The 60,948-nt window shown below is 42.5% G+C and overlaps 4 protein-coding genes across 8 annotated transcripts in view; 2 read left to right on the forward strand and 2 right to left on the reverse strand.

The window, feature by feature from the left end:
- RIPK1 (receptor interacting serine/threonine kinase 1) overlaps positions 1–16,683 on the forward strand; it is a 19,676-nt gene extending 2,993 nt beyond the window's left edge. For 2 of the 3 annotated variants that reach the window (XM_065752015.1, XM_065752016.1), the window contains exons 2-12: positions 155–365; positions 1,710–1,866; positions 2,344–2,481; positions 4,767–4,995; positions 5,834–5,983; positions 7,090–7,166; positions 10,200–10,290; positions 12,309–12,860; positions 14,230–14,301; positions 14,886–15,035; positions 15,778–16,683. In XM_065752015.1, coding sequence (XP_065608087.1) covers positions 214–365; positions 1,710–1,866; positions 2,344–2,481; positions 4,767–4,995; positions 5,834–5,983; positions 7,090–7,166; positions 10,200–10,290; positions 12,309–12,860; positions 14,230–14,301; positions 14,886–15,035; positions 15,778–16,064 — 2,055 coding nt within the window. In that variant the 5' untranslated portion in view covers positions 155–213 and the 3' untranslated portion in view covers positions 16,065–16,683. The remainder of the gene's footprint in view (positions 1–154; positions 366–1,709; positions 1,867–2,343; positions 2,482–4,766; positions 4,996–5,833; positions 5,984–7,089; positions 7,167–10,199; positions 10,291–12,308; positions 12,861–14,229; positions 14,302–14,885; positions 15,036–15,777) is intronic. The other variant, XM_065752017.1, reaches the window with a different exon arrangement.
- Positions 16,684–23,951: 7,268 nt separating this feature from the next.
- Positions 23,952–41,187, forward strand: BPHL (biphenyl hydrolase like). Its single transcript, XM_065753334.1, has 7 exons — positions 23,952–24,057; positions 25,398–25,501; positions 27,016–27,182; positions 31,776–31,929; positions 32,658–32,789; positions 38,474–38,597; positions 40,948–41,187. Exons 1-7 carry the CDS (start codon positions 23,969–23,971, stop codon positions 41,033–41,035), a joined length of 858 nt encoding a protein of 285 aa, XP_065609406.1. The 5' UTR covers positions 23,952–23,968; the 3' UTR covers positions 41,036–41,187.
- An 88-nt stretch (positions 41,188–41,275) lies between these two features.
- On the reverse strand, positions 41,276–56,999 carry LOC136059273 (tubulin beta-1 chain). Of its 3 annotated transcripts, none has more exons than XM_065753324.1 (4): positions 56,695–56,999; positions 44,598–44,706; positions 44,227–44,337; positions 41,276–42,559 (listed from the first exon to the last, which is right to left on the reverse strand). In XM_065753324.1, exons 1-4 carry the CDS (start codon positions 56,770–56,772, stop codon positions 41,499–41,501), a joined length of 1,359 nt encoding a protein of 452 aa, XP_065609396.1. In that variant the 5' UTR covers positions 56,773–56,999; the 3' UTR covers positions 41,276–41,498. The 3 variants fall into 3 exon arrangements, with proteins under 3 accessions (XP_065609396.1, XP_065609397.1, XP_065609398.1); XM_065753325.1 differs by lacking the exon at positions 56,695–56,999 and adding an exon at positions 50,128–50,351; XM_065753326.1 differs by lacking the exon at positions 56,695–56,999 and adding an exon at positions 45,208–45,279.
- Positions 57,000–57,613: 614 nt separating this feature from the next.
- Positions 57,614–60,082, reverse strand: LOC136059274 (tubulin beta-2 chain). The gene is made up of 4 exons (XM_065753329.1): positions 59,979–60,082; positions 59,489–59,597; positions 59,114–59,224; positions 57,614–58,907 (listed from the first exon to the last, which is right to left on the reverse strand). Exons 1-4 carry the CDS (start codon positions 60,033–60,035, stop codon positions 57,847–57,849), a joined length of 1,338 nt encoding a protein of 445 aa, XP_065609401.1. The 5' UTR covers positions 60,036–60,082; the 3' UTR covers positions 57,614–57,846.
- Between the last annotated feature and the right edge of the window lie 866 nt (positions 60,083–60,948).

The raw sequence follows: 60,948 nt of genomic DNA on the forward strand, positions 1-60,948 counted from the left end.
AACCTTCAGTTTCGCAGTGAGGCCCCTTGAATTGCAGCTAGTTCAGAGGAGTTACAAGAATATTTATGCCAGCGTCCCCCTCCTTACATAGAGGCTTATTTAGCAGAACAGCTAAATGCTGAATAATGACACTTTCTTTTCCTCTTTCCTATAGATCCAGAAGCACTAGGGTACTTCATTTCCTTTTACTGCTAAGCCACAAAGCCTGCAAACATGTCACTGGATGACATCCACATGAGCACACGGGATTTGCTTGACAAACAACAATTAGATGCTGGAGGATGCGGAACCATTTCTTTATGCCTTCACAGGACACACGGATATGTGGTATTAAAAACAGTGTATACAGGACCACAGCGCACTGAGTAAGTTAAAGAGCGATTCTTTTCTTTCAGTCTCATGAATCCTCTAAATTCAGTGGAGATGAATCTAAATAAATGTTCATAATTCCAGATCTTTGGATCCTGGAGATACTGGGGGAAAACTTTTAATACAGCACTAGCAGCTTTCCTTCAGAGTTTCATTTTTCCCACATTAGCCACCTTTTCTGCAGTTTAAACTCATTACAGAGAAGTTCCTAGGTGTGTTGGTTTGGTTTTTTTTTTGCAAGGTGCATGCTGCTGTCAGTTATTAAGCCTTGCACACCTAAATAAATGCAGTGAATCAGTGAGCATGTTATTTTCATGCTTGCAGATCAATTTTCAATATAGTTGTCCCATCTGTAGATACCTACTGGGAACTAGACAGACACAGGCCATCAGCAGTACTCCAACCCTACACCTATGATAGCAGGAATGCAGCTGTCTCCCTTGAGAGGGCAGTGAACTAAACCCGCTGATTTAATTCAGGGACTGAATTAGCTGGTGATGTCAATGGATTCAGGTCACATTCTAGCTCTCACAGCCCTAACCATCATAAAACTCTCCCCTGAGTCATCTACTAGAGAGAGACAAAAATCTGCGTTCTTCTAATCTGAGTCGGGATAAATAATTTGAGTCTTCATTTTGTTAGGGCAAAGTGAACTATGATATTTTAGTAATTTGAAGACTGCACAAATGGCTGGGACAAACACAGTTAAAATGGACAAGCTTACCAGCCTTACTTCTGGTTTTGTTTTTTCTCAGTCTCATTGCCCAGGCTCTTCAAGTCTTTTATTCCTTGAAAGCCTTGAACCAAAAGTCTTAAGTAACCTTCTAAATGAGCTTAAAACAAACAAAACAGCCATCCTCTCTAGTACTAGAAAGGAAGACGGAGAAAGCAGTTTCCTCTTGAGTCACAGGCTAGGAAAGCATTACTAAGCAATATAGTCTCAATCTTTACGTGCCTCTATTTGCCTGTGACTTAACAGGAGTAATAATAAAATGACATCCCTTCTTATATTTAAAATCATAGCTACCTTTCTTCTATAATAGTGAATAGCTCCTGTCTGCCAACCTGTGACTATTGGTGAGTTGTAGTAAGGCCCAGGTGAGTAGACTTGGGAGTTCATCCTAAACCCATAATCCATAGTAAATGTTATCAGCATCCAACATATGAGTAGACTCTCCTGTAGTAAATCCACTGTACCGGTTCAAAACCATCAGAAGAAATGGTTCATCTTACAGTGGCTCTGGGGAGGTTGACATTTGGCCATTTTCATGACGAATCAACAGCATTTTCATTCCTGTGGTTTTTTTTCCAAGCCCACTTTCAGAGTAATTTCTTTTTAGCAGATGTAATGCTTCCCTTCTTGAAGAAGGCAGGATTATGCGCACTCTGCGGCATGACCGTGTGGTGAAACTACTAGGTATAATTTTGGAAGATGGAAACTACTCACTCGTCATGGAGTATGTGCACCGGGGCAACATGATGAAAGTGCTACAAAAAGTGAGCAGTGAATTGCTTCTTCCTCCCTTGTTGCTCCTTTGGGTTGATGACTGAAAGGGGCAGGATGTTACTGCCATCTCCAGAGGATGCAGTCCTTCTAGTCTGATCCTCCTTTCTGTATTTAAGGGCCAGCCATACCCTGCTTTCTCTAAAAGACTGCAGATTGTAAAAGTTATGGCTTTCCTGCGCATCGCGGAGGAACAGACCACAGTTGTAGGTTCAGAGTTAATGGAGTATGTCTATAGAAATAAACTTAACACACTTAATAAACACATTTAAAAAGAGTGCTCTTCTAAGAATGGAGTGACTCAAACTACCATAATGGAATGATTTAGATTCAAGAAGGACCTTTAGTTCATTTCATACCCTGTCTTGAGCAGGGCTACTCACGAGTCTGAGAAACAAACTTGGTTAATACCATCTCTTATTTGATGGTTGTAGCAGCATGCCTTAACATGTGGTTTTTCTTTATTTCAGCTCCCAATACCTTTGTCAGTGAAAGGGCGTTTCATCCTGGAGATCATAGAAGGAATGCTTTATCTACATGAGCAAGGCTTAGTACACAAAGACCTAAAACCAGAAAACATCCTTGTGGATAAAGACTTCCACATTAAGGTATGTGTTAAATTGTAAATGGAGAATGCTGATCATTTGGGTCACAGATCACAGTTCATCTGCATTCAGATGGTATTCCTGATTGATAGATGAACTCTTCTGTATTTCACAGAGCTACTGCTAAGACAATATTACTAGTGATCTACACAAGCTCTGCACCTCAGATTTGCATCATCTTCCCCCCCATCTGTGAAAAAAAAAATCAATACAGGCATTAAAAAAAAAACAACATTAGTGAGAATTAATGAATAATGAAACAGCCGAACAGAAAAAAAGAACAAACTTTAGCACCACATTTTGAAACAAAAAATATCTTAAGGATCATGTCTTTTGTCTTTTATTGCTGTATTTTCTCATCCTGCCTCTAACACTCTTTTGCTTCTCCTTATTATCTTTTCCTCTTTTGTCTCCTTTTTTTCCCTTAGTCATCATTTTTAAATGACAGACAGCAGCTACAAAAATAAAAGCAGCAGGAGACTACCTCAAAGAATGATTTATAAACCCATTCCAAAGTCCTTCTATTAACTTCAGAGGGCTTTTGGATCGAGACATATGCACATAGAGCCTACTGCTCAATAAACCTGAGTAGAATTTGCAGCAGTCCTCATCACTTGTCCTGGTCAAGGTGAGTTACTGAGATAATCAACTCATTTAAAAAAATAATAAACTAGTGAATAAAATGTTGTGAAGAAAACTCTTATCACTTGATACATCTCACATATAAATTACTGAGAAATAGTTCGGCAAGATTAAGATAGTAGCAAGTCATAGTGCAGTATGAGCAGCTTGCAGGAAAGAGAGCTATCCTGTATTGGTTTTTTTGACCAAAGCAAAAAGCCAACAACAAATCCACCACCTCGTTATCCACTTTAAACATAAATCGGATGGTTTGCGGAGTTTCAGATTGCTTATACAGACAGGCACAAATTAGACTGTTATTACACTGTATGGTAAACTGAACTGGAGCCCAGGATCAAATTCAGAATCAGATCAAACTTAGCAGTTTGACCAAAAGACTCATGTAAGGAAGCTGCTTTGTGATCTGATCTGTCAGCTCAGACGTGTTTAACATTGCCAATATTTATAATGGGAAATAGCCACTCTAGGAAACTGAAAATGTAGGACGAATTCTTTATTATGGTTTCCTCTCCCACATAAGACCTCCTCTCACTTTTAGACATGAACTTGGAGACCCTGGTCTTCAGCAGGTTTTAAGTTAGAATTTCTTCATCTTTGAATACATCTCTAAATTCAGCTGTAAGCTTTAGAAACTAAAGACGAACAGTAAGCTAGAGGCAGCAGAAGAGTTAGAAGTGAAGCAGTATGTCACTGCATCTGAAGTGTTTGGGTTACACAACTAACTGAGTTTCACAGCTTCCTGGGGTCAAGAGAAGCAGTCCTACTTTCTTCCATTTTTCCTCTCTTGTTGAATCCCTGGACCTTTGTGTTAACACTGATGCTGATTTGACTGCCCTACCCCAGTATAATTTAAGAAACCAAACCAGGAAATTACATTTCACCTTTCTGGCTACCCTTCTGTTGGGGAGCACTCAGTTCAGCAAGCTGGTTGAGTGCCTTGCACTATATCCTTCCAGGGCCTGTTCAGAACCAGAATAAGCCAAGGGAGCCCATGAGAGGAGGCTGTGAGAAAAGAAGGGTAAAATTTATTTGTTCACCACCAGCTGTTAGTCTAGGTTTCAGTAATGTCATGCTGTCAAGTACACAGTACCCAGGCACTCTGGCTTTAACTTATTTCACGCTGTCCTTTTTCCATGTGTCTTACAACACACACACTATCATTTTAGATCTAATTCCTCTCCTTTTTTGTAGAAACGCATAAGGGAGGTTGAGTTAAATGGATGCTAAATGGAAAGGGGGAGGTGGCAATGTACATGCTTCTCAGATTATTTCTGAATCTTAGCTGCTGCTTTTGTAGATCTTCTGTTACGCTGTGAGTACAGCAAAGCATATCTCTAAAGATTAACACTATGAGCAAAACTGAACGTTTTTCCCCTTGCATTGTACCATTGCTCCAAGTGGCCTTAAGCTAATAATGAAAATTCAACCTAACAGTTTCCAGTTGGCTGTAATATTTTATTTAGGAGGAAAAGAAAGAAAAGATTAAATAGCAAATATTTTTCCCCCTTTCTTTTAGTTACATTTTTGCAGTTTCATTTTTACATGTTACTACCAGTTAGTGTTATAAAATTCAGCATTGAATGAATTACTTCCTTATCTCCTTTTCATCACAGCATTAGATCTCACATCTCTTTTTTTTTTTTCAGATTGCAGATCTTGGTGTTGCTTCCTTTAAGAACTGGAGCCGGCTGACCAAAGAAGAGACCAGCCGACAGAAGAAAATCAAGAGCACTTCCCAGAACAATGCTGGGACCCTTTTCTACATGGCTCCAGAGCACTTAGACGATATTAATGTAAAACCTGTGGAGAAATCAGATATTTACAGCTTTGGCATTGTAATCTGGGCAATTTTTGCTAACAAAGAGCCATATGAGCGTAAGTTACTTGGAAAAAGACTCGACTAGATTACAAAATTCAGTTATAAGTGCTAAGCATTTAAAGTTACAAAGTTAAGAGCAGTGGATTATATTGCCTGTGCCCAAGCATAGCCCTTGTTTTACATCTCATGGCCACTTAGAGGCATTGGTTGCATCATTCCTTTTAAGCGTGATCAGGAATATCCCAGCTGTACTTGAAATACAGGCATAAGCCATGTTTGAACGTACAGAATGCATGTAAACCTGCACTCAGTGGTAGAAATTAGACAAGACTTGGGCATGCCAGGATGGAAACTCTCATGTATGCTGCTTCCTAACGTGGGCTAAACATACCAGCATTTTCTTTTTAACAGGAATGTTCATGCAGCCAGCTATCGTTACTTAGCTGTGTGATGCTAATTTCTTAACATGCACACATGTAGAAAAGTAGGAGCAGACTGTGGCATTCCAAAGCAACACATTTATCACTTTGAATGTTTGTTTTGTTCTGCTAACTCTCTAAACACTACCTATGTGACTATCTTATGTTCTGACTGATACTATGTTCTGACCTAATGCAGAGCACAACTGAGCTTCAGGTTCCACAAGTCTAGATATGTCATCCTTACATGGCACACATTCGTAAAACATTCATTACTCTTAAGTCTACAGAAGTTAGGGAACTGGGTTCAGAATCACTAATCTGTCAGATCTGTACAACGCAGATATCTTTCTTTGAAATCTTCATTTATATATCCCCAAATATACAGGCTGTTGCTGCACTGTTCCTTTTTACCTACAAAGATGCGACTTTGGGGGAGAGAAAAACCTGTTGATCTGAAATTTCAATTTTTCAGACTGTATAAATGAAGCCCATATTTACTTTGGAATCATTCGTGGGAACAGACCAAACATAGATGAAATCATTAAGGAATGTCCAAGGGAAATTATTGACTTAATGAAACAATGCTGGGAGCAAAAGGCAGAGGAGCGGCCTACCTTTGCAGGTAAGATATTACAGTGGGATTCTTTTTGTTTTGTGTCCATCAATAGTTTGCAATGCAGCAAACATGAATTCTTTCTTATTCATTTTTGGTAAAGCTACCAACTCACGTGCCCAGTACAGCCCGTTCCCTGTACACTAAAAACAGCACCTTATAGGTTCATAGGTTCATAAGGTTGGAAAGGACCTACAAGATCATCTAGTCCAACCATCCTCCTGTCACTATCCCTACCCAACTACTAAATCAAATCCCTACCTTGTCCAACATTTACCACTTTGAGAAAGATGAGTGAATAGATGGAGATAAGATTTATTTCACATATGCTGTAATTGTTCTTCAGTGTTGTAAGATCTTCCTTCTGAAGTTTTCAAAAAAGCCAGTCTGAAGGAATATAGTACATCCTGGGTACAACTGACATCATATATCAAAATTTGCTTCAAAAGCTGATTAGCCTTCCATTAGCAGTGCTGCAGTTTGTTACTTATCATCCTTTTTTATGTCAGAAACCAGAATAACTGAAGTTAGGAAAAGCCTGAACTGAATGGTCTGGAGGAGTGGGGTTGGAAATAAGAGCATTCATCAAATATACAGCATACTTACACCAATATTATCATTTCTCCTTGCCTTTTCTCTCTTTCTCAACAGTAGTTCCAAAAAAGAAAAACTGCATGTAAATGGGGAACTTTGATTTATGCAGGGGCACCTAGAGCTTCATATACAGCAGAATTAATATTCATGGGAAGTATATAGGCAAGGAGAAACAAATCTACTGCTTCTATATTTAACCTTCAGTAGAAATAGGGTAGCTGTTTATCCAATACCTGAATGAGGTTGAATATATCTTATCTATTTTTGGCAGTCAAAGGAAGGTACTTCGGATCACTTTCATCCTAAAAAGCAATAAGACAACTGAAAAAAAAATCCATAGACATAATCTTGTTTTTCTTAACTACAGTGAGGCTAAACAAGCTGTGCAAATATAGATTCCAAACATGCATATAATATTTCCATTACTGTTTCTGACTTGATATAAAATCTTGATTCAATCCTTTTCTATTGAAAACCATCTTCACCTAGTTTTTTTTTTTTTGTTTTCTTTTTTTTTGCAGAAGTTAGTAGAAAGTACATGCCCTTTTACTATCAAAATCTAGAAGAAAATATTGAAGACGATCTGAAGAAGATACAAGTGAGTAATTTCTTATTATTTCTTAAGTATTAAAGATGTGGCCATGCCACATCTGCCAGATTCTGCCAAACTCTGATCGTGCCCAACCAACCTGATTTCCTCCTGTGTAAAAATGGATGGATTTGGGAATGAGGGGAGAACAATGTATGTCATTTACCTTAGCTTCAGGAAGATTTTAAACACTATCTTGCAAAATATTTTCGTGTCCACATTCAGATGTTATTATCTGGAGGGGTAGACAGCCACATGGTTAAAAACAGATTGGATGGTCCTAGAGGTTGGTGGTGAATGGGCTCTACTCCACCTGGAAAACAGAAACAATTGGAGTAATGCAGGGTTCTACTATAGTGGGACATGCCCTGGTTTACCCCTTGATCAGTGACCAAAGGAGTGATGAAGTATGATCTCACATGGTGCGCAGGTGACAAACTATGGGGATGAATAAGTACCAGTCATGGTCAAGGGTGCCCACAGCAGGCTGAAAGAATGCAATGTGCAAAAACAAATGCAGTGTGCTGCGTGGTGGGAGAAACAGCACATGACATCAGTGCTGGCTGGGAAGCAGCACTGCTGCTAAGACTAGGGCTTACTCAGCCGGAACATGAGGTGGTCTGGTAAAGACATAAAAGCAGTAGCCTGTTTCTACCTTTGAAGGGTTCATTGAGAAGTTGGAGCCAAGCCATTTCACAGCAGTGAAAAAAGGGAGATGAGGGACAGTGAGCATAAGGTAAAGCAAGAACAGCCCCACGAGGACAGAGAAGCAGTGGAGCAAGCTGCTCAAGGGGGTTGTCCAGTCACCATCCTTAGAGGTTTTTCCAGGACACAGATGGACAAAGCCCTGAGCTACCTGGTCCAGTCCCATAGGCAATCCTGTTCTGGGCAGGACGTGGGACAAGACACATGCCAAGGCCCACTGTAACCTGAATGACCCTGTGATTCTGTGATAACACAGTACTTCAGAAAAGCTTCTGTCATGTCCAGAATGTCTCACTCACACAAGAAAATATTACTCCCAGAGATTCGGAAGTGTCAGAGTATGATTTAAAGTATGTATAAAAAACTGTAAATTCATGCTAGGTTTATTTGTTTCTTTTTTAATGCCTGTAAATCCCCAGTCTGCTTGAGAGCAGGAGCTACACAACAGCAATAAGAACAGTTCCCATTTTTATTTGAAATCAGTCCTTTTTCCTTGGTGCATAAGTTGGTTTCTCTTCCTTTTCTGACTTGAGGCTTGCAACTTACACCAATGATGATTTCTGGACTGAAAAATAATAAGAGAATGAGAACTTCTTGAATATTGGCTGATGACAGAATCCTTCTGTAGTAGATTTTATTAATTTACTCATTTGTCATGATAGCTATCAGTCTTTGCAATAAGGTGAGGCTCAGAGAGCATACATCCAGTTCTTTTAACTAAGCAAAACAAGAACCTGGGAAACTATTCATTTACAGTTTTCTCTGAAGTGCTTCCTTCTGTCATCAAGTCTGCAATTGTGGAATTGAAAGCTTCTGGTTTAAAAAAAAAAAATCTATTGATTATGAAGCATCAGCAATTGTTCAATATGGTAATATTAGACTGATCAAACAGATTCCTGGACTGATTTGACTGAACTAACTTGTGATTTGAAGTCCAAATGTACATATTGTAATAACAGCCCCAAATAATCATAAGGACTAAAGAACTATTTAGAAAACAGGATGTGTCTATTACTTTCTCAGGAAAAGCATCCCTTCATATCAGGCCACACAGGTGAGGGGCAAAGAGCAGGAAAGCCAGGGTGGTGAACTGCTAGTACAGCTTCATTAGGAACATGAGTTAGAGGGCTTAGGCAAAGCCTTTTTTTGCCTCAGTACTAGCAAATCGTGGAAGCAAGAGTTTATAGCCCCCTAACTAAAGAGTTGCACGACCACAGAACAGTTGAGGTTAGAGGGGATGCATGGAGATCATCTGCTCCAAACAGAAACACTTAGAGCAGGCTACCCAGAGTCACATTCAGGCAGCTTTTGTGCATCTCCAAGCACTCAGAGTCCATCTGAGCAAACCCCATCACTGCTTGGTTACCCGTACAGTTTAAAAATATAACAATAACCAGAAAGCAAAAAAAAAAAACAAAAAAAAACCCCACACTGACACCTTCTGACATTCAGACAGAGCCTCCTGTGCTTCAGTTTGTTCCCACCACCTCTTGTCCTGTCACTGGGCCTACCACCAAAAAGAGTCTGTCTTCTTTATATCATGTCATTTGATATTTATACACACTGACATGATTTCCTCTGATCCTCCTCATCTCCAGCCTAAATAGACCCAGCTCACTCAGCCTCTCTCACATGAAAGATGCTCCCACCTTTAGTCATCTTATCTGGTCCCTCTCTGTTGGCTCTTGTACTGCAGGGGCTCAGAACTGGACACAGCACTCTAGGTGTGTCCTAACCAATCCTGAGTAGAGGGGAGCAATCACCTCCCTTGACCTACTGGCATCAGTCCTCCAAATGCACCAGGACACCATTCAGCCTTCTTCACTGCAACGATGTACTGCTAGTTCACATTCAATTTGGCATCCACCAGGACTCCCACATCCTCTTCTGCAGAGCTGCTCTCCAGCCTGACAGCCCCCATTATATACTGGTGCATGGAGTTATTCCTCTTCAAGTGCAGATGTTAGCGTTCCTCTTCATTGACCTTTGTGAGGTTCCTGTCACCTCATTTCTCCAACCTATTGAGGTCCCTCTGGATCATTAATGGAGACAATGAACAGGACTGGACTCAGTAATAACCCACAAGGTGCACTGATAGTTACCAGACTCCAACTAGACTTCTCACAATCAATCACTACCCTCTAGGCCTATCTGTGGCAAAGCAGTGGATATTTTCTGTAGGGCTCTGCCCTCTTAAGACTGTCACTTCCAACAAATTCATGGAATCTGTTCGTTCAGGCTAACTTCGCTGTGAAGATGCATTTCCCATTCTGCAGGCACTTTATTTTGTTAAGCTTTTACCTATAACTTGATCATATGCTCTTTTCTTACATGTAGGAAATGTGGCCTGAGTCAGAAGACTTGCCACAGAGGATGAAATCCCTTCAAATAGATGCTGTAGTAGTAGAAACAAATAATGGCCAAATAGGTAAGTGTTCCAAGTCACTTAACTAGCACATCATCATGGCATGTACTCTGCTGAAGATAAAGTTGCCATGTGTACAAAGCAAGTAACCTTACCATGAAGTAGCTATGGAGCGATTCAATTATTCTGTACTTCACAGAGAACTGTAATCACTGAAAAAACTAAATTTGCTCTCAATCTCGCTAAATATTTCCAGCATCTACAGTACAAATCTGCTTTATTTTACAGTCTTGCACTTTCTTCTTCCACGCTAGCTTTTTAACATTATGTTTTTCATTGCTTTCTATAGCTGATCCTTCTTCTTGCCCTTTTGGTCATGCCAACAAACATAATGCTTGTCCTGCCAGCTTCAGTTCCACAAGTTTTCCTTTTTCCCCACTCCAGCCTTTCTTAACAAATGATTCCAATACAACCAGGACACATAATTATTAAAAACAGAACAAAAAACCAGTATGATCTTGCTGTCTATAGAGTCTACCTGAGGAGCAGTAACAGACGAGTCTTCTTTCACTCAAATCTTGGATGAGCTGCATGTTTTATGGAGCTATCACACTAGTATGTTATGATGTAGCAGTATTGTGGTAGCATAGCTGGAATTGTTTTTACTGAATCATCTTAACAACAAAGGAAATAAGAATATATTTCCAACACTGATTTACAAGCAACAATCTAAAATTCAGTAGAAATCAAATCCTGCTAGCTCTGCCCACGCCATTTTAAAGATTATATTCAACAAGTAACTTGGAACAGGCAACTACATTTGCCATAGCAAAAATAATAATATAAGACTAGAGATCACAGATGTTCTTGTGCTTTTAAGGATAAAAGGTTTCATAGTGAAACTAGTTGGCAGAAAATTACAGTCTTGACATCCTGACAAAGTCAGGTCTGATTTTTTTTTTGTTTGATTTCCCCACCCTATCTCCAGTGGATGGCCATTACACAGACAGCATTAGCTATCAGTTAACTAACAGTGTTAGATATCGTGTGGGACCTTGCTCATATGTCTCAAGCTTGTCCTGGAGAATACTTGCTATACAATTATGTGAATACTAAATTTCTCTAGGTGAGTTTTGATAAGGTTGCATCTGTTATTAACTCATTCCTCCCACGCTCCTTATAGCAGTGGTAACAAGAGAAGCAGATCAAGTCAGACTGAATACAGGTATCAAAAGGAACTATGGAAAATAGCAACAAAAATGTCACTGACATTATCCAAGCTCATTAAAAGCATATACAAGTTTACAGTGATTTATGCAAGTCCTATGCTTTAGGCAACGTGCAACATTTTGTAGACACTTGTGAAGCTTTCAGTACTTTTTAAGAAGTTATCCATAGTCCTGCATGTAAAAAAAAAAAAAAAAAAAAAAAAAACAAGAGAACAAGTAGTGACAAGCAGAATTTTACATTCTTATTTAGTCTAGAAACGTTGCAGCATGATCTAGATCATAACTCAGTCTAATTTGGGCCTGAGAGCTTCCTTTGATAGAGAGAATTCGTTTCAAAGATGACACTGGTTCTGTCTGGTAGGCGCTGCTTGTAAACACGTATTCTTTAAGACAATGAAGAATAAATTAGACAAAATGAAAAGGATTAATCCCAAAATATCCAGACAGGATTTCTGCATCATCTTTTTTGGATATTACTTTAGTGACAAATTATTTGCATTGCACTAAGTAACACCAGATATAGTGGGTCCTGGCCACGAACCAGCAGTGTGCCCTGATGGCCAAGTAGGCCAATGGGATCCTGGGGTGCATTAAGAAGTTGCAGTGGCTAAGAAGCTGGTGTTAGTATGAGCAGAGTACACAACAAGTTCAGACACCACTTTCCTAGACATAATTCTGTAATACTTCCCAGAAAGGGTGTCATATAAAACAGTTTATGCTGGAAGTGATGTTACACTTTCATCTTTGATAAGTTACCATAATATTAAAAATAAATTAATAGGATCTAATGTCACCACTAGTTATATATTTGCAATAGAAAATATTTCAAACGCTTGCTTTCCTCCCTTTCAGATCAACCAAATTCTGCACACAGCCCTCAAGCTCAGATCAACGAAGCCTTGTTTGCTGCCTGCCCTGAGAACCAGCCTGTTGAGAGCTGTGAGACTTCATTTACATCCTTTGACAACCTAGAAAGAAAACTTGAACGTGAATACGACTACCACGCGTTTGGCAGCCGGATGGATAAATCACCAGTTACACCTGAGAAATACACCCCTGAAATGAGAGAGAGAGAAAGGAGACGAAAAGTTTCCCACGATCCATTTGCAAAGCTGTCTTCTGCACCTCAGTGGAATGAACAGTATCACAAAGCTGAAAATATAGGATCAAACACTAATCCTTGTTTTTGGCCACAACAAGCTGCAATACCAACACAGGGAAATCTAGATAATTTTTATGGGCCACACCTTAACAGTCTCCTAACAGGAAACACAGAAGATCTCTATGACCCGTGTTCAGCCAGTGCCTTTAGCCTAAGCAAAACTCCCGTGGCAGAATCTCGCCCAAACTTGGGGTCACAGATCAGCGTAAACCAGCAACAAAAAAATGCAGACGCAGATACAGGTGAGATTCCTCCTCCTTCCAACTCTTGCCTTTCTGCAAATGTTTTTTCCTTTAAAAACAAAGTGGCCAAAATTGTTTCGTAGTTTGTGTAACAGCACCTGCTTACTGCTAACAGTTCATCTGTGATACAATGAAGGTCAACTTGATTCTTGAAGTTCTGTTTGTTTGTTTTGTAAGAGACTACAGGCCACTAAAATGCACTGGTTTTGACTTCATTTTGCATGATTTCAGGCTGTTAACTTCAAGTGAATCATTTCTAACCAACAATACAATAGAGGAACACCTTAATAATAGCAGACAATGGATAACACTGCAGCAGCTAACAAAACCAAGAGCTGTTACTAATCACACTTGGAAAGCTAAGGACTATTTTTGTCTCACAGAACGTAACATTCATACCACAGGTTTTGTGTGCAAAAATGAAATTTCTCTTGTGTATTTGTAGCATTTCAGAAAAAAAAAAATATATAATTATATATATAATATACATTATATATATAACATGTATAATAATAATAATAATAATAAATTAAGGTCACAGCTGTTTACAGGCAGAATGCCACAAAGTTGCTATTCTGTTCAATTATTTATGCAGAAGCTTTAACTGTTTATGAGTTTACATACTGAAATGAGTCTGAGAGCTGTCATATCAGAAGGTCAGTGTCAATATTAAAAAAAACAAAAAATAAAACCAGTTATTGCAGGGAGACAATATACAATATCATGGCACATATCAGACAGATGCAGAAGACCTGCACTGCAGCTCTTCCATTGTCTTATTTGGTGACCATAACCCAGTTACTCTTACTGCCCCATCACAAGGCTGTTAGAGCTCATCTGAGCACATCCAGATGATGTCCAGACTATGCCAGACAGGAAGTTACATCTCTAGCAGGACATTACTGCTACCAGTAGAAGATACAGTGATGTCCCACACTTTTGCCACAGCTGGTCACAGTTAACACACCATCATCAGTCTCAGCAGTAGATTGTAGCAGTGTGCTCAGCAGACTTCTTGGTTTGGAATTTTCAAATTTGAATACGTGATGGGCAGAAATATCTGTGACTACACTGTGACCCTACACTGCTCTCTGCTAGCCAGGTGTTCATATACCCGTGTGGAGTCCTGCTGTCCTCACTGTGATCCAAGCGTCACGAAGGCTATCAGTCCCTAAGCAACACCATGATGAGGGTAACTGCTTTAACTAGTTATTCAAGGAGATTAAGTCCTGTTAATTAAAAAGCTTCTTGTCTTTTTGTATTTAAGAGCACTATGCACTCATACTGTACAAATAACTGCAGTATTTGTAGGTTTTTTGTTGTTGTTTTTTTAATTTTATAATACTTCTGGCATTTCCCGTCTGTTTAGGTATCAAGGTTTCTGCTTCTTTCACAAGGGGAACTTTCACATATTATCCTCCTGCACCTCCAATAACTAGAGGTAAGTGCTTAGCCTCTATCTGTCCTGGTAGCCAACAGGATGTGCATTGCATCACAGTCACTGAGGAAAAAAGCTTCAGCATCTTGAAATATTTGATACAATTGCTTCATAGCTTTAAATATAGTAGATGTTAGAAATATTACTATGTAAAACTAATTTCTGTCTCTACAATTACCTGCATACGTATTTATATTTGCTTCATCAAGGACATCATCATCTTTAATGTAAAGCATAAGGATCATGCTGATCAGCCTTCCTTGGAGCACAGGTCTCTGGAGTTTAACTACCTTAAACCCAGAGAATTCTGTCCTGTCCTTTGTCTGTGGCACTGTGTTATGGGATAGAACGTGGCTGGCTTTCAATAAAGCACAGCAGTGTCACACTGCATCACGATTGCCACTACGTTGCAGGGGAGTTAGACTAGATGACTTTCAAGGATCCCTTCAAACTCAAACAATTCTGCAGTACAGGAATTTAACCACTCCATTGATTATCAAAGCCTTCATCCTCACCCTTCATATAGCACTTCTTCAATTGTTGATTTATAGCAGATGTTTATAAAACTGACTTATTTCCTTATACAGAAGATTCAATCATGTATAACATAACTAACAGCTCCGGAATTCAAATTGGATCCTACAATCACATGAAGATTGAAGAGCAGAATCAACAAATCAGCACTTCTGATGCTACAGACGGATCTTACTCACACTATGAATCAACGGGTGTATTTGGTAAGATATACTCCCTAGCTTTGGTGCATTACCCTCATGGAGTTATCTCTCAGAATCATTAGGTTTGGATTTCATGAAAACAGTACACCTTAGTCCCTCTGTGTCTTGAAAAATAACAGTCTGGCTCCTTTTCTACACAGTAGCATAGTATTTGAAAATATTTAAAGCAAGTAAAGATTTGTGCCAATACTGTTCTGTATTACTGTGTACCTTATTTGTCTTGTAGTTTTATGAAACACCAGATGTAAGTATAGATGTAGAGGAATAGCAGCACTAAAACTGATAGCAATGAGACAGGGCCTGATAGCTCTCACCTGACTTAAGTATTCCACAAGGAAAGAACTTGGAAGGCTTTTAAATTTATTTGTTTGGTCAATATTGGATTAAGCTACCCTTTCATTCCTAAGTAAACAAAGTAACAGAGTCCCCAGACATCACATACAAACATCACTCAGCTATTACAAAGACTTCAGGAAAAAGCTTCTGAATTTTACAAGTGTTTAGATAACAAACTATGGTAGCCTCAAAAAAAAAAAAAAAAGTCCACCACCAGCTGACTTGTGAACACACCAAGCTTCTTTCATAGTATTAATTACATAGTAGTGTCTCGACTTTTGATCCTGTCACTAAAATTCTACCTCAAATTATTGCAAATACTTTGGAAAGGAAAACTAACGAAGTGGGGAGCACAGGGCACGTTAAATAATGCTATTTGCTTATACTTCTTTTTTTTCTTCTTCAGACAATAATGCTGTCTTGACTGAGAAACAGCTGAATCTAGTGAGAGAAAAGTTAGCTAAACAGTGGAAGCATTTTGCTCGTAATCTAGGGTTCAGCAATTCCGAAATTGATGAAATAGATCACGACTACGAACGAGATGGACTAAAAGAAAAAGTTTACCAAATGCTGCATAAGTGGGTAATGAGGGAAGGCTCCAAAGGTGCTACAGTTGGGAAAATTGCCAGAGCCCTCTTTGGCTGCCAGAGACTGGATCTCCTTACTGCCTTGATGCAAATAAATGAGGAATAAATTGACTGAAACTGGAAAGGAGGGAGAACAGGATATTTTTACTTGAAGACCTTCCAAAAACAAATATTTCTGAATAGACTCTCTGGAGCTTTTTGCACAGGCTTTTCCTCTTTGGAATGGATTTTTCTGCCAAGCAGTTTTCAGTGAATACCTCCAGCAACTCAAGAAGTTTGTGTTAAGATAATTAGGTCTTCCAGATGTTAAAACTTGGTATTTTCCTTCAGGGAGGGAAAACTAAAAACAAAGATTTTCCAAATGTTATACAAAAGGCATTAATAATACCGATTCAAGGAACATAAGTTAGACTAGGAATTTTGTATATCTTTTAAACATGATGAACTAAACTCTTCTTTGGTTCTGAACAGAAAGTATGTCATTTTAGCAATGCTAAAAAAGTCAGTAATATGAAAGACTGGCTCACTGTTTGAAAGATTTGGACAGAAAGCAAAATCAACCCCTAAATGTTGCCAACACTTACAAGGCTACTACTATCCCAGATTGCTGTAAGTTAATGTGCTATTATTTTTAAATCTTTTTATAATGTTAATTACATAACTAGAACTATGCTGAACAGAAGCATGAATAAAAGCAAGAATGATTTCATCTTTTGTTTGAAAAAGTGTGTAATTGATGAAATAGTCTTCTTCCACAGGTTAACATTGCATTCGATTTTATGCTGCTTGGTAGAGAAGATTTTACATGAGTAACCTCTGGTCTGCTTTATAAAATGGAGAAAAAGCAATCATTATGCAATCTAAAATAAAGACTTGGGAACATGAGAGCTTTGGGAAGGGGAAAGTGCTTTATTATTGCAGGACAGAAGATCCATCTCCTGCTCAGTGTGTGACTAAGAGTATTACTAGTTACTGAAACTCCTAGGCTGCATTTATACTGGTTAATTAAAATGCACCTTGGAACACCTTGGTGAGGCTAGCTGGCAAAGAGTAGTTCGCTGCCAGGATAACAAATTCATTTAACCTTGACAACATTAAAGCATGCCTAGGAATCATTTAAGCAAGGATCGTCTCACCACGTTTAAGTTGTACTGGGAACACTGGAAGAGCTCTGTAGCATAGATGTTGATGTCCTAGTGCCTGGGAATGTTCCTCAGCGCTCTTTAACTCACAGGTATTGACACAATCATAGATCTTTCTCACTGAGAAAGAATTACTGAGCTGCAAGTTTTTCTGCACTAAGAATAATCATGTCAGACTCTTCCTATGAAGAATGATACCTCTTCTTTGTTTATTACGAGCCAAACTAATTTTCTGGACCAGGTCTCTTTGCTGTAGAAAAAAAGCAGTATACACTCCTTAGCTTCTCATTGATGCCAGAAAGTTAACAATTCAATAGAAGCATAGGATACAGCAGCCACCATTTTAACAGAAGTAATATTAAACCAGAATCACAGCAAATTCCAACATATTTCTCAGCTTCAGAACTACGTAGCATAAGATACAGTAAAAAGTGGGTCCCCAAAATGAGAACTTTAACAGAAATTATTACACAGACTGTGTCACCCACCCAGATACCAGATAACTTGTACAATTTTTGTTCACACATGCTAAAACCCATGCATGTTTTTCTGCTATTAGTCCACAGGCTGTTAATACCAACACCTACTATATTACTTCATGAAACAAATTCCAGAACAGACTAAAAAACATCTGTGTAATCATAATGTTGGTTTCACTGCAGTACACCCATTCCCTATCTCCCATTTAAGTCTCACACATGTGTAGTCTTTATTCACACAGTATTCTATTTTTCCCCTATAAGATCCTTGTCTTATTTGATACACAGAATAAATGGTGAGCATGTTCAATTTCTTCTTTATTACTGAAAGCCAGCCAAGACCTTACGCTCTGAAGTAACAGTGACAAGAAGTGAGAGCTACAGATAATCTTTTTGCACACTGTTTACAGAACTCAATCACAGAATCATCCTGGGCAGAGAGTATGAAGCACTATAAGCTCTTTTATGCACTGTGGAAAACCACATAATTAGCATTGCTGGAAGCTGCAGCCAGGCACACTGAAATTAGAATTAATACATATTTAATAAACTAGATAATTAACTACTAGAATAGACTACCCAGAGAGTTTGTGAATCTTCTTGATGTCTTTAAAGTAGTACTGGCCATCTTTCTTTAGATACCAATAGTGAAAAATAAACCTATAGGTCTCAATGCAAGTTTAAATGGGTGAAATGTAAGAGTAATTTACAAGAGGCCCAAGCAAGTAAGTTAGCACTTTCCCCGGACTGAAATTTAAGGAACTTTAGAGCTAGGCAGAGGGACCAATTTAGGATTATGTTCCTACGAATAATCTGTATTTCCTTTCTCTTTCACTCCAGACAGCACATCTAAGAGCTTTTTTAGTGGAGACAAAGCAAGAACTGTTCAATAGCACATAGTCACTGAAGTGCAGCCTCCATCCTGTAAGCTACAGCAAAAGCCCATGTGCTGAAATTCTTGAATGCCCAGAGGACTACAGTCAGTGTAATTCACAACAGTTTATTCAGTTAATTTTGTTACTACAAGTCCATTAGCAGCACACAAACAGCTAAGCATCTCCTGGAATTTCTATTGCTTCTAAAATAGCTGCTAAATAACACCAATAGTACACAATGAAAAACTCAGTGCAAGTGTTTGATATGTGGACTTGAACCAGGCTGACAACACTCAGCTCCCTCTTTCTAAGGCTACTTTTCCAAACAGAAAAGATAATCTTGAACTCAGCCTCTGTCTGATCAAGTGGCTCTAAATAAGCTCTACTGGAGGCACATGAAAAATAGAGTAAGAACCTTCAAGTTTCTGAAATATGCCCAGCCTTGTACATACATGGCCAGGGAGTTAAAGGGAAACAGAGTAGGAAAGACCATCTAATACAGGCAGGGCCACATAACAACTCCTTAGCACTATAGAGAGCTTTCTTCCCTGGCTTCTAGTACACTCTGTTTTTTGTTCACAAAGAAGCAAAATTGCTTTTGACAGGTTCTTAGCAATACCAAAATATTCACAGGTAGGCCAATAGTCATGTATGGAAAGAAGAACTGAACTTACCTACCTGGATTTCTGGCTACGCAACACTCCTCAGGAAGCAGCTCAGATCCAAAAGATGCTCACCTTTCAGTGGCTAGCCTTTACAGGAGCCCAGGGTATCTCTGTCCTCAGCCCACCCCCTCTGGTCACATGGCCAACCACACTCCATCAGCAGGTGCTCAATCAATCACCAGTTCAAGCCCTGACCCACCAGTTCCCCCGCCAGGTGGCTCAGTTTGGCCCAGCCCCAGACGTGCACGCATTGCTCAGCAACAATCAAACCATCGCTGTGCAATCAGTACTGTATGGGCTGGAAAACTGGGAGGGTGCAGTGCACTGTGTGTGACTTCTCATTCTGCACCCACCACACTCAGTTGCATTCAACCCTGTGTGTATTACATGTGGCACGTGCTTGTGCCACTTGGTGAGAAAAACACAGTGGTTGCCAATATTAATATTTCAACCTGCCTAATGCAGCATTTAACAAAAGAAATATGGAAAGTGAATTGATGAAAGTACTGATGCTATAGACACGGCCATTTTCATTAGAGTTATTGGCAGTAAACATAATGTCACTGAAGAAATGGGTTCTTTGATGCCATTAAAAGACACAACTAAATCTCTTAGTTTGTATGAAGCAGTAAAATTTACATTAAAGTGATTTTCCTTAACCTTTGTCAACATATCTGTTATAGCTACTGATGATGGTGCCCCAGCAATGGCTGGTAGAAAAGAGGAACTTATACAATTAATAGAAAATGAGACAATTCACAATTGGTGAAATATTGCTGCATCATACATCAAGAAAACTTATGTGTGAAAGCTTTAAATATGGAAAACGTTGTGCAAATCATCAAGGCTGTAACTTTCACAAAGGCCATTGGACAATTCCAGGAGTTCCTTAAAAGTACGGATGCTGATTATGGGGACATGATTTACTTTTCTGATGGAAGGTGGAAAAGTTGGGGTTAAAATGCTAAAAAGATTTTATGATTTACTGAATGAGATCACATCCTTTATGGAATCAAAAGGAAATTTTGTGCCAGAATGTGAAGACAAAAAAATGGCTCACAGATTTAAATGTTTGATGGATTTGGCTGTTCATTCAATGAGTTAAACATGCACCTTCAAAGTGAAAATCTATTCATCTGTCCTATGATTCAAACCATAACAGCATTTGAAATGAAACTTAAATTATGGCAAGGTCAAGTCATGACAAATAATTTCATATATTTTGATGCATTGGCTAAACAGAGTCCTGTGAAAAACAGAAAACATGCAGCCTTGCTTTTAATTTTGAGAAAAGAATTTGAGAATAGGTTTCAAGATTTCCCAAATAAATCATCTTTTTTTTTTTTTTTGTATATTTGCAGCTTCATTTTCAATCAACATGAATACAATATGTGCAGGTTTTCAAACAGGATATATAAAGTTGCACGGATATTCAACACGAAGAAAATTTTGCTCATGTCTCTCTCTAAACTTTTGTAAGACCAACCTTAGCAGAGAAAAGTATCTCTCCCTTCACAACCACGCCTTATTCACATCATCACTTTTTGGCAGTATGTACATTTGTAAACAGCTGTTTTCAAGGATGAAGTACAGGAAGAGAAATATCTCACAACAGCTCTGATGAATACCTTGAGATCTCACTAAGAATTGCAACCACTTCCACAGAACCAGACACTGAGGTATTAATTTCACAAAAAGAAGGTCAAATATCCCACTTGTTTTATGCTTTTGCTGCTGTTGTTTACATTTTAATAAAAATAAATACATATAAGTTTTGTTACCTATATGTATAAACCATATTATGTATTTTATATGCAGCTCGTGACAATTTCTCTTCACTCAGTGCAGCCCAGGCAAGTCAAAATTCTGGACACCCATGGGGTGATATGATCAGAATATGATATGATATGATATGATCAGAAACAGGTCTAGCATACGTAGTTCATAGGCTGCCTTTGTGCTGGAGGAAGCTGTCCTACAAATGCAACAAGTCAGAAAACTCTTGACTTATGCAGAGTTTCCCTTCTCTCTCCAACTCTTTTATAAGCATAAGTAGGTCACTTCCTTTCTCTTTAGCACAGTTTCCTTATTTCTTTGGTACTGATACTAACTTCTGCCAGAACTAGGATGCAATCGGATAACAAGCACTAAAGCTTACAGAACTCAGAGTTACTTGATGAGAGTTGTTTCAGACAAAAATCCACTCTAATCACCTTAGCGAGTCAGTAATACCGCTTATGTTTTGAACCATGGGTTGCAGTTTCTGTGCGTCCCACACATACCTCTAGTCAAGAGAGCTAAATGAAGGACTAGAAGAAATATCTGTGTCACCAAGCTCACCTCTTAAAAATGCAGAGATTCATACAACCTCTTCCACAAACATACCAAAAGCCATCTTCTGAACGTTACTTTTGCCCCTTCCAAGGGGAAAACTGCTATTGCTTTTGCACTAGAGTATTTGGAACCATCTTAGCTCTGTGGAGCAGAAATGCCTTGAATCTGAACAAAAACTGTACTAAGAGGAATTCTTACATATGTATGTGTGTCACAGTTTCTTTAACCTGCAATCCTGTATGAGCCAAGATATCTGGGATCTTTCTCTACGAGCTAATCTGCTAATCACAAAGCACTATTTACTTGCTTATTTATTCTTTCACTATAAGTCATTTTGAACTTGACTACACTAACTAACCGGCCTCCTGATAGAAGATTTTGTTTCTGTGCATGCTCCATACCTACAAACTTCCATATGTAATTCTATATTCACTCAATCTTTCTCGTTTGAATGGTCAACACAGAATCATAGGAACATCACTATTTTCACATCTTTGCTCTGAATTAGGCAATTCACATCTATTCAAATCTTACTTTTTTTGTGGAGCTGTAGCAACAAAGCTTTGTCCCGTGGCAAACATGCTGACTTATGCTCAACATCTGAAAAACACAGGAATCCAAATGTCAGAGAAAACACAAAAACAGCGGGACATTTAACTTCACAAAAAGCAGCTCAAAATAAAGAAGGAATAACAAAAAAATGGTAGCTCCTGAAGTCTGAACCATCAGCAGTAAACACACAAAATGATTTCATAGGAGCAGAAAGAAGACCCGGTGCCACAGCTGTTCTTGACTCTTTCACAGGCCAAGTAAGCCTGCCTCTGGTTTGCTCAAAGCATTTTCTCTCAGCCATTAATTTATGAAAAGAACATCTCTGTGGAAATGGTTGAGATAAAATATTTTCCAACTTGCCCATCATAGCATCCAAATCTGCTTTACTAGCAAGACTGGATGCTGTGGTGAACAGTACAGAGTGAATACAATGCAAACCTGTGATTTCATACTCATTTTGGACCCAGATTACCTGCCACCAGCATCCACCTTGGCAGGATCTCATTTCCATAGCTGGGGCCATTGCTCTGTGAGCCCAGACGGCATCTCTCTCCCCTCGGGAGCTGCTCTCATTCATCATTTTGTGGACATCATCATTTTCTCCACACACACAGGAAAAAAAATCTTTTTGCCAGAACTGTTACTGCTCTTCCCTCTTTAGGCCAAAGGCACAAAACCCCGAGAGAGTAGTTACATGGTCTAAACACACGGGAAAGGAATGATTGCTTTCATGCCTCATTTGGCTCAGATGATCTGTGACTAGAGGTCTAGAGACTATGCACAGTGCAGCACATCCACTGTGGCAACCTTCTTTGCAAAGGGAGCACCTGGTTTTCACCACAGTGAGTGTGGCTAACTGATCCAGAACTACTCAGTCCTTAAGTAGTACCTAAACCTCCTCATCTCCCTTTTCTCTCATCTGGTGAGGTGTCAGGCTTTCACCTTTTTTATCCACCTACAGTGTACAATAAATGCTTTCTATGTTATCCCTCAGTTCTTCACCACAGATTCTGACAAGGTTTTACATCTTCAGCCATAGGTAGAGGAGGATGTGTAAGACTAGATGTTGAAAGGCATTCTTACAGGAGCAAAACTGGATATGAGAAGTCTGAGACCTTTCCCTCTATGCTCAGTGAAACATGAGGTAGGAACCTGTTTGATTTCAGAGTTCCAAAATTCAGGAAAAAAATATGTTTGTGTAGAAAAAGAGCAAGCTACATCTTTTTAATTTTTGTGAACTCAGAAGAGTCAGCTACCACCATCTTTCACCGTGAAGGAAGTGTTAACAGTGACACATCCAGCAAAAATAGGCTTCTGAAAGTGGAAGGAAACTGCAGAGACTCATATATGCCACTGGGCAAGAGTGAAGGCAGCTTGTCCTGATGATGGATTACTTGTAATTAGCTGTACTAAAGACCTTAATCTTAAATGGTTTGATCTGCTTGGGGGATAAACCAAACCAGTATGCTCACACAGCTGAGTTAATCTCTTTTATGCACTGGCATTTGCTACCACTGTCCTTCACCTCTAGGCTTTGTTGGTTCCATACAAACAAATCACAGGGGAGCAAGAAGGCTGAAGACTGCTCACTCTCGGGACAGTCACAGAGCTCCCATTGGGCAGGGGGAAATGCATAACACTGATCTGGCTTGGGAAAACCCCTCCTGCCCAGGTCTAAGACTGCATTTCCTGGATCTTCTTCCAACTTTGTACCACCCCTATGCGTTCTGCTGTTTCCCTCACTACCTGCACAGTCCTTTCCATTATGAACCCGGGCAGGCTATGCCTCAGGCTTGCTTTTCTCCCCCCACACGTGGTAGAGTTAACGATTCTCAGTGAGAACTTGCACGCAGCACGCTGAAGGCCTAGCCCTAGAGAAGCTACAGCGCTCAGCGCAGGCCCAGCTCACATCAGGGGAAGGGGGAGGGAAAGGGGGAGGAGTTGGGGCGGCGCGGCGGGCACCATGACATGGCGGCGCGCGGGCCGGGTGCTGATGATGCTGCTACCTCGCACCGCGCTGCTCACAAGGCGGGGACCGGCCGCCTCCTACGGGTAACGAAAAGCACAGTGCCCAGGCTGGCTGCGAGCTCTGCATTGTACCATCCTGGTGAAGGGAGGCATGCGTTTCGCGCAGCTGTAAGCCTTAAGGCTGCTGCCTCCCTTACATTGCGGCTTGTGGGGCTGTGGGTGTTTTGTTTGTTTGCATTTGTAAATGGGGTTTTTTTGTTTGTTTGTTTTCGGATATGATTATGCCAAGCAATGAAAAATGTGTCGTTTTAATGAACTCTTAGCAGAAATAAAGTCCTCGTGGAGGCAGCAGTGCTGAGCTGAGTTCAGACACAGAAGTTATGCATGGAGAAGACTACGTCTGTTTTAGGAATACCCAGTTCCAGTACAGCTTCACAGCATGTTAAAATATATATATATATATTAGTCCAAAAAGTGTTAAAAACACACCATAAGTGAAACTCCGGAATTTCAGTGGACTTTACACTGAGACACGGCCCAAGCGCTGTACTTCACAAGCTCAGCAAAATTCCTGAGCCCCCAGCGTTAATAATTATCCATGAGAGAGGGAGAGCTGTGGAAAAAATCTAATCTAATCTCAAATTTATCATGTATGTCCCTTGTCTATAAGAAATACACATTGGTTATATATTTTTTAAATTATTTTAGACAAAACTATGCTTACTAACTGTAATCAGTTCAGAATTTATTTGCTAAAATTGAAAATTTGATGAGTTGCGTGTTGTATGGCACGGATCAGAGACTTGTACACATAAAAGTGTCAAACTGCAGAAGAACATGTACACTGTAGCAAGAGTTTGATGTATTTTGCAGACAGAAGTCCAGTTTAGAAGCAGTAAGGTCAACTCTATCGACTTAAAAAGTTATGGAGTAGAAGGAGGTTTCTCCTCTGTAATATATTTTTCTCCAACACATTTCTGTATCTGTAAAGCTGTAATTATATTCCCCTTCTTGCAGTCAAGACTTTTTCCTCCTATATCTGAGTTCATTTAACTGTATTTGTGAAATATGAGTACGAATGACAGAGTTAAAGGGGTTGAAAGGCACTTCAAAAGACTATCAAGTCCAACCCTCTGCTAAAGCAGGTTCCCTACAGTAGGTCCCACAGCTAGGTGTCCAGATGGGCCTTGAACATTTCCATAGGAGACTCCATTACCTCTCTAATAGTCACATAACGAATGCAAGTGCACCCCTGTCAAGGTTTGTATTTAGTCTTCTATGTGTCTGTGAAAGGGTAAGTAAACAGTTTAGATTTTCCTGTATTATCCTTGATAGCTAGAAAAAGTATTCAAGTATTCCCTGAAAGTCCTTGTAATGAGAATTAGCTGTCTGAATGTTTTTCTTTTTCCTTACTGCATCCCTAGTACTTCGATAACATCTGCCAAAATCCAAGTGAATGGAGTCAATCTGCATTACCAGCAAACAGGAGAAGGAAGCCATGCAGTTCTTCTGCTTCCTGGAATGCTAGGTCTGGATATTTTGTTTTTTCTTTGTAGTGCAATCACCTCTTTAACCATCTGCTCTTTTGCTGGAATGCGCTAACTATTTCATAACATGTCCACCACCTGATTATGGAGCATTTTCTTTAGAAGATGAGATTGTTACAGATACAAAAGATAGGAAAAGGTAGAGGTATTGCAACCAATTAACTGTTTTTAAAGATTTTAAATATCTCACTGGGCAACTTTGATATGTAAGAGTATTGGTTCTCAGTTTCTTGACTCTCATAGTCAATCATACCTTCTGGACTAGACTTTGGGAAAAGGGTGTCCAGCAAATAGCTACAACAAGGTGCAAAGTAATGTAGGGAGAAAAATCAGGTCAGCCTCATCTGTTACACAGCTGATTGTTGCATTCCTCTGTAGAAACTTGGTGCATTTCCATTGAATTAATAAATGTACTTCAGTACTTGCAGTTTATTGTCATAGTGAAAAAAGCATGGCTGAGACTTGCTTTTTGCTTTAAGACATATTTTCACATTATGGTTAATCAGGACAACATCATTAAGACTCTCAATGACTTCTAGAGATGAACAGCAGATTCTGCTAGCCACACGGTACCTGTCCACTGAGACCACTGCTTTTTATTATAACCCTTTGAAATTTATGCAGGTATTTTTCTGGGTTCTTGCAGCATATTTAGCCCTTGAACAACCTCTTTAATATAACAATAAATAGACAATTCAATATTACATTATTTGAATATTTCATACTAGAGCTGTACAGGTTTTAATTAAGTAGCATGTAATGTTGTTACCATGTAACCATGATCTAAATTAGAAATAATCTTCATACCTTCCTCCTGGTGTTCATAGATAGCTTAGTGCAACAATATTTTCTAGACACAGTTTAATCCTTTGAAAATCCAGGCTATTGAAAGAAACTGTACTGTGTCAGGAGGGAAAAAAAAGTCTATTTGACTTATTTTGTCAACGAACATTTTAGAAAAATAAAGTTAGAATTCTGTGCTTTTGTGTCACTACTGTCTCCTCAAGCAATGTATATAAAGCTCAGCTTCAAACACCCATAGTCTTACTGAAAAGTTTCATCAAATAAGAACCAACTCACGCAGTGCTTTTCACCCATAAATCACAATTTTGTCAGTGTATCCCTCCCCTTTCACAGTTTCCTCTGTGCTCATCAGATAAACAGGAATAACTGTTCTTTAAATCTAAGACAAGTCCCTATCTCAATAATTCCAGGAAACTCAGTTTAAGATGCTTTTCTAGAACATTCATGCAGAGCATCATTTTTTATAAGCTTACCTACTAGAAAGCTTGCTCTCAGCATACTGCAGATACTGTAAAGATGTTTATTGTGTACTTCCTCTCTGAGAGTTGCAATCCTTAGTTACAAAAAGAGATAAAGTAAAAAGCCTCTTTTTAGAATTAAGATACAAGTTTCCCCAGTTTCCATCTAGAGTATGTATGCTGTATATGTATTATGGTGGATACTTCATAATTGAAGAATGATGGTTTTCCAGGGTGTGGTCAAACTGATTTTGGACCGCAGCTTAAGTCCATGAATAAGCAACTTTTCACAATTGTCGCTTGGGATCCACGAGGATACGGACAGTCCATCCCTCCCTCTCGAGACTTCCCCCCAGATTTCTTTGAGAGAGATGCAAAAGATGCTGTAGATCTTATGCAGGTAAATCTATTCTCAGATTTTATTATACATAAAGCCTATTTTTTCATAAATTTTGAGGTGGAAGAGTGCTGCTAAGTGTGTGTTGTGTCTTACCCTCAGCAGGCAGCTCAGCAGCACACAGCTGATTGCTCACTGTCCCCTGATGGGATGGGAGAGAGAATCAGAAAGATGAACATCATGGGTTGAGAAAGAGTTTGCCAGGTAAAGCAAAAGCTGTGGATTCAAGCAAAGCAAAATAAGGAATCCATTCAGTATTTCAGGAATAAGGAATACATTCTGTACTTGGCAGGCAGATATTCAGCCGCAGGAAAACACAGCTGGTCACACATAACTGTTACCTGGGAAGACAAACACCTTCATTCTCAACATCCACCCCCTTCCTCCTTCTTTTCCCCCAGCTTGTACTGACAAGCATGGTCTCACATATGGGACATCCCTTAGGTCAGCTGGGGACTGTCTACCTGACTTTGTCCCCTCCCAGCTTCTCTTGCACCCCCAGCATCCTCACTGCAGATCAGTATGAGAAGCAGAGAAATCTTTGACTGTAGAAGTACTGCTCTGCAATAACTCAAGACATTGGTGTGTAATCACTGTTATTTTCATTAAAAATCCAAACCACAGCATCATACAAGCCTCTGTGAAGAAAATTAAGTCTATCCCAGTCAAAACCATGACAGTATGCTGTTTCCAACAGACAGCAAATTAAGCAAAATACACTAATGAGGGCCTAAAACTGGGCAGATACACACTGTTCTGGAAAATATTTTCTTCTGCAGTACACAGAGATGTTCAGCTTATGGAATTAATCACAAAGCAGAACGTTCTTATTCCAAAACCCTGCCCTAAGAGATTTACAGATGAGAACCATGTAAGTTCAGGTGAACTATATATGAAAAAAAAAGGCTAAGCCAAGTGATTTAACTAGAAGAGATTAAGTAGTGAAAGGTTCTTAGAAATTTTCCTAGCTAATAGAAGCTTGACATTTTACCTTGATCAATCCAGTTCAACAGACATCTGATTCTGACAACTGACTTGGTGTTTTGCATTGTACAGCCTATTACTGTACCAGGTCTAAACCAACACTGCTATTGTGGTTATGAAGACTATGATTCAAAGCTGTTAGTATTTCTCTGTCTTACAGATTTTTTTTTATTTCAAATCTCTCTTCCTAAGTTGTGCATTTATTCCATCCTCTAAATGCTAACATTGTTTTCTGCTTTAGTTCAAACTAATATTTTGGCCTTGTTATGTTAAGCTATACAGTTTCTTTGGCCATGTTAAGAAAGTTGGCAGAGCATGAAAATTCCAAAAATATGAGACAAGATTCAGTCAGTGAATCCAAATGTATTTCTGTAATGAGCAGTAACCTTACAGAAAGAACCATATGAAACTGGAAATGCAGCCTTCCTCGATTTTCTCATGGTGAAACAAAATAAGTCTGACAGCAGAATCAGGATTAAAATACAGTTGTGCCCTCTAACCATATAAGCAATCTCTCTGAACAGTAAATTACCAATTTCTTCTACAACACAAACAAAGAAAATCAAGCTGCTACCATGGGTAGGTGACAAACTTTCAGTCCAAATGGTTTAACTCCCTTTCCCTGCCTCTTTTGAAAAACTAATAGCTGCAAAGTGGAAAACAGAGCTGTCCTTACAAAGCATGTAATCATAAGGCATGCAGTCAAACAAGGCAGCAGCCCACCAATCTCTAAAGCTGCCAAAACAAATGAGATGTGGCATCCTGTTTTTTTGATGTTCATTGATGTAAATGTATAACAACTATTTGTTAAAAATCTTCCCAAGGGCAGGTAAATTGATTCTGTTTTAGCACAGCATATGAAGGATAGTACAGAACCCAAGTAATCACCTCAGCTAGGATTTCCAGCACAAAACAAAGTCATAGCTCCTACAGAGGGCTGTCTAATGGTATACGGTTTGCATGCAGACAGCCTAGAGACAGACAAAACCCATTTATATGGATGAGCCTTCAGAACCTTTATTCTGGGCTCTTTCAGATTCTGGTGCCTCTCCTGGAGCTGTGACTGCTGCAAGGTTCAGTGAATAACAGAATTTGAAATTCTGAAGAGTATTTAGCACCTTAATGCAGACAACATTGCTGTGTATCACTGAACGTGTTCTGTGAAGGAATTCAGATAAAAGTGAAGGAATCTAATACATACAGGTCCATCCTGCTATACTCCATACCAACCTCTAACTAAAAAAAAACCAACAAAAGCAACACAACAAAGGTCCAAAGCATAAAAAAATATTATGGAAACTAAGTTTGATATTTAAGAGGTTCTTATTCTGAAAATCTACTATTGAGGTAAAAAGGTGGGTTTGGGCTATTTGCAGTTTTTCTAGATCAACTGCACTGCTCAAGGCATATTGTCATGTGGTCAAAGGAAATAACTTATTACTGAGTGATACTATATTGCAAATTGTCAATTATTTTTGTCACAGCATGCACGATCTTTTGATTGAATTTCACATAGACCTTGATGGAAGAGGAGATTCCAAAATAAATTTTGTTCACTTATTGGGTAAAGATAGCACAAAATCACCCACAGAACTGAGGAGCTAAACCATCTCTCAGGTAACTGCCAGTGTAAGATGGCTTACGCTGTAAGTGGTTCTTAACTAAAGCAAACAAACATACACACCATTTCCAAGACATCTGTTACATTGCATTGGGTTTTTTTTTGTTTTTTTTTTTGGAAGGCCACAAAGGATAAAATAAATTCCTCTGGCTGAAAAGGCATCCTGAGAAAACCCCCCAAAACAGAACAAAATAACGGCTAGTTAGTGAGAGAAAAACATAACTGGAGGCAAGTAGATCTCAGTTAAAGCACTGGCAAATAGCCTAGGATGGAGAGCAAAAATTTTAATCGTCTATTCTACCCATCAGGCAACTCTGAGATGCATAATTTGCTATTGGCACTAGGATAACAGCAGCAACAACAAAAACTTAAGCTTTAAGAGCACTGCTGCCAACTCCTAAAACTTGCCAAGACACCAGTGACACTTTGGCAGAATGATGCTGAAAGTTGATCATTTGTAACTAATTTTTCCAGCAGTCCAGGGCCAACATGTGACTAACTGCTAAAATTCAAGGCTCCATTTTCTTGTTGTCAGAGCTTACCTTACATGTCCTTCTGTATTTCCTACCTTACTTCTTTTCTGTTTGCTAATTAAGGCTCAGACAGATGAAATCTGGGATTGAGTGAGACTGCAGTGAGCCTAGTATCAAGGAAGGTGCCAAAAAAAGATAAGTCTGGTAGTAACAGAAGAAAACCAGGTATCAGTTTGACTGATGAGGCTACGCCTCACTCAAGCATCATGTTTACAAGCAGGAGCAAGCTTCCAGATTATAACTACCCTTTCCTTTCTCTGTAGTTCTTTTGTGTCTCTCATTTCCCATGTTTCTGATTTCTTTTCTCCAAAGAAAGCAGGACTGATATTCCGCCAGCAGAACACTGAGCACCAAAACATTCAACTAGCTTGCTTTTTTTTTTCTTCAGAAGCACAATGTCTTCTTTAAATCCATCTAAAAAGCTTTAGAAAGAAAGAACACAAAAAACAACAGCAACAACAAAAACTTCATAGCTTTCAATTATGCTTTTTTGCTAAAGAGTTCACAGACTTGAGCTCCTATATACAAAACTGCTACTGAATATTGTTCCAGTACAAAGTTCAGATTCCTTTGCTTCCCAGCACATTTATCTTCCTCAGTGAATGCCATACACAGCATCCTCTCTCCAGTCACCCTCCTTTTACCCTCTACCACAGACCCTGGAATAGAAGGAAACTAGTTTCAGATTCTAAGTGGAAAGCAATGTACAAGTAAGAATGAATTAATGTCCTGTTTGATGTATTTTTTGTTCTGAGCCTTCTTTTTTGAGAAAAAGATATTGCATTATTAATGTTTTGAATTGGAATTCATGAGGAACTAATATTTAAAATGTCACATACGCTTCTGAAAATGTGGATTAGGCACCTAAATTTGATACAATCCTATAGCAAACACTAAGCATTTTTTTGGTCATTATAGAGTAGGTTTTTTTTATAGGTCAGCCAGCATCAATAAATTAAATCACTGGATTTCATTTTCCAAGTCATAAACTTTTCTTTTTTTTTAAGTTCATCTTGGGTTACATACTATCCTATGCTGCAATAGCCTTTGTCAACTTTACATGAAGAGAATCCACACATTCTAGATACTATCAGTCTCTTAAGATCTCACTGTCGTTGGACTAAGTGAATCTCTAAGAATTCTCTAGGTCTTTGCTATCCATTCTAAACAAACATTCCTTAATTTTAAGGCAGCTTATCAAATGAAGTAAGAATCTAATATGATTACCAATTGTTTCATTAAATAGTCATGAAAAACTAGAGGTTTAGGTGGTAGAGTTTCTTATTTTTTAAGTATATGACCTTTCCTGTAGCAGGAAAATCTAGCTGGAAGCTACACTGCATGATGCAGCTGTGTAGAGCTGCGTCTAGATCTGCACTGCTAGTTTCTGGTAAACACTTTATACCTGCTTATAAAACTAATTGATATTTTTAATATAACTTTCTTGTACCAATAAAGGCACTGAAATTTAAGAAATTCTCTTTGCTGGGATGGAGTGATGGTGGCATTACAGCACTCATTGCAGCCGCAAAGTATCCAGCTCTTATCCACAAGTTGGTTGTCTGGGGAGCAAATGCTAGCGTTACTCAAGAGGATGTGAGAATTTATAATGGTATGTATCAACTGAATAGCTAGAGAAATATCATGTCCTAAAATAACTAATTTCATCTTACGATTTCTAGTAGCTTATCAGCATATTTCAGAAGGTAAGATTTTTGCTTCTCTACCAAGTTCCTAAAATATAAATTCTAAATAATCTTACTAACCCTTAGCTAAATTTACTTTCTCACATCTTACACAACTTTTAGATAAGGTCCACAGAAAATGGTTACATTAACACACTATAGCTTTTGCCTCCAGGACATGTATAATACGTAATAAGAAAACAAGCACACAACTTGCTGTTTGGAGGTAAAAAAGCAAATTAATTATTCATGCAAAACCCCAGGATACATTTCTAATTTGCATTTTTTTTAAGTTAATTACTGTGGCTACAAAAATGTTTCCAAAATAAACAAACACCAGATTTCTGATCATTATTAAACTCACACAAAAGTCATAGAACTGTGTCCTGTGTATATAGTTTTGCTTCTTATGCATGGAGTAAGACAGTTTTGTGACCCAGGCTCCAGCAGGAATAATAAGACTACTTATTATTAAGTATTTTAATTAAGATTTTTAAACCTCTTCCCCACTAAGAATTGTTTAAAACCATTTGTTGCTGTTTCAAGTTTGAATTACATCTGCATTCAGGTTTGAAGGCTTACTCAAATACTGTCATATTGGGTTTTGTCTTGTTGCAGGTAAGACTCTAACCTATTTTAATGTTATCTTATGTAGGTATCCGAGATGTTTCAAAATGGAGTGAAAAGGTTAAGAAACCACTGGAAGAGTTGTATGGGCATGAATACTTTGCAAAAACCTGTGAGGCTTGGGTAGATGGAATAGCCCGCTTTGCTGAAAAATCAGATGGTAAGGCTTCTATGGTGTTAATTTGAAGCAGTTATAGTAGCAGACAATCTGGATAAGAATCTATTACTAATCCTAGCAGTCAAGAAGGGAAGACCTCTTCATCTAGCATTAAAAGCTGGGTCTGGCTCACACTCATGAATAAAGCAATTACTTCATAGATAGTTCACAGAACCAGCAAGGTACAGAAGAAAACACTTATGGAAAGTTTCTTGTTTCTCGTTTCTTGTTCTGCCATAAAACTATATTAGTAAATAGTTTATGTCATACAGACTGAACAGGAGGGATTCTGCTTAAGCTTTTTTCTCCTCCACTTTCTCAGTGTCAAAGGAATACCTCTCAGTGACATTTATAAGCTATCCAAAACATGAGGTGTGTTCATCTAAGTTTCTGAAAATGGAAGCTGAAAAACTATTTAAAAACTAGAAGCATATAATGAGTACAAAAAGAAGGAAGTTCACATTTTGACAACTCAAATTGAACAAGTCATTTTAAAAATTCTTTTGGTATAGCTAGGGTATTTAAAATCCAAAAAAGAGTAGTTAAATTGGGCAATGTAATCATTAGTGAATGTTTGTCTCTGAAGATTTCTCCAATTACACAGACTTTTGCAACAGAGGATAAGTCCAAAGCCCAGGCCAATTAAACTTTGAAGCCTTCCTTTATTTCAACATAGATGACTTTAGTCAAGTGAATTTCTGAATGAAATATGGGTTTGTGTGCCATGAAATTCAGTGGTAAATACGTTGAAATGTATCTCCTGTCCCCTGTATTTCTTGTCAAGTAAGGTACATGGAGCCTGCTTTGCTGCAGGAAAAAAAAATAGTAAACTTTGTGATGCTTTCAGCCCTGCCTCTTAGAGATCTGTATTATTGGGCTCCCTTTTAGGGCCAAATCTCTTTAATGTTTTCATAAATGATGTGGATGCAGGACTAGAAGTTGTTTTGAGCAAGTTTTCTGATGATACTGAATTGGGAGGAGTTGTTGACTTCATCAAGGGTGGAAAGGCCTTGCAGAGAGTTCTAGATGAATTAGGAGGCTGGACAATCACCAACTGCAATAAGTTTAACAAGAGCAAGTGCTGGATTCAGCACCTGTGAAGGAGCAACTCTGGCTCTGTGTTATGGACTGGGAGATGCTGGAGAGCAGCCCCACTGAAAGAGATTTGGGGATCTTGGTCAAAAGCAAGCTGAACATGAGTGTGCCCAGGCAGCCCAAAAGGCCAAGCAGATCATGGGGTGCATCAAAGATGGCACTAGCAGCCAGTCAAGGGGAATGATAGTCTCACTCGACATTTCACTAGTGCAGCCTCATCTTGAGCTCTGTACGCAGTTCTGGGCACCACAGTACCAAAGGACATAGAACTATTAGAGCATGTCCGAAGGAGGGCTGCAAAGATGATCAAGGATCTGAGGTTCATAGGTTCATAGGTTCATATGTTGGAAAGGACCTACAAGATCATCTAGTCCAACCATCCTCCTATCACTATCCCTACCCAAGTACTAAATCAAATCCCTTAGCACCTCATCTAAACGCTTCTTGAACAGCACTAGGGATGGTGCCTCAACCACCTCCCTAGGCAGGCCATTCCAGTGCCTGACCACTCTTTCAGAGAAAAAATGCTTCCTCAGATCTAATCTAAATCTTCCCCGGCACAACTTGTGGCCATTCCCTCTTGTCCTGTCATTATTTATCAGGGAGAAGAGGCCCACCCCCTCCTCACCACAACCTCCCTTCAGGAAGTGGTAGAGTGCAATAAGGTCTCCTCTGAGCCTCCTCTTCTCCAGACTAAACAATCCCAGCTCCCTCAGCCGCTCCTCATAAGACTTGTGCTCCAGACCCCTCACCAGTTTTGTTGCCCTTCTCTGAACACGCTCCAGGGCCTCAATGTCCTTCTTGTAGTGAGGGGCCCAAAACTGAACACAGTACTCGAGGTGCGGCCGTACCAGAGCTGAGTACAGGGGGATGATCACCTCCCTGCTCCTGCTGGCTACACTATTTCTAATACAGGCCAGGATGCTGTTGGCCTTCTTGGCCACCTGGGCACACTGCCGGCTCATGTTAAGCCGAGAATCAACCAACAGCCCCAAGTCTTTTCCTCTCTACATTCTTCAAGCCATTCTGCCCCAAGCCTATAGCATTGCATGGGGTTATTGTGGCCAAAGTGCAGGACCCGGCACTTGGTCTTATTGAACCTCATCCCATTGAGCTCAGCCCAGCTGTTCAGCCTATCCAAATCCCTCTGAAGGGCCTCCCTACCCTCAGGCAGTTTGACACATCCTCCCAACTTGGTGTCATCTGCAAACTTACTGAGGGTACACTCAATTCCCTCATCTAGGTCATCAATTAAGATATTAAACAAGATGGGCCCCAAAACTGACCCTTGGGGGACACCACTCGTAACAGGGCACCAGCTGGACTTAACTCCATTAACCACTACCCTCTGGGCACGGCCCTCCAGCCAGTTCTCCACCCAGAGAATAGTGAACCTGTCCACACCACGGGCTGCCAGTTTCCTCAGAATACTGTGGATGACCGTGTCGAAGGCCTTGCTGAAGTCCAGGTAGACTACGTCAACAGCCTTTCCCTCATCTACTTGTCTGGTCACCCAGTCATAGAAGGAGATGAGGTTGGACAAGCATGACCTGCCCCTGGTGAACCCGTGCTGGCTGGGTCTGATCCCCTGGTTGCCATGCACGTGTCGTGTGATTTCCCTCAAGATCATCTGCTCCATAACTTTCCCTGCTACCGAGGTCAGGCTGACAGGCCTGTAGTTCCCCGGGTCTTCCTTACAGCCTTTCTTGTAGATGGGAGTCACATTGGCAAGCCTCCAATCTTGTGGGACCTCTCCAGATAACCAGGAATTCTGATAGATGGCAGAAAGTGGCTCGGCAATCATCTCTGTTAGCTCCCTCAGCACCCTTGGGTGGATCCCATCTGGCCCCATGGACTTGTGGCAGTTCAGATGGAGGAGAAGATCTCTGACCGTCTCTGCTTGGATCACAGGGGGTGCATTAAGCGCCCCGTCCCGGATTTCCAGGTCAGGGCAAGTACCCTGTGGACAACTGTTCTGTCTATTAAAGACAGATGTGAAGAAGGCATTGAGAACCTCAGCCTTTTCCTTATCATCTGTGGTTACATTCTCTGCCTCGTTGAGTAAAGGAGGGAAATTTTCCTTAGTTTTTCTCTTGCTGTTAATATCTTTGTAAAAGGGTTTCCTGTTCTCCTTTACAGCAGTAGCCAGTCTATGTTCAAGCTGGGCTTTAGCATTTCTAATTTTCTGCCTGCAGATCTTGGCCAGTTCTCTGCAGTCACCCCAAGTAGCCTGTCCCATCTTCCAGAGGACATAGACTCTCTTTTTCTCTCGGAGTCTCAACAAAAGATCCCGGTTCATCCACACTGGTCTTTTTCTCCTCCGGCTCGACTTACGGGACTCTGGGACAGCCTGCTCCTGTGCCTTTAAGATTTCCATCTTGAGGAGCGTCCAGGCTTCCTGGACCCCTCTACCCCTCAGGAGCAAGTCCCAAGGGACCCTTGCAACAAGCACCCTGAACAGGTCAAAGTCTGCCCTCCGGAAGTCCAAGGTAATAGTTTTGCTAGTCACCCTCTTGACGTCACCCAGAATAGCAAACTCCACCATTTCATGGTCACTCTGGCCAAGACAATCTCCAACCTTCATATCTCCTACTAGTCCTTCCCTGTTAGTGAAAAGTAGGTCTAGCAAGGCATCTCCCCTGGTAGGCTCTTGCACCAGCTGTGTCAGGAAGCAATCATCCACACATTCTAGAAATCTCAAGGACTGCTTCCTCTGCGCAGTATTATATTTCCAGCATATGTCAGGGAAGTTGAAGTCCCCCATGAGAACGAGTGCTGGCCATCGTGCAACATCTACGAGTTGTTTATAGAACACCTCGTCTATCTCTTCATCCTGACTAGGTGGTCTATAACAGACCCCCACCATGATGTCACTCCTAAAGATTATCCCCCTGATCCTTATCCATAGACACTCTACTTTGTCATTTCCAACCTCAAGCTCTTCAACATCAAAACACTCTTTGATATAGAGAGCTATGCCACCACCCTTTCTTCCCTGTCTATCCCTTCTGAAGAGCTTGTAGCCATCAATCCCAGTATTCCAGTCATGGGAGAGGTCCCACCATGTTTCTGTAATAGCCACAAGGTCATAGTTAGCCTGCCTCACAATGGCTTCAAGCTCTTCTTGTTTATTACCCATAAAGGGTAGGATCAAGATGTACAAGGAGCAGCTGAGGTCCCTGGGTTTGCTCAGCTCAGAACAGAGCAGGCTAAGGGGAGGCTTCATCAGCCCCTCACAAGGGGCTGGGGAATCAGCACTGAGCTCTGCTGTCTCTGGTGACAGCAACAGGACCTAAGGGAATGGCATGGGGCTGCATCAGGGGAGGGTCAGATTGGGGGTTAGGGAAAGGGTCTGCATCAGAGGACAGTAGGCACAGCCCAAAGTGCCAAGAGTTCAAGAAGCATCTAAACAGTTCCCTCAGACGTACAATCTGATTTTTGGTTGGTGCTGTGCTGATCCTTACGGGTCTCTTCTGACTTGGAATACTCTATGATACTATTAAACACTGGGCTGTGACATCCTTTTACAGATTGCATATGCCTCAAGCACTCTGAGGTGGAGCAACTGTGAAAGGAAGCCACAAAGAGACACTTAATGAGGAGATGAATTTTCCAGATGCTGTAACTAGGACAGATACTGGGAGATGCCTAACAGTGACTGAAAAGGATTAGCAACTATCCAACTGCAGTTCTTCCATGATTAGCTTGGGAAGAGTTACTTAGAATACGAGCTGACCTTTGAATTAAACTTCAGTAACAGTGCAGAAAAGGGTCAAGAAAGAAAATTGGGTTAAAAAAACATCAAAACTGAGAGACAGAAGGACAGCAAATCCTTTGTCACAAACTCAAGAAAGATTATTTGCCCTATGTTAAATAGATTTTACTGTACACTTACCTAAGAAACCAAATTTTAGAGGATGCCAATGTTTAACAAAATTAGATAAGCTGTATAAAGCTGCAAAATTCAAAATTCTTCTTGCTATTCTTTGTTATTAAACATAGTGTTTGTAGAAGCCTTTAAGGAAAAGCATTAAAATTACTTCTAATGAGATCTAAGACTAGTTAGTATAACATTAGAGATTCTGTAAAACATCTGGGCAGAAGAGCAACCCCTGAATAGTTTTAATTTGTATTAAATTGTTATTTACTTCAGACAGCAAAGGTTCTGGGAGGTGGAACCTTAGATTGCCTGAGTGCAACCTAAGTTAACTTGTGCTTGTTACCTGCTACTCATAAAAGCAGCAGGTCTTGTAAACCTGCATAACAAAATGTAGTATTAAATGCAGAGTCAAGAAGGTACTAAGACTGAAGAGAAAAAAGCAAGGCTGGGGACTACTGAGGCTGTACCTCATCTGCTCTGTCTGTTTCTGTTCCTAACCACTAATGAAGCAAATGTTGCTGCTTGCGTGCTACTTAAAAGAAAGAAATATTAGTCCTGTTAACACACTTCTGTGGAATAATTGCATGCTCCCCACGAGGAGAAACAATAGCTAGAGCCCAAGTGGAGTTCAAGTCCTTCGCAGAAACAGCTTTGGTCTTCCACATATATATATTTTTAAATGAAGTGTAACCTTCACTTATTTTCTCCCTAGGTAGTATCTGTCAACAGTTGCTGCCTTATATTAAATGTCCCACATTAATAATTCATGGTGAGAAAGACCCTTTGGTTCCACGCTTTCACGCAGAATACATCCACAAGCACATCAAAGGCTCCCGGTAAGTTACATGATGGAGTGTTTCTAACTGATTGTAGAACAAAGGAAGAAATTAAGATCCACAACATAAAAAAAAAAAACATTTGGACAAATCAGTCCTGATGTAGACAGAACTATTCTCAACTTCCCTATCAAGTTATGCAAACAGTGTAGCCTTTCTCTTATAAAAAGTGAGAAGAATCAGTACTTCAGTAAGTAACTTCCTAACGTTTTCCAGAAGAAACTAGGGAAGGTCCTCTTGATCTTTCCACTTCTCACCACTCTCCAATACTGAGCAAAAATTATTATATTTTTTTCCTGTTATAGTCACTGCATTCCTTATATTGTGAGATACCTAACTTCTGTTCCATTCAGAAGAGCAATGAATTTAGATGCGATGAATTGAGCAAGACTACTGCTTACTAGAGAGAGACAGAGGATACTGATCTCTGCTCTTCCTTGTTGATGTGAGCAACGACCTCTTAATATTTTATTTTTCAGAAGGTCCATGTGTTTTTGTTTCAGAAAAGTGATATGGAAAAAAAATTGTACAGCTATGTTCAATATTATTCCACAAACAAGAAAAGTCTCAAGGCACTCATTCCAAAAAACCCAAAATACTTCCCTTAAAAAGGAGGGATTCCACCATCTTTCTTTTCCCTGATTTGCATGTAAATTCAGGGGTTTTATTACCACTAAGCAATAGATCATGCTGATTAACACTCAAAAGAACTGAAACGTTTTTATGAATGCAGAGTGTAAGAATCTGTTTCATTGATGTCATCTCTCTGAGAAATTGAGTGATATATTTACCTCAAAGTAAGCTCTGCCATTCATAAAAGGCATTATGCAACAGGAAAGATAAGAAAGGAAAGATAAGGAGACCTTCCTAATAATCACATACAGACTTTTATTTTAAATGCTTGACAGTCAGTTACTCCCACAGATTCCCTGCTTAGAATAACTATAATTGTGTTAGATTCCACTGAAAAACGCTCTAGATGCTAAGGCATGCCGTAACAAAAAACTAGACAAAGATCAGCTGCTTCTTCAGAGGACCACAAGGGGAGAAAGTGTTAGATGTTTCAAAACAGTAAAACATAAAGCTGTTCTTTACATGTTTTTGTGCTCTCCCATGTATGCATTTACCCAATAATAAATTAAACCAATGATTAAACATCAGAAATACAGAGAAAATATTTAGGCATATGACCTCCTTTTTTTCTTGATGCACTAGAGATATTACATGAAAGATGAAAAGCTTTAAGTTTAGCATATTTTCAATACCACCTTTTCTTGCCTTGGTTTTTCTCTCAGTAGTAGATTTGAAAAAGGATTTGCTGTTTGTAGTACAGATACATTGTTCCTGTCATAAGTATGACATTATTCTGTACTTGTGTGCTAGAATTAGGCAATATTACGTTTACCATTGCAGATGGTATTCATGGCTGCTGTTACGTTTGCACATCTGTATATTGCTTTGTCTTTGAAGAAACAGTCTTATTCAGACAGAAGTGCTGGAAGAACCAGATTTGTTCACACTGGTGCTCTTTTCTTCCTGAAACTAAGCATCACTTGATCACCACTAAAAGAAGATTTATTGCCCTTGCTGTAATAGAATTTAAATGGTATTTAGATAACATGCAAAGTATCAGACAGTGTTGTCTTTAGCTGTTAAAACTGCTAAAATTTGTAAAACAAAGGGTTTCACTACCTGAGTAAGTGCTGGAAGTACAAAGTTTTTCCCAGATAGAAAACAGCAGCAATTAGTTTAGTCTTGTCTCACCTATCTCGTTCAGAGACACTCTAAACCTTTTCGTAGCTTAAATCACAATTCAGCTACAGAAGTACAGACTTCCCTTTTTACTTTGAAAAGATAGATTATACTAGTTCTGAATTTGTTTTTATGCAGAAAAGTGAGACAGCTCAAATGCCAATTAAGTCTGCTGAGGCTACAGGTTTAGTTTCACTATGCAGTCTGTTCAAGACATTCTGTCCAGCACAGGCACTGGTCTCTGAAAGAAGCAAAGCAGCTTAGGTGCTTGACATACCTTTAGATGTATCCTACTCACTTTAATTTCAGTGTTATCTTCACAGATCACTAAAAAAGGGCTCTTAAACTAGGCCTGAGAGACAAATTTGTTTAAAGTGTAATTTATCCTTCCTGAAGTGAAGGAAGTATACTTGTTGTTTCAACTGTTGGTGTAAGTTGACATTCTGATCCACATACATGGAAACAGTGCATCAGTGTTACATGAATATTTTTACTTGGGTAACCAAGAGCAAAGGAAAAGGACAAACTGTTTACCTGTGCTCCCAGAATACTGTGCATACTCAGTAATATTTTTCCCCACCCCCATCTTTCTTTAAAGGTTGCATTTCATGCCAGAAGGAAAGCATAATCTACACCTCCGTTTTGCAGAGGAGTTCAACAGAGAAGTAGAAGATTTCTTACGGTGACCTAAACTGTAAAGTTAGAGGTATTTGTCCTTGCACTGTTTAGGAAATGCAGTGACTTCATTTTTCATTCAAGGTCTTGCATGAGAAGGCTCTACATTAACAATATGTAAGCCTCTATGAATCAGAATATACCACTGTACTTCAAGATATCTGACATGCCTTGAAACTTATTCAGCCAGCAGGGCAAGAAATAGCTGTTCTTTGTCCAAATGGGGGAGTTAAGAAAGACAGAAAACACCGTCTAGAATGCATGCCTTTATGTGCTCTTAACATTAGGAAGGACAGAAAACCACTGTAAATAACTTGGGATTCAGATGTGTTACACTGATAAGATCTGTCAAAGTTACAAGTGCAAAGAGGATAACTGGGTACACGGCATCTAAAGAACATGCTTTACCACTACTACCAAAAGTCATTCGATACACATGCCAGCTTTGGAGAAGTTCTCTTATTAAAAGGGAACTTAAGCCTCATCCTCCTCTCCTTCCTCTTCAAATTCACCCTGCTCATCAGCAGTGGCATCCTGGTATTGCTGGTATTCTGAGACCAGGTCATTCATGTTGCTCTCCGCCTCCGTGAACTCCATCTCATCCATGCCCTCGCCCGTGTACCAGTGCAAGAAGGCCTTGCGCCGGAACATGGCCGTGAACTGCTCCGAGATCCTCTTGAAGAGCTCCTGGATGGCCGTGCTGTTCCCTATGAAGGTGGCAGACATCTTCAGCCCACGCGGGGGGATGTCGCACACGGCCGTCTTCACGTTGTTGGGGATCCACTCCACAAAGTAGCTGCTGTTCTTGTTCTGCACGTTGAGCATCTGCTCGTCCACCTCCTTCATGGACATGCGGCCTCGGAAGATGGCGGCCACCGTCAGGTAGCGGCCGTGGCGGGGGTCGCAGGCGGCCATCATGTTCTTGGAGTCGAACATCTGCTGCGTCAGCTCGGGCACCGTCAGGGCGCGGTACTGCTGGCTGCCGCGGCTCGTCAGCGGGGCAAAGCCCGGCATGAAGAAGTGCAGCCGGGGGAAAGGCACCATGTTGACCGCCAGCTTGCGCAGGTCGGCGTTCAGCTGGCCGGGGAAGCGAAGGCAGGTGGTCACGCCGCTCATGGTGGCCGACACCAGGTGGTTGAGGTCCCCGTACGTGGGAGTGGTGAGCTTCAGGGTGCGGAAGCAAATGTCGTACAGCGCCTCGTTGTCAATGCAGTAGGTCTCGTCCGTGTTCTCCACCAGCTGGTGCACAGAAAGGGTGGCATTGTAGGGCTCCACCACCGTGTCCGACACCTTGGGAGAGGGCATGACGCTGAACGTGTTCATGATGCGGTCGGGGTACTCCTCGCGGATCTTGCTGATGAGCAGGGTGCCCATCCCCGAGCCGGTGCCGCCGCCCAGCGAGTGGGTCAACTGGAAGCCCTGGAGGCAGTCGCAGCTTTCCGACTCCTTCCTCACCACATCCAGCACCGAGTCCACCAGCTCAGCGCCTTCGGTGTAGTGCCCCTTGGCCCAGTTGTTGCCAGCCCCGCTCTGACCTACGGGCGGAGCAGAACCAACCACCACATCAGTGCCCCAGAAGGAATCCAGATCCACCTTCACCCACCCCACAGCGCACACATTTTCACAGAATCATAGAGGTTGGAAGGGACCTCTAGAGATCAAGTCCAATCCCCCTGCCAAAGCAGGTTCCCTACACCAGGTCGCTCAGGTAGGCGTCCAGGCAGGTCTTGAATTTCATCTCCAGAGAAGGAGACTCCACAACCCCCCTGTGCAGCCTGTGCCAGTGCTCCGTCACTCTCACTGTAAAGAAGTTCTTGTGCACATTCGTGCGGAACCTCCTGTGCTGCTGTTTCTGTCCATTTCCCCTTGTCCTGTCTCCACACACTGCTGAAAAGAGTCTGGCCTCACCACTTTGTCCCCCACACCTCAGATATTTGTAAACCTGGATCAGGTCCCCTTTCAGTCTTCTTTTCTCAAGGCTAAACAGACCCAGTTCACTTCGCCTTTCTTCATACGGGAGATCCTCCAGGCCCTTCACCATCTTTGTGGCCCTCTGTTGGACTCTTTCCAAGAGATCCCTGTCTTTTTTTTACTGGGGAGCCCAGAACTGGACACAGTACTCCAGATGAGGCCTCACCAAGGCAGAGTAAAGGGGGAGGATCACCTCCCTAGACCTGCTAGCCATGCTCTTCTTAATGCATCCCAGAATGCCATTGGCCTTCTTGGCCACGAAGGCACACTGTTGGCTCATGGTCAACCTGTCGTCCACCAGGAGGACACGGTCCCTCTCTACAGAGCTCCTCTCCAGCAGCTCATCCCCCAGCCTGTACTGGTGCATGCAATTATTCCTCCCTAGGTGCAAGACTCTACACTTGCTTTTGTTAAAATTTCATCTGGGTTCTGACTGCCCAGCTCTCCAGCCTGTCCAGGTCTTGCTGAATGGCAGCACAGCCTTCAGGCATGTCAGCCAATCCTCCCAACTTCGTATCATCAGCAAATTTGCTGAGGGTGGCCACTACGTCCTCATCAAGGTCACTGATGAAGATGTTGAACAGGACTGGACCCAGCACAGACCCCTGGGGGACACTGCTGGTTACAGGCCTCCAACAGGACTCTGCATTGCCAACGACAACCCTCTGCGCTCTGCCAGTCAGCCAGTTCTCAACCCACTTCACTGTCCACTTGTCTATCCCACACTTCCTTAGCTTTGTTATACAGATGTCATGGGAGACAGTATCAAATGCCTTGCTGAAATCAAGGTAGACTACATCCACTGCCCTCCCCCCATCCACCCAGCCAGTGACATCATAGAAGGCCACCAGGTTGGTCGAGCATGACCTCCCCTTGGTGAACCCATGCTGGCTACTCCTGATAACCTCCTTTTCTTCCAATTGTCTGGAGATGGCATCCAGCACAAGCTGTTCCATCACCTTTCCAGGGACAGAGGTGAGGCTGACTGGCCTACAGTTACCTGGATCTTCTTTCTTGCCCTTTTTGAAGACCAGAGTGACAATGGCTATCCTCCAGTCTTCAAGCACATCCCCCATTCTCCAAGACCTCTCCAAGATGATAGAGATGATTTTGATGTTGTCCCTACAGAGCTGTCAGGATCCAGCCCTACAGCTCACTCACATGCCTGCTCTGAGCCTCCTGCACGCACCTCACTCACTCTGGGGGAAACCTCCACAGCACACTCACTCACCAAAGACAAAGTTGTCCGGTCGGAAGATCTGTCCAAAGGGGCCGGAGCGCACCGAGTCCATTGTGCCGGGCTCCAGGTCAACCAGGATGGCACGGGGGACGTACTTGTTACCTGCAGGAGGAACCAGCGCCAGCATTACAGCCCTGCAGCCACAACAGCACTGCCGTGCTCCCTTTATCCTCCCCATAATTCACTGGAGAGTAGCACTGACTACATCAAAACTGCAGCGCTATCAGAGCCATTCTGAGAACAAAGCTCTTTTAGGAGGCACTAATAGATGACAGCTTTTATTCAGGTGTTTTTCCAGCTATAACCAACTGGCATTTCTGCTTTATTTATTTATGGACACCGAAGGATGCAGACAAACTTACCGGCAGCTTCATTGTAGTACACGTTGATCCTCTCCAGCTGCAGGTCGCTGTCCCCGTGGTAGCTGCCGGTGGGGTCAATCCCATGCTCGTCGCTGATGACTTCCCAGAACTGGAAGACATTTTTGTGAAAGAGCATTTGTTAAGCACAGCTGGTCGGTGCCAATCACACGTGCTGTCAGCCTGCACACACAGCGTCCCCGACCACTCCCTAGCATGGTTGAGCAGCTGCCTGGGAGGAAGCTGCACCTCCGTGAGTCAGTGCATTAGACTTTCCTTTGGCCGCGGCAGCTGAATTAACAGCAGCGCCGAGCAGAGGAGGGCAGGCGGGCAGCTGCAGCGCTGGAATTCGAGCTAATTCATTTTTAGCACACATCCACGGGGCGACAACGCTCGCGCACCCATCGCTTCGATGCTCTCCTATTGTGTAGTCGTGGCTTAAGACCGCCTAGACCAGCTGACACGGCAGCGTAACCGCAAGCCGACAGCGGCCCCAGCGCACGCCCGACACCGCGCCCCTCGCCCCCAGGAGCGCGTACGCGCGACTGCGAGCCGGCTCCACGCGACGGCCGCCTGAGGGGCAGCCGCGCGACCCTCGGGAGGCAGCCCGTACCTTGGCGCCGATCTGGTTGCCGCACTGCCCGGCCTGGATGTGCACGATCTCACGCATGATGCCGGCGCCCGCGCTTAACACTCTCCACTAGCCCCCGGTCTCCGCGCTGCGGCGGCCGCGCCCCGCTCTGTGCCTTAAATAGGGTGCTGCGCACCGCCCCTCGGTGACGTCACTGAGCGGCGGCGCGCGGCCAATGGGAGCGCGGCCAATGGGAGCGCGGCAGCGGGGCGGGGCCGCGGCATTGTCTCCCGCAGCGCGTCCGGCAACCGAGGGCTGACGGCGGAGGCGCCCCTCAGCGCCCGCGGGGTGGGGGTGGTGGGGATGGTTGGTGGGGATGGGGCAGCAGCCGGGGGAGGTACGGCGGGGACAGCTGGAAATCTGGAATTGCAATATAATTTACACCGAGCTGCTTCCGCACCTGCTGTGGCTCGTGCCTTTACTTGTCTGCTGCAACAGGGCCTTCCAGCCTGTATTTCTAGCTCAGGCCTGCCGAGCTATGTTTTGTCAGCTTTGAAGCACAAAAGTCGTCTTCCCGTGATTCAAAACAAACGGCAATTGGAGGACAGGCAGGATAAAGCCAACGGCAACTGTCGAGCAGTATGACTCAAGTATGACACTAGCTCAAGCTAGAGCTGTCAGACCCATCCACGCGAGGATCCCAGTTGAGGAATGCAGAGGGCCGGCATGAAACTACCCTGCTGCTAAAGAACAGCTTTTGCTGGGAGCGGTCTGGCAGCGGTTGTAACTTGAACACCCGTAGGAACGGGATGTCTGTTTTTCTACAAGCGAGCTTACGTTCTATCTTAACAAAAAACCCACTGTGCACCTTACTGGGGAAGATTTTTGACCTTGCTCCTAGTTGTTGACACAGAAATAAACTAAACTGATCTAAGTCCATGGCAGGTGGCTGCAGTAGGAAGGACAGTTCAAGAGCGACAGAGAGAATGTAGTATTTAAATCGAGATGTATATACACTTGATATAGCATAAGATGGCCATGGCAGGGGAGTTGGGACTAGATGATACTTAAGATCCCTCTCAAATCATTCTGAAGTTCTGTGACACATATCTGCATCCTCATTTCTGGACATACAAAATAAACTTGGATTGGGTAGAACCTTGATTGTAAAATATTCATCAATTTGCAGTTGTACATTTTCAGTTGTGAAAGAAATCTTTGCCATTTGGCTTGCTGGCCTGGTAAAGACAGATTTGCACCAGGACCAGGGAAGGGAAGCAGCAGCTTCCAACAAGGTTGGCAAAGAGGGAACAGCACAATGTACTTCATACTCACTGCAACAGGGCGGTTCACCTCAAGCAGGAGCACACAAATATAGAAATGCCAATGCCACGAGGACAGCATGTGGAATTGGCACAATGAATTAGAGATCTGTGCGCAGTGGCTGAACGATGGTATTGTGGGGATCACAGAGACATGGTGGGATGCTGGAATGCTGCAGTGGTTAATGAATGCCCTTTAGGATGGACAGGGTAGGAAGGTGCAGAGGAGTAAAGGAGCGGCAGAAACACACAGAGCTCTGCCTGGGGATGGATGATGATCTAAGGGATCAGGATTAGCGGGCAAACAAATGTATGCCATGTTGTGGTGGGTGTTTGCTATATGCTTCCAGATCAGGAAGATACAGATAGTATCATCAGAGAACTGGAAAAAGCCTTATATCTACAGACTGTAATTCTCAAAGGGAACTTGAATTTTCTGAGTACCTTTTGCAGGATCAACAAAGCAGGATACAAGAACTCTTGGAAGTTCTGGAAGCAAATTAGTGATAACTTACTGACATGAAGTCCAAAGGGGAGAGATATGCTGCTGGACCTTCTTATAAACAAGGAAAAACTGATGAGGACTGTGAAGGTTGGAGTTATGTTTGACTGCAGTGACCATAAGATCATGGAGTTCAAGATCTTGAGAAAAAGAGAACAAGGCAATAAGCAGAATCACGACAAAGGGTTTTGGGAGAACAGACTTTGGCCTCTTCAGTCATCTGTTTGGAAGAATCCCATGGGAGACTGTCCTGTAGAGAAGAGAGGTCCAAGAGGACTGATTGACTTTCCTTACTCACTTCCATGAAACAGGTCAAGAATGGTGCTTTCTGACAAGTGGGACATTAAGCAAAGGCAACAAGAGGCCCGGGCAGACAAACAAGGAGCTGCTGACTAAACACAGACATAAAGAAAGAAACATACAGGAGGTGAAAGTAGGGTCGTGTGACCCAGGAGAACTATAGAGACACTGTCTTGGTATGCAGTGATAGGCTTAGAATGTCAAAGCTCACCCAGAGCTGAATCAAGGAAGGAATGTGAAGAACAGCAAGAAGTACAGATCTATCTGCAGCAAAAGTAAATTTAGGACCCACTACTGAACATGGAACTGATGACAAATGACATGGCAAACACTGGGGTATTCAGTGTCTTCTCTACGTTTTTTGCTCTTAAGGAATCCCAGGCTTCTGAGATCTGTTGGAAAATCTGGAGCAATTAAAATTTATTCTTAGAGAGGTGGATCTTCTTGAAGAACATTTAGATACATTGAACTGCAAAAAGTCCATAGATATTGGTGAGATGACACTCACAAGTGCTGAAGGAGCTGTCTAATGTCATTGTGAGGACACTTGACAGTCTTTGAAATGTCATGGCAACTGGAGAAGGTCCCCGAGGACTGGAAAAAAGTAAATGTTTTAAATTCAAGAGGAACAAGAAGGTGGATCAGAGATCAACAGGTCAGTCAGTCTCACCTCAATTACTAGAAAGATGGGAGAATGAATTCTTCAGGACACAACTTGCAAACACATTAGGTGACTGGCATTAGGACTGACAGAGAGGCAGTTGTGTTTGATCAACCTGACAGCCTTCTACAATTACTAGCTCAGTAGATGGTAAAAGAGCAGTGAACATCATTTCTGTTGCAGAGGCTTTTAACTGTCTACTGTAACATCCCAGTAGGCAGACTGTTGAGGTATGGCCTCGATAAATGGGCAGCAAGAGGGAGGGAAAACTGGCTGAACTGCCAGTCTGAAGGGCTAGAAAGCTGCAACAAAAAAGTTCAAAGGCCAGTCACAAGCAGCATACCCCAGTAATTCCTTCTGAAGTCAATACTGTTTATCATCTTCATTAAAGACTTAGGTGGCAAGAGAGTGTATCCTCAACAAATTTATTGATGACACAAAACTGGGAGGAGCAGTGGATACACCATTATTAGTCCGTGCTGCCATTTGCAAGGGCTTTGACAGGATGAATAAATGGCTGATTGGAACTTCACAGAGTTCAACAAGGGGAAGAACAAAGCCTTGCACCTGGAGGGGAGCAACCCCAGGCACCACTGCATAGCAGAGGCCACCTAGATGAAAAGCAGCTTTGCAGGAAGGGGCCTGGGAGTCTTCGTGGGTACCAAGCTGAATATAAGCCAGCAGTGTGACCTTACTACAACAGTGTCCAGCAGCATCCTGAGCTGTATTTGGAAGAGTTACTAGCAGTTCAGGGAAAGGGCTCTTTGCCCTCTACTCAGTCAGTAGTGAGACAAATCTGGAATTTTGCATCTAAACTCCATATGGGCTCCCCATTACAAGAGGGAGATGAAGACATTGAAGTGAGTCCAATGAAGAGCCATGAAGGTTAAGAGACTAAAGACTCTCGTAATAAAAAAGAAACTGGGAGTTGGGACTATTTGTCCTGGTGAATGCTCGGGGGTATCTTATCAAGAACCTCAGAAACGCTTAATGGGAAGCTGCAAAGAAGATAAAGCCAGGCTCTTCTCGGTAGCACCTAGTGACAGGAGGAGAGGTGATGCCCACCGGGCACAAACTGAAATATCAGAAACTAAATATAAACATAGGAAAAACCTTTGATGTCAGACACTGGTACAAGCTGCCCAGAGAGGTTGTGGTGTCTCCATCCTTGGAGATACTCAAAACTTGACTGGACACAGCCCTGATCAGCCTACTGTAGCTGAGCCTGCTGGGCTGGGTATGTGATTGGACTATATGATCTCAAGAGGTAGCTCCCCACTTCAACAATTCATTAATTCTGTGAAGGGGAGAGGAGTGGACCAACAGTATGTGACAATTAACAACAGATTGATGGTTTATTGGTCCTCATGCCACACTGTACTATAATGTTAAATTAAAACTGTAGTAAAATGAGCAGAATTTTGCAGATATAAGATGACAATCTAGTAAATCGCTAACATTTTCTTTGTTTTGCATTTGGCTGCTGTGAACTTTGGAAAATAATTTTGAAATTTTTCAAAAGCAGTCCTCAGTTTTCTTCAGCATATACTGATATGCAAAAAAACTATGCCTCTTTTTCTTCCTGCTGCAGTGAAATATCATGAACATGGACTGCCTCAAGCTTGGTAACACATGGAATTACATGCCATTGCTTTTGCAACCACCAAATATCCAGGACTACACACTAACACTGAGATCTCTTCAACTGTTTTTATTGATTTCTATGTTCATTATATCCTGTATCCTATTGTATTTTCCACTGACACATTTATTCAATACTTAATGACAGGCAGTCTTAGCTGCTGGTACAATTTGTGCATATACACTTCTGTGTGCTGTGGGTGTAGCCTGCATTTTTCAGGCAGCACTAGGCCGTTACATCTTCTTACTACTTGCAGAACTGCAAAACAGCTGTCCCTCTTGGCATCTCTATGGGATTTAAGCATTTAAGAGCTCTTTGGCTGCCAAGTTATTCTTGGAAATCTACAAAGCAAGAGCTTTAGGCATTCTTATTCCCCATCTGAAGGTACCTGGACACTCCCTGACATGCCTTCCTCCCACATATACACAGTGTCTTCCTTGGAGCTTTACTATTACACTCTAAAGGATTTTGAGCTTTTATTAAAAGAAAACTACCTAATTCATTCGAGATATAACAACTGTTTCTTTGTAGATACTGCTTTTTAGGGGTGTAACTCCAGGTATAAAAAACAATCAACACCAAAACTGAGGCTCTTGTTTACGCTTCTAATAAGTTCCCTCATCTACAGTAAGGTTGAGTGCTCACGAACACACAGCAAAGCAAATTAAACATTAATTACATAAATGTCAATCCAGAATCCTATCAAATTAACCTTATGAATAAAAAGCCCTTAGCCATTAATGACATTTAAATAAATAATAGTTCACTATAGTATTTTTAACACCTTTTTCCCCCCACAAATTCTATGTACTCAGTATCACGAACAAATATCAAAACACCCCATTCACAGATTGCAGTGTCTGTGCGTGGGAACACCCATGTGCCCCTCTGCAGCCAAACCACTGCCTGCAGCTCAGCAGCCAGCTGAACAAAACTCTACCTTGCCCTGTTTCCAAGGCAACTGCAGAGCCTCGGAAATGAGCCACACAAGGGAGGCAATGGAAATCTCAGAACATTTCCATATATCTGTAACTTCCTATTGTATGATGTAGAATCACAGACACTTGGATGTGAGAGCTGCTGAAGCATATGCAGCAATAGATTGAGCATCTGCCTATGGCTTTGACCTCATTTACAATGAATGGTAACACACTTAGGCACATATATGAAAAGCTAAATGATTTTTCGCATCTTCCCACTGAAACCTAAACAGTGATGCCCTGGTCATTACATTTTTGTCTGAATTCTACCAGACAATGACAATACTGTCACCTGATGCAGACTCTTAAGATCACCTATGGCATCCCATGCTTAATCGCTAGCAATGTGCCTTAAGAATATCTCCCCCAGCAAGGGGGTGGAATATCTGTGAAGGTACTTTTAATTCTAGTAATAAAATGATAAAGTAAAAATCTATTTTTATTTCAGAATTACAACCACTGCAGGTGCAATAAGCAGTTACACAGTACAGTGCTGAGCACAACTTTATGAATGAGCAACAGTAGAGCCTCCTGTACATGTGCAGTTTTCTTTGGACTTGATTTTTTGTGTCTGGCTAAGAACAAAAGGAGGGAGAGGATGAGCATATAAGACAACATCACAGAACAAGACAGGGCACTGTCAATTCTGAAATGAAGTGTGCTTACTTTAAGGAGAGAACTGTTTCCTCACAAAGCTAATGTTTCTTCCATACCCTGTGGTTTCTCTTGTGAACTTAGCCTGTAACCTCCACGAGTCAGGAATTTGTTTACATAGTCCTAAAGGACATGACAAACAGTCTCCTCTCATCTGGCTTCCAAAAGTTACCATAACGAAACACGATTATTACAATATCACTAAATGACTCTAGAAAGGGGAAAGTATGTTTATCATTACCAGGCACAGAATAACTGAGAAGGAAAAAGGCAAAACAGTGCAGCCTCTCATTGTTTCCTCTTGGCACACCAGATGTGATGGAGTAGTTGCCAGATGGCTCCTGCCCCCAGCCAGGCTGCATCTACCTTTTAAGATCACTCAGAAGATGAAATCTGTTTGCTATCTCTATCAACTAAGGCCTTCAGTCCATATACAACCGATTCCAGCATCAACAGAAATGAAAAGCTATCATATTTTCCAGGGCAGTCTGTTTCCCACACGTCACTGGGAACAGGGAACAGACAGAGGCTTTGATCGCCTAGTCACAGTTTCTTTTGTTCCTCAGCCTCCTTGCTCTATCTTGCAATCCGATCATTACTTGTAATTCAAACCGACACCTAGCTAACTCTAAGCTTTATCCTGGGAAATTTCTAAGAGATGCTGTAGCTCATGATGGGATTTGAAGTATATTGTTTAAAATCACACAGGTTTTCTGCAGGAGAGACCAGGGTGGCAGTGTACCAGGTGGCTCAGTCAATCTACGCACTTGCTCTGCTCCCCCCTGAAGAAACTTTTTTTCCTTTCTCTCTACCCGTTCTCAATTTGATACATTCCTTAATCCAAGAAAAAGTTTCTTCCCACTTCATTTCCACATCTGCGCATTGGTTAGGAAACTGACTCATAGACGGATCACACATGCTCCAGAGGGAAATAAAACCCCTAAAAAGCAAGGCAAAGGGGTAGGACTGTTCTCTTCAGCAGCTGGAAGGTAATGAGTGAGCCGCAGCCATGGAGCTACCACTTCTGTGAGTGGCAGTTCTCTTAAAGTCCTAGAAACATTTTTATCCAAACTCACTCTGCAGGCTTTCTCCCTGTTCACTAGTGCGGAGCTGGAATTTTCAAATACTAGTCATTCTACTTATTTATTTACAATAAAACCAGGATCATGCTGGATGCACAGTAGCAGATTGAGTCATGCTTGAATTTCATATATTCATCTAAAGCTTTCTTTTGTGAGGCCATCTGAATACTGCTTGAAGTCTGTTTTAATTATTCACTGCAGAGGCAGGCAGTGTATTTGTCACATCCACAGAAAAATGCAGAAACATTTTCCATTGCAAAACAACACAAAGCTGTTTACTGAACAAACTACACAGGCCCTGCCAGGGTAGCCATGTCATCTCCTAGAGCAAGTGCTTTCACATTTTTCTTAAGCTGAATTACTAGCATTTCTGTTTACAATGATAAATACACTCTTGACAAAAAAATAAAGCCTTGAATGAAGTGGGAAACCAAGTGAGAATAATGATGATAAACGATGACATCAGTAACTGAGACCAGTTTGAAAAATCTGTATCATGGAAGAATCAAACATTAATAAACAGGAATTAAACAAAAACAACTTGATGTTCCCTCAAGAGGAAAAAATTCTGCCCATGAAAGATAACAATGGCTTTGAATGGGAAGGATGGGATGATCTGCTTTCTTACTGTAAGTAGATAACCAGTTTATAATACAACTGCCAGAAAGAAAAATCACTTATTTTTTAGATTAAATAAAATACTTGAAACTGGAGATTGAAGCTACAAGCAGAGAAACAGATTGGTTATTATTAAATTGCTCAGAGAGGAAGAAGAGTTTATTTCCTTTGCTGGTAGGAACTGAGGGATTGGACTCCTCTCAGTATGTGGCCTTCAACTTGCATTCAAACAAACGCTCAAAGGACTCCAGATGGGTAAGTGTCCAATAGAGCAAAGTCTAAGAAATGTCTTTTTCCAAAGTGCTCCACAGCCTCAGGCACTTCTCTGTATGACCAAATGCTTCCATTTTGTTATCTTTAGCTTGCCTACAAAGAAAACAGCTATCTGAAATGGAAGCATGTGAGATGCAGTAGCATGCTCTTTCCCATGTTAAGCACTAACAAAGATCAGAACAGGTTATTGGTGGGATATCAGAAGGCAGGTGCTTAGCACAATTTTAGATTGGTGAAAGAAAAACTCTCAAGGCCTTCTGATCCAATTATATGCAAAGTTAGCTGCAAATGCTACAAAGGTTTATTTTTTGCAGAGTAGAAGTCAGGGGAAAAACCATACCTGAGTTGCCTCGAGCCCGTAACACAGACATGAAATTTGTTTAGTGGAGACAACAAAAGCAAAAATTGCACAGGAATATTGAGGAGAAAACAGTACCTCCCGTGCTCCAAGTAAGTGCTACTTCTAGCTCCTAGGCAGGCTGCAGTATCTGATTAGTCACTGAAAGTATGCAGTTACACTTTAATGTGGAATGGAAAAGTAACATTCCCTGGCAGAAAGGGAGTGACTACCCCTTGTACTTGGTACACATGATCTGTCCAGGGAGCATTTCCATTTCTTCATCCCTTTAGCAATGAAAGTTTTTAGCCTTATTACATAGAAAAATAATTCAGTAACTAAGACATCACCTCCCTGTGAAGCAGAATAGCACATTACTATTTTTGAAAGGTTATTCTTTTCTGTAAAAAGACCTCAATGCAATAGCTATAAAATTAGTCATATTCAAAGCCAGTATCAGGGCTCAACCTCATTTATTATACACAAACTTGTTAGCCAGTTTACAGAGTGGCAAAAGAAGTAGGAGAACTCTTTCCTTCTGCATAGAATATTATTAGATCCCTAGCCCTGTTTTTTGTGAGTTAAGAAAACCTGTTTCTCTAGGCACCTCCACTACATTTTGCAAGCGTGCATTGCAACATCCCTGTCCCATAAAGGACAGTCTAATACTGTGGCATGGAGCATGTGAGACGACCATCCAGAAGCAAGCTATTTCTTTAAATATCAGGTATTTTGCCTCCATCTGTGCAGAGATGGAGAAAAGATCCTAGTGCAGCTGGAGAAAAGATCCTAGTTGCCCTTCTTTCTTCAGGTTGTAAATCAAGAATACAAACTACTTCATCTCAAACTTCCTGCAAAGAAGTGTCAACAAGACAGGCCCGACAGATTTAATTCTTAGATTATCACACCACGGGGTCTGTTCTGTATTAAATGCAATCCTATTTCTGATGTAGAAGGACACCTCATAAGTTGGGTGAAAGAAAATTACTCCAATCAGACAGATTGAAAAACATCTGTTGAGAAACAGATGTAGGCCTACATTCTCAGCACATACGTGAGCATTTCAAGCTTTCTGACACTAGCCCACGTGAAGTTTGTGATAGAGGATATCAGCCTTGTTCCTCTCTAGCCCGTATACTGGACTATCTTTCCACAACACTGTTTGTACAATACCTTTAGAATGAAGTCCTGAAGCTACTAAAACTCATTCCATTCTTATTTAAACAGTGATTAGAGCCTTACTTAGCTTCATCATATATATGCATCTACCAGCAGACAGTTGTTCTCTTGTAGTTTGCCTTAGTCAAGACATCCCGCTAATGCCCAAAAACGCCAGACATCAAACAAAACAGATGAAAGACGCTCCCTTCCCTGACACCATCAACTCTAACTCTTAACTGGAGAGGATGCTTTCGTCCAGGTTACCATTACTATGGTTAAATGAATAAAATCATTTTTTTTTAAGCTTCAACACAAGTCATATGTGGCTTAAGCTGTACTCCACTGAGACGGTAGTATCTGCCATCATTTCTTCCAGAAAGGATGCTTCATGTAAGACCTTAAATCTTAGAGCTGTATAAAAACAAGTCACCAGCTGATGCAGGTTAAAGTGATCAGAATATCTAATCTGTAATAGTTTCAGTGGTTCTGCTCTCTGTGAAAGCAGTACAACCGTGGACACGTGAAGAGAAATCTGCTTGTTGCTTGGCATACAGCATTCAGTCATCAGCTTTTATAATGAATGGGTGATAAATAACGCCCAAAGGTGCAGCAGGAAAAATGGTTCTGTGACTTCCAGTCACAATAGCAGACTAATCTTCCATTATAATTGATGTACTATTCCTAACAGTTTTAAGCCTCCCTTTTCAGTCTCCTAGTATCCCCTTTTCCTGTATTATCCTTTACTCCTACTAAAATCATGTGGGAGGTGTTTGGTTTTTTTTAGTATAATGGCTGGCAAATAAGCTGTGTAGGATGGACATGTTTCTTTACCACTCCTTATGGTTTCTCTTCCTCTAGGAAGAGGAGAGGAAGAAACAACGCTGTTGCAAAGAAAGCAATGTAGGAAGGTGTCCTACTTTCTAATAAAGGAGCTGTAGTGTAGGGGGTCTCTTGGGTAGCTATATTTGTTAGCTAAAGACAGCAATTACACTGGAGCTGAAGGTGCTGAATGCTAGCATACAGTCCCACTGTAGAGAGAAAGATCTTAGCTGTCACTATCAAAGACCAGATTATCATCTTTTTGAGAAACTGAATTTGTTCTCCAGCTTCCCTTCCCACCTTTAGGAAGCAAGCTGTTTATGATAAACAGGCCCAAGCTCAATCCAGTTGGGTAATTTCAAGGGAAGGTTACTGTGACAACCAGTCAGGTTATTTCTCAAAGGGCCCCAGGGCAGCACATAGTAACTCAGTTACTAAAACAACCTCAATTTGCTTAATACTTAATCCTAGAACTGCTCAAGCTCTAAGAAATAGAAGTGCTATCGTGAGTGCTGTATTTGTTTACAGACAGCTCAGGCATTTTAAGAGCTTCTCACCTCTCTTTTCAGAGGTTTCACCTGGAATGAAGGACAGAGGTGAGCTAAGAAATGGTATGAAAGGCTTGCCGTTCTGCACGCAATCTCAGATCCTAGGGAGGATAACAAGCCCATCAACAAAGCAACAGTATGCTCAGGCAGCAGAGTCCACTAACTGAGCCAAAACAAGCAAGATCATTAGTTGTGCACAGTAGCTCCCTTTCAGTCTTGATTCCAGTTAATGCCTTGCTAGAGTTTCAAGGAAGGAATACACAAGTGGTTGCAATTATGTGCATAGCTGTCCCTTCAGAGCAGTAAAGGCCACAGTAGCTGTAGCATTACTAGCAGCTCTGTTTTTTAGGGTTGTTTTTTTTGTTTCTTCTCGTGGCTTTTTTTTCTTGAGCATAAGAACACTTTCCCTAAGCAGTGCTGGGGGGATGTGAGGACTGCAAGCACACATGGGGTAACTGCAATTTCAAATTTAGGATTTTACTCTTGTTTTGTGGAAGTCTCAGACACTATAATAACTGATGACTATGCTTGTAGGCTCACTTCATCTCCAGTCCACCCAGGCTTCTCATGCCCTTGAAGCACAAGGTACCACAAGTCCCACCTCCCTCACCATAAGGAAGCTGATCTTACCTTAGCAAAGATGCACGTGAGGATCCTGCTGCGCTGCTTGGCTGGAGGTCCACTTCTTGTTGTAATTACTGGGAGCATCAAACAGCAGCAGTGTAAATATGTAATTGGGTTGTGAAAGACAGCTACTGTCAGGATATCCACATGACTACTTCAGGACCACATTTATGCTCCCAGTCATGTTATTAGAGATCTGCCCATCATCTCCTGTCAGCTTCCAGAGGGATCTGACTGCCCTGGAGAGTAATCCCCTTACAGAGAAGGCCCACTTAAAGGCTGTTCTTTTTTAAACACTCACCTCAGAGAAGAATTGATGTTAACATCTAAGCTAATATTGCAGTGAGAGGACAGACCCTCCATACACTGTGCATGAACTTAGAGAGGAAGGATGACAGTGCCAGGACAGCTGAGGACCAAGCAAAATCATAGCCAGCCACCCATATTTACAGCATATACGCCCTGAGACAAGTTCAATGAGAAGTGATCTAGATAGCAGTTGAGGAGCCTGCAGCTATCCTGTCAGATCAGTTTTAACAGTTCATAACATGGCATTCAATACCTTCTAGCTGACCCTACTACCATGTATGTCCATAAATAGAAGTGCCAGTACTCACAAATGGGGCATCTTGTTTCTATTAGTTAAGGCAGCTTTCTCTACAACAATAGATAAACTGTTAGACATGAGTGTCTAATATTGAACACAGTGCCAATGCATTAGCTATCCTCTAACAGTGCCCATACATTAGCTACTCATTTAAGCTAAGTGCAGTTTATGTATTCTTCAGATTTAATGGCCTGAAAACTCTTATTTTATTGACTTAAACCTTTCACTGAAGGTAAAGGTGTAGAACAGAAGTGAAAGAGACAGAAAACTACGAGAGTTATTTTCTAGATCTAGAGAGAAATAAGGCAGAGGACACAGTTTAGAACACAAAAAGCCTTTATGTTTGAGAAGTTAACCATTTCAACAGAAGACTCTGAAGTATTTTTGCAACTACTGTTACATTGGACAGTCGAGGATACAAAACTGCTGACAAAAGCAACAGTGGAGAGCACCAAATTAAAAAACGCATGCTTCAGCACAACTGCACAGATTTCTCCTTTCAATGAACACTTGCCTGCTCAGACTACACTTGACTCCTACCCATATCCACTTCATGCCTCATCCTCCTCTCCTTCCTCTTCAAATTCACCCTGCTCATCAGCAGTGGCATCCTGGTATTGCTGGTATTCTGAGACCAGGTCATTCATGTTGCTCTCCGCCTCCGTGAACTCCATCTCATCCATGCCCTCGCCCGTGTACCAGTGCAAGAAGGCCTTGCGCCGGAACATGGCCGTGAACTGCTCCGAGATCCTCTTGAAGAGCTCCTGGATGGCCGTGCTGTTCCCTATGAAGGTGGCAGACATCTTCAGCCCACGTGGGGGGATGTCGCACACGGCCGTCTTCACGTTGTTGGGGATCCACTCCACAAAGTAGCTGCTGTTCTTGTTCTGCACGTTGAGCATCTGCTCATCCACCTCCTTCATGGACATGCGGCCTCGGAAGATGGCGGCCACCGTCAGGTAGCGGCCGTGGCGGGGGTCGCAGGCGGCCATCATGTTCTTGGAGTCGAACATCTGCTGCGTCAGCTCGGGCACCGTCAGGGCGCGGTACTGCTGGCTGCCGCGGCTCGTCAGCGGGGCAAAGCCCGGCATGAAGAAGTGCAGCCGGGGGAAAGGCACCATGTTGACCGCCAGCTTGCGCAGGTCGGCGTTCAGCTGGCCGGGGAAGCGAAGGCAGGTGGTCACGCCGCTCATGGTGGCCGACACCAGGTGGTTGAGGTCCCCGTACGTGGGAGTGGTGAGCTTCAGGGTGCGGAAGCAAATGTCGTACAGCGCCTCGTTGTCGATGCAGTAGGTCTCGTCCGTGTTCTCCACCAGCTGGTGCACAGAAAGGGTGGCATTGTAGGGCTCCACCACCGTGTCCGACACCTTGGGAGAGGGCATGACGCTGAACGTGTTCATGATGCGGTCGGGGTACTCCTCGCGGATCTTGCTGATGAGCAGGGTGCCCATCCCCGAGCCGGTGCCGCCGCCCAGCGAGTGGGTCAACTGGAAGCCCTGGAGGCAGTCGCAGCTTTCCGACTCCTTCCTCACCACATCCAGCACCGAGTCCACCAGCTCAGCGCCTTCCGTGTAGTGCCCCTTGGCCCAGTTGTTGCCAGCCCCGCTCTGACCTACGGGCGGAGCAGAACCAACCACCACATCAGTGCCCCAGAAGGAATCCAGATCCACCTTCACCCACCCCACAGCGCACACATTTTTATCCTGTCCCTACAGGGCTGTCAGGATCCAGCCCTACAGCTCACTCACATGCCTGCTCTGAGCCTCCTGCACGCACCTCATTCACTCTGGGGGAAACCTCCACAGCACACTCACTCACCAAAGACAAAGTTGTCCGGTCGGAAGATCTGTCCAAAGGGGCCGGAGCGCACCGAGTCCATTGTGCCGGGCTCCAGGTCAACCAGGATGGCACGGGGGACGTACTTGTTACCTGCAGGAGGAACCAGCGCCAGCATTACAGCCCTGCAGCCACAACAGCACTGCCGTGCTCCCTTTATCCTTCCCATAAGTCACCACCCAAAGCATGAGAGTATTATTAGGAGTGAATCAGGAGCTAAGACAAAAATCAGCTACAGGGCTGTGCCAGGAAGCCACATGCTGTGCACAGCTCTCACAACAGGACACACATCTGAGGTCACCATGCCCTCTCACCCAGGGCAGAGGGAGCAAGAAACCCACTCCAGGGATCAGCTACCTGTTGCCTCATTGTAGTACACGTTGATCCTCTCCAGCTGCAGGTCGCTGTCCCCATGGTAGCTGCCGGTGGGATCGATGCCGTGCTCATCACTGATAACCTCCCAGAACTGGAGGGACCAGAAGAGAAACAGGGGCGTCACTGCAGCCCCGCCTCCCCCCGACCACCGCCCCTCCATGCAGCGCGTGGAGACCCGCAGCCGCCCCACGGCACCGGGCGTGGCACCGGTTCCCCGGGACCCCGCAGCCCACAGAGAAAAAGACGAGCAGAACCGTCTCCCTCCACCTCGCAGCGGCACCACGCCCATACCGCGGAAACACCGCTCCAAGCAGGAGCAGGCGGCGAGGAGAAGAAGGAAGAGAAAGAGGAGCCGAGCGGAGCCGAGCTGCCCGGGAACCATTAGGAGAGCCCCGCTTTAGGGCGGGCGGACTCCTGCACGCGCGAACACGTGGCAGAACCCCCGTGCGGTCTGCGGGGCGGCGGCTCGTACCTTGGCGCCGATCTGGTTGCCGCACTGCCCGGCCTGGATGTGCACGATCTCACGCATGATGCCGGTATCCGCCGGTGCCGCGCTGCTACTGCTCCCTCACGTCCCGCTCTGGATGCTGCGGCGGCCGCGCCCCGCTCCGCGCCTTAAATGGGGCGCTGCGCACCGCCCCTCTATGACGTCACGCGGCGGCGGCGCGCAGCCAATGGGAGCGCGGCAGCGGGGCGGGGCCGCAGCGCCGGCTCCTGGAGCGGGGAGCGGGGCTTCCGGACCGCCCTTCGCGCCCCTGGGCCGACGCCCGTCCCCCGCCCTGCCCCGCCGCCGGCCCCGAGGACAAAGGCGCGGGTTGAGGCGGGTGGCCGTGCTGTGCCGGCAGCGCGGCGGTCGCGCCCGGGGGCCGCGTTCACCGTGTGGGTGTGGAAGCGTCCCACCGCCGCGGTGCTGCGCGCCGCCGCCCCTCGGCGTCCTCTCAGCCCTTTGTTCGCCGCTCGCTGCCGCAGCGGCGGGCGGTGCCGGGAGGGGCGGGGGCCGTCGTGAGGGGGGGGAGGGGGCTGCGAGCCCTCGCCCTCAGCCGGCAATACCCAGCACTGAGGGGTTGCCGCCCCCCGCCCGTCTTCTTTGTTCCCGCTGCCGCTCTGTGCCACCGCCCCGCGCGACCCAACCGCCCCGCGCGTGGGTCCCCGTGGGGCTGATTGCTGCTCCTGCCTCCGTGCCGGAGCGTCCCACCTCCCTTTGTGAGCGCCGCAGCGGGGGCGGGGGGGCTGGAACCGCACCCGAGGGGAAGAATCCCATCGCTCGAGCTCCCCGTAAAAGCCGTCTGCGCTGGGCTGAGCCGGGAGCGATCCCAGTGTGTGGCTGAGCACGTTTTGCAGACAATGCGTGCTTTGCATTCCACGCGAAGGGTCTTTGCGGCACGTTAAGCGTGTAGTCGACGCCCGCCGTCGCTCGGAGCGCCGCGTGCTGCAGGTGCTGA

Source organism: Cyrtonyx montezumae, unplaced genomic scaffold (assembly GCF_038088225.1).
Source record: "Cyrtonyx montezumae isolate F1298 unplaced genomic scaffold, pur_monq_1.0 scaffold_8, whole genome shotgun sequence".
NCBI lineage: Eukaryota > Metazoa > Chordata > Aves > Galliformes > Odontophoridae > Cyrtonyx > Cyrtonyx montezumae.

Coding starts and splice junctions, on each gene's coding strand:
- BPHL (XM_065753334.1), top strand. CDS start 23,969: ATGACATGGCGGCGCGCGGGCCGGGTGCTGATGATGCTGCTACCTCGC. Junction 25,502..27,015: donor TCTGCTTCCTGGAATGCTAG/GTCTGGATATTT, acceptor ATGGTTTTCCAG/GGTGTGGTCAAACTGATTTT. Junction 27,183..31,775: donor ATGCTGTAGATCTTATGCAG/GTAAATCTATTC, acceptor GTACCAATAAAG/GCACTGAAATTTAAGAAATT.
- LOC136059273 (XM_065753324.1), bottom strand. CDS start 56,772: ATGCTCCCAGTAATTACAACAAGAAGTGGACCTCCAGCCAAGCAGCGC. Junction 44,707..56,694: donor TCACGTGCATCTTTGCTAAG/GTAAGATCAGCT, acceptor AATGTCTTCCAG/TTCTGGGAAGTCATCAGCGA. Junction 42,560..44,226: donor ACCGGACAACTTTGTCTTTG/GTGAGTGAGTGT, acceptor CTCCGCCCGTAG/GTCAGAGCGGGGCTGGCAAC.
- LOC136059274 (XM_065753329.1), bottom strand. CDS start 60,035: ATGCGTGAGATCGTGCACATCCAGGCCGGGCAGTGCGGCAACCAGATC. Junction 59,598..59,978: donor GCAACCAGATCGGCGCCAAG/GTACGAGCCGCC, acceptor TGGTCCCTCCAG/TTCTGGGAGGTTATCAGTGA. Junction 58,908..59,113: donor ACCGGACAACTTTGTCTTTG/GTGAGTGAGTGT, acceptor CTCCGCCCGTAG/GTCAGAGCGGGGCTGGCAAC.